A 72089-nucleotide genomic window follows, 5' to 3' on the forward strand; every position below is an offset into this window, starting at 1 on the left:
CCCGAGCAGCGAAACTCCGCGGTGATCTGAAAATGATGTGCCGGGAGTTGTGCCGTTCTCGGCCGCATCAGTAACCCTCGAGCTCCCGGCTAGCTGTCGAGCTGGTGGGTAGCAGACGCCTCTGAAAACGTCGAAGCACTTTTGCAAATATGGGATATCTTGATAAACCGAGCAGATATTTGATGTTTACACAACTACTTTCTCGCCTGAAAATATGTTAAAAGTTTATTTTGTGACCCAGAAAGATTAGTATGAGTAATTTTAAAACTTAGTAGCGGCCGCCATTGCTGGAAACTGGAGTTTGGCTGGGCCGCGCTATGAATTCTGGGATATGGTAGTAATTTGGACAGCCTTCGGCGCGTCGCTGTGACGTAATCGGTCTACAAATGCGGCCTCAGGAGGATGCAGCCCATGAATTTGGACATGTCCAGAGTATAATCGCAGCCTTTGCGGTTAGAAAATTGCACTTGATCATGTCGCGATATTATCGCAAATGCGATATATCGTTCAGCCCTATTTTATACACATATAAGGGATGTACTTCCTCCAGTAGTTGTCAGAAGTTTGAATCCCCTTCAGCCTCAAAGCACCTGAGGTGCAAGTGGAACGTGAGCGAAGATCCAATATGGATACAAAGTATAAAATCTGACATTGAGCAGTAGTGCAGTCTGGTATCTCCTAGCTGCTTTTCAAATAAAACAAAAATCTTTAAGCCACTCAACCACAGTTTAGATGCTTTTGAATCCAACATGCTTTTTAAAAACCCTCCCATAAACCTTGGGCAGCCTGTAATTTTCTCCACTTTTGTAACGCAGAGCAAACTGACATTGCATTTTAAATTTAGCGGAAAGACTTTTGTCCTTCTCTGACAGCTGACTCCTGAAGTCCCCTCAATTACCCTTCACTAAACCTGGATTTACAGAAAGACATTTGTCACAAAACTGCAAAAACATCTTTCCAGAGCAAAAAGTATTTAGTGCGTTATGCTAAATCTCCGTGCCACGCCACAGGATCCATCTAGTAGTTTGAGGTGCATCATAACCAGCCTAATTGGACAGGTGTTTGCAAGCCATTATGATACTAAACCGTTGTGTCAGTAGAAGAGCCCAAAAACAGCACGATACCCCCAAAGACCTGCTGAAGGATTAATGCAGTGGTTTAGATGGGAGGGAAGGCTTTTACGTGTCAGAGTTGAGAGAAATTAAGATCGGGGAGAGAGAAACACAGAAAGAAAGAGATTAAAGAAGAGCAGCACTCACAGTGTGAGGTAAGCCACAGTCATCTCTTGTCAACCACCCCTGGTGGGAGTATGTACCCCACACAGAGAAACAGAGACAGACATTAGCACTCCACTCAACCTCAAATGCCTCTTATTTATGGAAAAAACACGCAATAAACAGCAGCAAACTAACACTTGCTCCTTTCTGTAATTGTACCCCATCAAATGTGTGATGCAAAATAACTCCTTTAAAGTAATTGCACATACACTAATATATTAACTCTAAAATTATATTAGAGTTGCAGTTGTGCAGGTTTCATCTGACAGCATAAAGTTTTTAATAACAATATAAAGCCTCAGTTGAGCAATAGACACATTGCCCTGTGTTTCATTAGAGCCTACAAGTCAGGCCTAAAATAATACCAGAGTCAACCTGAAAGGGTGAAAGGTCAACTAGAAGATCAATGTTCTTCCCAAGGGTTATAAGCTTATCAGAGTACACAAATACACACTGGCAAACACACACACACACAAAAGGCTTTCTTCACCTGTTATTGGATGAGGCGCACAAGCCTGGGGTGAGGCACTCAATGAATAGATCCTTATTGATTCCAGCTAAACGGTATGTACTGCAGGGCCAATTCAACCTCTCGACAACTCACTCATGCTACATCTACCCTACGAGCAACTAACCCCTACCGTGAACACACAAACACCAGAGCTGCGATCTTTAGTGCACCGCGCGCACGTACACACGGCGCAAACTCTCTCCCCACCACTCCAAGCTCTCTCCTAAATGACCTCGTGAAGTAGGGTGAGGCTCTTCACACATCTACCAACAGTGGTGGAAACTGAGCAAAATATCCCCTCATTGATCGCTTGACAGCACCCAAAGGTCAACAAGGCAGCGTTCGCAGCAGGCTGAATGGCCCCCCATCAGATCCTGTTTGCAACCGATGAGATGGTGAGAAACTCTGTGTATTTGAATGAGATTAGCTAAAAGCTGGTGAGCAGTTTTCAAGCATTGGAGAGAGGTTTTTCCCTTTTGTTCCATTTTTTCCTGACTCGTGCCTGGTTTGTTTGTAAAAGTGTTTGTGTTTTTCGCCACAAACGAGTTCTAGTAACTGACAGATTTTCCTGTAACAGGATGATTTCGACTAAATTATAGCATAATATGTATTCACAACTAATTCGATTTATGTGCTAAGCCATGACCCTGTTTTTTTTATTATCATTCAAAATTTGTTTTATCTAGATGATATATTACCAGCTATGAAATAAACTATTTAACTAAATATATTATTGAATATTATTATTACTGTTTGAATTAAGGATATTAGAAAACCAGAGCAGCTTGATTTGCTAAAAATGAGAGCGCTAGGTCTTGGGTGCATGAACCCCAAGTTCCTGCTACTGTTTGGGTTCCTAAAACAACAGCAACACAGCATGCAAGAAAATTAATTTATTATAATTAATTTCATTCTTACCTAAATACATCTGCAATCTCGTGATGCTGCCATCACAATGACACTTGGACAACAAAGGGGAGGCAGAGCAACGCGACGTAATCTCACAGCACCCCGAATCTGCAGTCAGACAAAAAGTGTGTCACAAAATAATGCATTTCGAGATCAAAAAACGAAATGTTACTTCTATTAACACGAAGGTTGGAAGAAGGGGAAGACTAATGAGCTTCTATAATCCAAAATACAATAAATAAACATCAGAAGAGAGAAAAGAGAGCAGTGTTAGTAGTGTTACACCTACTTCAAATCAATTGACTGAAAAGGAAGATTCAAAGTACTATTTTTCCAGTTTTGAGATGTCTGTTCTCAGCATAAGACAATGTTTTCCACCAGAACACCACTAACTCATTTTGTATTGCCTCGTCTGAATGAACCTTCCCCCTGATTGTTTCAATCTTCTCACTAGTGCACATTTGACTTTCCGCTTGGCTCGAAAACAATAAAACACATGCTGGTTAAAGCAAATTTCAAGGTCAGTAAATTACCAAAATGTCAGAGTGCAGTCTACGCTGCCACCAACAAAATAGACCCCTTAAATATTCTGACGTGTTGCTAAATTTCTTCCTTGTACTTCTTGATGCCTTCTGCCATGTCAAACCTGGTCTGTCTGCACGCATTTTGGAGGTGCGCTCATCCATCACTGATAACAAATGTTTAAAAAAATAATCATCTGAATCCCAGGGAGGGATTAAAGACTCTTCTATTCACACACTAACTTATTTTGTGTGTTTGCATGTAAATGAAGGCAAATATGAGCCATAACTGGTTTTTAGAGCATTATCTTATCATAAGTTTTTGCATTAATATCCTCTTAATTTCATAATAAGTAATGTTTATATCTGTACATGCCATGCACGTTGCTTTTATTCAGGTTTTGGCGTTTAAATATTTTACAACTGATTCACATTTTTTTAAGTATTTAGAATTCATGATGTTTTTAAATTCTTTGTGTGCGTGTCTATGTGTGGTTGTGTGTGCGACTATATGCTGGGATATCAGGGCATTCTGTGTTTTCATGTTATGTGTGCCACTAGGGTAATTAGGAATAGGAAGGAAAGAGTGATCAAAGTGAGCACTTTCCACCCTCCGTTTCAGTTCTGATAGGAGTGTGTGCCTGCATGCATGTGTGTCTACATATGTGTGCATGCTTGTGTGATGTACACTATGAGGCTTTGATGCTGTAAGCTCTGCCGGTTAATGTACTACGGATAAAAATACTACACCATGTAATCTGGCATTTATCCCTAGAGAGCAGAAGCCCAAAATATGACACATGTCAAGAGGAAGGAAAGGGGAGAAGAACGAGTGCAAGCAGGGGGAGAAGTGGAGGAATAAAGGAGGTAAGAGACCAAGAGCCTGTGTTTCGTCTTCTACCCTGAGATGATTTAAAGGCTGACATTTATAAGACATGCACAAACTCTTCTCAGTAATTATTTGAAATTAATTCAGGACTATGAGAGAATAGAGACAACAAAGATGTACAGATTCCTCAAATACAGATGTGCATACTTGGTGCACTATAGGACAGCACTAAGGGGTTTAAACATTTCTTTGTCTTTGGGCCAAACTAGGAACAAATTTGGGTATAATGCTTCATCCAAAACCTCAATTTACTTTAACACTTAGTTTTGGGGAACATAGCGCGCGTGCGCAATTGCACACAATAGTCTCTGCGCACAAAAAATCTGTGTTGCGCACAAAAATATATATATATACGAAATTTGTATATACTGAGCTAATCAACGTCGTTGACAGGCTATGACAAATTCAAATTTATGTGTTCAGGGCCCGAATAGCCTGGGGGAAGAAGTTCCTCCTCATTGCCTCTGTTTTGGCCTTAAGGGAGCGGAAGCACTTCCCAGACCTCAACAGTGAGAAGAGTCCATTGTTGGGATGGGAGAGGTCCATCATAATCTTCCTAGCTTTGGTCTTACACCGCTTGGTGTAGATGGACAGCAGGTCAGGGAGCTCTAATTGAATGATGCGTTCGGCTGAGCGCACCACTCTTTGCAGATCTCGTCTGTCCTGCTTGGTGCTGTTCCCAAACCAGGTGCAGATGTTTCCCGTCAGGACGCTCTCGATGGTGCAGGAGTAAAAGTTCTTGAGCACCCTCAGTGGCAGATGGAAGTCTAAGTCTTCTGAGAAAGAAGAGACGCTGACGGGCTTTCTTGACCAGGGTGTTGATGTGACAGTGATGTGGACACCCAGGTATCGGAAACTGTCCACTCTCTCCACTGGCGTGCCACTGATGATGAGGGGCTTGTAATTCCTTGTCTGCTTTAGTGAAGTCCACGATCAGCTCTTTGGTCTTGCTGATGTTTAGGAGGAGGTTATTCTCCTGGCAGTTCTCCAGCGTCCTTATGTGCCAACACCGGTGTTTTAGCTAGCAAAGCGGCGTGGCTGATGTGGAGTAAAGCCACGTTAATGACAACGTGAACAACCATTGGAGATGTGAGCAGGACAGACGGAACAATTGACGGAAAACGTGTGGACTTTATACCAGTTTTTAAATTGTGTTGATAGGCCGCGTAAAACCAGAGTTATGATAAAAATAATTTGTAATGTTTGGTTTTCTTCCTGGATACTATCGTTGTTTATATTTACTGCGGGAAGAAACGGTAAAAACTGCGTTTTATAAGAAAAACGATCGAAACACTCTCCGCTTTTGAGCAAAAACAAAACCAAAAAAAAACCACCCTTTCCTATTGGTCGAAAAATGTACCATGTCGACCAATCAAAACATGGCACTTAGTTGTTAAGAAACGGGAGGAAGTTTTAGGAGTGATGGCAGTGTTTTGAGATGTGAGAGATTTGAGACATTTAGCGCAAGTCTTGTGTAGTTAGTGTAGTCAATAGTTTTGTTGTGTGTGTCAGAACAATGAGGCGACTGCTGAATGTTACAGGTGTTACAGGAGTGATACATCTCCTGTTGTCAGGCCTGCAGGTATCAGGCTGTTGTTCTCCTTTATCTCATAGTGGACAGAAATAATTTTTTGGAGTGGCACAAATTATTTGTGTGGCATCAGATTTGATGCAGAACAGCTGATTGTTCTGTAAATAGTTTGAAATGTTTGTTTAAAAAAAAACGCCATGGCTGCATTTTTAGGTTAAACAGCTGCAAAAAAACTTTGTTGTTTGCAAAACTCAGTAACTTTTTTGGAGAACTATATAATTAATTGCCCAACATCGGTCATTATTTACTATATTTTGTAGACAGAGAGTTGCAGGACTCTCTCCCAGACCACAGACTCATAGTCATAATACAAGTCAGAGCTTTATAATAAATAAATAAATAAATAAATAAATAAATAAAGTTGTGTTTTCAAAATTGGAGTTCAAGTTATTTTTACTTCCAATAGTGTTAACATACTACACAGGTCATGAATAAGATTTTTTTTTAATTTTCATTGTAAGTGGGCTAAAGCAGTTAATTAAAAGTAGTCTAACATAAATGTAAATGCTGTAATTTGATTATTTTAATAAACCATGTGACTTGGATGGACTTGAGCAGTCCGCACTGACAGTGAAGAATCCACTAAACACCAGGAAACCTTTCACAGCGAGCCATGCTGCAGGATTTTCTCACACACAAAAAAGCGGCTATTAGCCCGTTCGTTTAAGGCACAGCCCAGCTATTCTGCTAGAAATATATTCAAGACTAAACCCTCTGGAAAATTCATCATTATATTTGTACTTAATAGCAAATACAAGACACGTAAGAGTAGCTTATATATAAGTCAAAAATAGCAAGGCAACAATCTAGCTAACCATGAGTCGCATGGAGTTTACATAGAGCACAGGTCCTTACCTTACATGTAATTTACTTTGGTTTTTCATTGCAGCAGGATGTTCTTTTTAGCCAATCAAGTCTAAAGGTAAAAAGTAGCTAATGACACTACCTAACATAACATCACTGGAACCTTTTATTTTCCAAAACATGTCATTCATAATGAAAGCAGCTAGCAACGTGAAGCAATGACCTCTTGAAAGCCTTTAACCTTGCAGGAAGTAAAAGAAGGGGGGGGCATACAAAACGCAAAAAGTTTCAAAATTAATACAAAACTAATCACAGACACTCACTTTTCCGATATTAGAATATCCTGTGATCAATAAAGTAGTCTGATTCTGATTTTGATTAAATGTCCAGGTCAATCTCCAGAGTTAAGAAGAAAGAGTGGATTGACATATTTTGGGAAAATATTATTGGCAGTTTCAAGAATTAGAAGGAGAATAAAGTCGATATCATTTCTGATAACAAGCTAAAATACAAACCATTGGATTACTATATATCTCTAAGTTAACGTATGCCCTGTTTGTGCCTGTTTGAAACTCATCAGCATTTAGGGTGGTGTCTTCTTCTTCTTCTATCTGTTCACTTTAGGGATCACCCATCCTAGCATCCTCCTCTGTCACACCAATCATCCTTCACTACATCCACAAGCCTTCTCTGTGGTTTTCATCTTTTCCTCCTTCTTGTTTTTGTCCAGAGCATCTACTATCTCTTCTCTGCACATCTTCAAATCATATTGTCTCTCTTGTGCCCCAGAATTATTTTTGGTTGAAGGAGGTTGTATGAAAAGTTGCCTGGTTTTCATACAAATGTAACAGTAGTTCTCTTAACAAGAAAGAAAATTAGCACATTTAAATAAACCATTTTATTTATTTCATACAAAAATAGACTTATTTTTAAAAAGAATTTTAGCAATCTTATTTGTTACTGCTTTTTTCTTTTCCTTTTATAAAGGCTGCTGCAACCATTCAATTTCCATCACACTCATTGAGATTCTCATTGAGCAGGGCAGAATAGGCAGGACTATGTTTCCAAATGGTGGCAGGCAAATAAATGAGTTTGGAGGTCTATCTTACCTAAGATGGAGGGGACAAGCCTTAATGAAGAGGGAAATGAGCGAACAAGTGTGTCAGCGAGTGAGACAGCTGTTTGAGGCAGCAAGTGTGTGCCTGAGCAAACAAGGGAGGGAGCGAGAGAGCCTCCACAGCGCTACCAATCAGGGATGGGAGAAGCAGATAGTTACAGGTAGGTGTGAAAACCATACGTCAATGGGCCCTAATTGAGCGCTTCTCCTTCATTCTGCACTTGCTACTGACACATCGCCCCTGGGCCTATTGGGAGAACACCAGCTTTCTGTCACATAGAAAACGGGAGCGACGGATGATACGAGGAGTAGAGGATGGTGCTTGTCATTTTTCCTTCTCTAGATCCTCACACCCGGCCCCCGTGACTCACTGTAAGGCAGATGTTTCTCTAACTTTTAAAGAAAAGAAGTTCCCAACTCAGCTTTCTCTTAAACACTGCAAATGGCTGTAATATAAATGTTCGTGGTAGAGTGGCACACTTGTGACAAAGAGCGACTGGTCAGAAGTATGCCACCTGAAAACCCAAGTCCCAGAGCGCACTGGGCAGTACTGCATTAAAAGATCATTTTCAGATAGAGAGCATTTTTTGTACAAGCCACATGTTCATAATAGAGCCCTAAATATCGAACTCAGGGACATCCCTTACTAATCTGAATGAAAATGAAAGTATTGTAGTAATAGCTGTCACCTTATTTATGCACTAATTCACCTTTGCCAAGCATTTGTCAAGGATTTCTTTGTCGTCACAGGTTAGACCACTAGTGGAGAAAAAATCCTCTTTGAACTGTAATTTGGTTACACAACCATAGCATAAGAGTTCACAGTTTTTGGGGTGATCACAGGTTTGCAGGGGCAATCTGTTCAATAAATGTATCAATATTTGGTGCAACTGTATTGATATTTAATAGTAAAGATTTCTGCATTTTACCCACCAAAAATTCATTGGTGCTGTGAGTCCTGTTGCATCTAGTTAGCAAAATAAAAATTAAAATGAAATGTGACTGTCTTCTTTGAATTCTTTAATCTAGTGGAAGCCTAGTCAGTAAAATTTTTGACAAAAATTGAAACATTTCCTACTCAGTCATGCCGGGATCTAGTTTCCTAAAATTCTTTCAAACCTAGGTTGCCTAAAACAAGCAGCTAGTAACAATATAAAAAGAAAATGAGTGAATAAAGCGTGATTTGTTCACATTGTGTTAAAAACTATTACATTACAATTTATTTACATAAAATAATATAATTTTGACAAAGGTACATAATTTCACAGTAAAAATAAAGGCTTGGTTTTCGAAATTTTTCTTGTTGATTGGTTATTGCTCTACTGGGGGACCATTTATATGCTTTATGGCCAATTACAGATTACTGTGATACAAATAAATAAATAAGCTTGACAGCTTGAGCCATTTCTTTTCTGCTTCCCATCACAACTTCAGAGGAAATGCCCTTTTTCCCTGCCTCTCCTGCAGGGGTCGCTGTTAACCCATGTTAAATGCAAATTAACTGATAGTTTGTTTTTTTTAAAGCAAAAAACATTAAAAGCATTAGCCATTAAAAAAACAAGCAATCCAAACTAAATTATTGTTACTTTTAGTGTTTTTTTTTTCTTTGTTTTTTTTCTTTTGCCTCTCAAAATGTAGAATTGACAACCTTCTCTGCCTCCATGGACCACCCCACATTGATGCTTATATAGTATTTTTAATTGAGATTTAAACTAGACGAATTATATATATTTAAGAACATGAAAATTCAAATTAAGGGGAAAAAGTACTGTGTGGTGTGTTCCCAATTTTCTGTAGTTGTAGATTGTAAGTAGAAATGAAGTGGAAGGAGGTTCAAACTTTGGTTTGGCTGGGAGGTAAGGTTGATTTAAACCACAGAATTCAGCAGATTATTATCAGGAAAATGTTAAGGGGAAATGGGGAAATTAAAATTGGTAGCTGGCAAGTCTAAACTGTGTTTTAGACACGATAATGAGCTTTGATAAGTACCTGGGATTATTTTTTTTTAAATTATAGCATATTAATGGATTGCTTTCATTTCAAATAATTTCTATACGTTTCCATAAATTTTCAACTCTGGAGTAAAGGCTGTGGAATGCAAATGCTGAAAACATCCAAAAAACTGATTTTTATCAGGCCATTTTGGCAATCAGAAGCAGGTGGAGTGCAGAGTAAGGTTGAAGAGGTGTGTTCAGATACACACTCACGCACCCACACACCCACACACACACACATACATAAAGCGCTTTGTTCCCTCGGGTAGACCATGGAGCCGTCAAAACCACTCTGATTTTGAATTAGCTCTGATTGGCTGTCATTGCAGTATGCCCCACACAGCTGAGACCACTCAAAACCACACACACACAAACACACACTTTTGTGGTTTGGGCATCATGTTTCACTAAACTGCTGAGTTCTCTAGGCTGTAACTAGGGCTGTTTTAAGAGCTGTGGTTGAGTATAAATGTGCGTGTGTGTGTGTGTGTGTGTGTGTGTGTGTGTGTGTGTGTGTGTGTGTGTGTGTGTGTGACTGCAGAGAATCTGTGTATGCAGTGTATTCAAATTTTCTGATAGTGGGGGTGTACGTGGACATGTTGTTATGCCTCTTGAGCTCTGGATATTCTGTGAGGTGCTACACTAGGACATTTCAGGCTGCAACATTTAAAAAAAAAAGTTATATATGTATCTGTATATTTGCTAATATGCCACAACATACATATTTTTATTCTGTTCTCAGAAACATTTGGCTCAGTCCTGTCCATGTTGCAAGCATTTTAGCATCCAATTGGTTTGGTTTGACCTGTATGAAAATTTAGTGAGAAAGTCCCTGTAGTGTTGCAAATGAACAATGGATGAATGTGTTATTTTACTTATATGGTGCTAAAGAACAATTGTTTGGCACCACCTTAACATTCAAACCAAAAAATTCCAGAGTATTTCTCTTAAAAAATATAACCAAATATTTAATTAAGAGATTATGCAGGTTTGCATAAATGCCTCTCTGACACCACAAGTATGCATGCTAAGTAAAATTCGGGTCCAAAACAAGCAGGTCCTCCCACTTCCAAAGGGATGCCTCGGTGCCAGAAAAAAGACTTGTGTGGTTAAATTCACAGGGGTTCACTAGTTTGCTAGCTCAGTGTGAGTTGGCTGTAAATCCAACATGCCCACTTGTCTGAATATAAAATCAAAATGTGTCTCAGTAAGCATCGTTCTTATTCTGAAACTGGAGTCGGTGGGAGCAGCAAAAATGACCAGCCAGTGGGAAGTATTCGAAAAAAAAAGAAGATATTAAGACCAAAGCGGGGTTCCATCTATAAATGCCTCAGGATCAGGTTTCTCTGTGAACAACAGCCCATTTATCCAAAAGTGTGGTTAAAAACAGAGCTGCACAAGAAAAAGAAAAATGCAGTAGCATGCACACATTTCTGTTTGGTTGTATGTACTTGTATTTACTTTGTAGTTTCAATTCATTTATATTTTTCTATTAATGAAAAGAAACTGATATCATTGAAATTAGGTCTGAAGAATGGTTTAAGGCTGGAGTGTGTCAATTTATCACTATCTGAAATGAAACATGACTGGCACAGGATAATGTTCCTAATGGGCTTATTCCTTATTGGTGGTACATTAGTACCATCTAGTGGTAATATACATAACTGCACATACTTTTTGCACTATTGTTTTCATACACACAAAAAGAAAAAAAATGAATAGTTGAACTCTGAAGTCTGAGCCTGCTTCAATATTCATCTGTAGTGCAAGGAAACTGTCTGCACCAGTGATATCACAACCTCATAAAACTTAACACTTGCAGTTTTTCAAAGAGATAAGAAAGATTAAATCCACAGCTAGGTAAATATACACTTATAGGACACTGGGAATTTTTTTTAAGTGAGTCCTTTGTTTAATTCCCTGCTGTTTAGGTGAGTCTCCTCATTCTCACTGTCTAACAAAAGGCATTTAAAGCGACTTTGACTGAATATGAGAGCTCAAGTTCAGCTGAAGCTTCAACAAAACGTTTTTTTTATGACTGGAATCATTGTAAATATATAATATAGAGTATAAAGGCACATCCACTAAGTCCTGGGAAAATTGAATAGTGAGGGAACATCAGTTACCAGTAAGCACCAATAAGAGTTGGTAGTTAAATATCTGCTATTCACATTTAAAGTACTTTTGAAAAAAAACAAAACAAAACAAAACTATGTTACAAGCAGTTTAAGCCTGCAATAAAAAAGAAGCAAATAAATCAAAAAAGCATATAAATAAGTGAATCAGTTTTGTGGTGTGTGCAAAGGAGTATGAATTCCTTGCAGTGGGCAAGAGAGGGAGACTACCAAAATAAAAGAGTCCTCTTTTAAGAGTTAGCATTAGAATTGTTGTTGGTTGAATCCATAGACAATAACACTTAACACTAATAACAACAACAATAACACTACTAATTTGTACTGTAAAATTGGAAATTTTAGATGCGGTTCTATAGAGACTGACTCCCTTTTGGAGCTCCATCAACTGCTACCATAGAGGAACATCAGTGTTCTTTTTTTTTTTTTTTTTTTTTTTTTTTAAACAGTTCTTGAGGTTGCCCCTGGAGACACATGGAGAAGGGTGATCACACCAAGCAGTGCCTCATTTTGCATTAGAAAAAGACAGATATTTCCATGGGGCAACACTTGCATTTAAATGAACGTGGTTAAACCCTTGTTGCGCTGTGTGGCCCAGCACATCATGCTAAATATATGATTTCTAGCCAGAAATCATAAGCCAGCAGAGCATTAACAATTTAGATGAGCCTGAGGCATGCATTCAATTCACAACTAAGGACTTTATTAAAACAAAAAATAATATGTCAATGAAAACACAAGTAAAATATTAAAAACAACAATAATAGCCACATAGTTTATGGTTTGAAAGTCTTATAGAATGGCATCTGTACATGAGAGCCACTAGAGGTCACTGTTTACAACGTTTTTAATCGAGTTTAGTTGAACTTGGTTTAACTGAAATGAAAGCAGTCATTAAAGCAAATGCTTGCTCTTGCCCCGGAAAAAAAAATTATCAGGAACATTTATTGACAATAAATCATCCGAACCACTGTTGCTTCATTGATGGTTGTGTGTTGTGTTAGCTGCCACAAACATATTAAACTCTGATCTCTGTGCTGTTAACCTCTGAGCACTGCAGAGTGCAGCACAGTGTACACTCTAAGAACTAAAACTGATAATTACTTAAATATTTTGGTGCAACACTTTTACACTCAAAAATAATGAGTAAATGCAAAAACAATCACATCTCTTAAATACACCTTATTAATTGAGTAAATCCAACTAAAATGGAATAAGTTGTTATGAACAATTAAAGATGTTACAGTAACATACAAAATTGAGTAAATACAATTGAAAATCTAAGTTAAAACAACAGTAACCAAAAGTTCAAACTACATAAAATATTAATTAGGAAATGCTGAAATGCTTGGCACATTTAACCTACACCATTACAATTATTTGTTTTTAAATAATGGTGCAATTTACTTAATATTTTTAAGTTAATTTAAGCAAAAATGTTAATTACAATTAAGTGTTTATTTTATTTATACACACACACACACACACACACACACACACACACACACACACACACACACACACACACACACACAGGAAAAAAGAACCACGTCAATTCAACATTGTTCACAATGATTTATTTTAAACAGCTTTTTTGTGAATCACACATTTAGCAGATTCCTTCTCTGAACACAGTGAGCTGAAATCTGTTCTACATTCAGTGGATAAAACTTGGATAAAATTTCAGTCACAACAGCCTTATATAATAAAATTGCATCCAAATTGGCATGCTTGATAAAACTCTGTAAAACTGGCATATTGATGCTAACAACAAGAAAAATGTACCTGCCATACAAAGAATAAAAGTGGCTCAAGTGAACGCAGTGCTTTACCTTTTCAGAAAAGGTCAAATGACAAAAATAAAATTAAGATCCCAAAAAGATATAAATCCTGAAAAAAAAAAACCATTTGCACTGTGACATAGTTTTTGAACATCTTATTTTGATTCCAAAAAATTGGGAAGATTATAACTAAAGAGTGACCAAAAAACATCCATAATGATACTCTCCCATTTACACCTTAATGTGAATCTGGAAAGTTAATACAAAAACACAGTTTATGGTACAAACATTATTTATGAACAGGAATGTCAAAACAATGTAATGTCGCAACTGAACCTTTTGATGAGCATTACATGTCACTTAACAAGTCTAACACTTTAAGAACAGCCCTGTGAAATTTTGTCTACAATGAACAGAGGTCATTTTTCAGTCTTTGAACCTTGACAGAAAGGTTTCCTGGATCCAGCTCCATGAACACTTTTCGAAATGCTTCAAATGTGCATTTGAAATTCTTGGGGTATTTCAGATCCAGAGCATAGCACAGTCCCAAAAGATAGCAACAGGCTTTGCTCAGATTCCCAAGTTTGCCCAGAACAGTAACGCCTTCAATAACAATACCCACATCAGTAGGTTCGCCTGACCTGTCTTGATTCTGCAGCAGGTAAATCTTCATCACCTCCTCAGCCAAAGCCTCTTCAACAAAGACAGCATCAGCACAGTCCTTTAAAAAGAGAAACAACTGTTTTAAGCTCACATATTTCCAAACATTGAAACAAAAAGTTTCATTTGTATGACATCACCGGTACTCATAATATGTAGACACTGTGCTCCAAAATCTTATAGCAATAGCAAATGCAAATGCTATTCTTTTGTATGCTTTGAAGTGTTTTTTTTTTCTTTAGAACAGTATCTTAAAACTTTTCTATGATCTCACAAGCTAAAATAAACTACCGTAATTGTTGGGCTATAAGCCGCTACTTTTTGCACCAGCTTTGAACCCTGCGGCTTTTAGTCAGGTGCGGCTTTTCTCTGGATTGTCCATGATTTTTGTCATATCGTAAGATTTGTTTTGTTTGTTCCGCTGTTGCCTGGCGGAAGGGCATGTGATCAGACACACAGTATCGGGGTTCAAGAGTGGTATGTTGGTCACATGTCCATCCGCCAGGCAACACAGTGCCGTACAAGTAGCGCGAAAAACAAACTTCAAAGTAGCGCTACGCGTTCAGCGGGAGGCGTGGATGACGAGCGGTGATAAACTTGCGAAAAGCAAGTTATGCTCAATTCCACCGGTGGATTCTGACAGCGTGGAAAAGTGTGAAAACATCCACGATCACCAACGGATTTGAAGGGCTGGACTGCTGCATGATGGAGAGGAGGACACCGCCACGGCCCTTCTGAGGGTGTTCGACTCTGACACTGACAATGAGGATTTCTTTGGTTTTGAAAGTGACAACGAAGGAGAGAAGCGGAGAGTGGATGACGAAGCCATCCTGAGCCTGTTCGTTTCCGACACTGGAGAAGAGGACTTTGGTGGTTTCAGTGCGCAGGAAGAAGAGAAAGATGGTGGTGAATGACTGACTTTTCTTCTTGTTAAAGCCGTGTCGCTGCACCTGAGCCTAAAAGGTAGTCTGAATCTATTTTTCTGGTGTGCTGCAGGTTATTGTTATGTACTACATTTGTTACTCATTTATGAAGCACAGTACATGTGTCCTACTTGTAATTACCGCTACTTGTACATATACCTAAAAAGTTATGCAAATATGTACCCATAACTTGTTTTTCAAGATATTAATAAAAGGGGTGTGTCTCCAAACAGCCATCTCTTTCCTGACAATTCCCTTTGTGCATATTCTCTTACATATGATAAGTCAACATTGAAACACCTGCGGCTTTTGGTCAGGTGCGGCTAATGTATGTACAAACCAGGATTTTCCCCTGATTTTAGCTTGTGCGGCTAATATTCAGGTGCGCTTTGTAGTCCGGGAAATACGGTACTAATATTCCTAAAACAGATTTATTGCACCAACCTCAAAGGTTTTGATTAAGGCACTTGGATCCTCTCCCAGATGGTCAATGAAACATCTGATGATGACTTCTCGTTTTTTCTCGATGGAATTTCCACTCTGTAAAACAGGAAGTCTCAACTGAGGCAAAATTTGCACATTTAAAACATGACTTACCATTTCTAGCTTAAACATAACTATTTTTTTTCTGTTGTTGACCTGTTTTCACACCCACCATCAAGGTAAGAACACCTGTGGAGCTAAAATATTGAACAGAAACCTAAGAAAAGCCGTTTTTAGTGGAAGGGCCTCTTCAATGCTGTGTTGGAACGTTTTTGTGGTTAGAAAATGCAATCTTCCTTACCTGAAGCAGAAGGTTTAACTGTGCCCTGTGGCGTTGTCCAGCAGCACCTTTCTTGGCTTGAAACAAGGACAGGAGTTTGGATGAATACAAGTCCAACGATGACATGAACTTTGGTTCAAGGTTCAGGGTCGTGATCCTATGAAACGCTGCACTGACCTGGATGGGAGAGGACAAAAAATCTGAAGGCCAAAATTCTGATTCAATCAAAAAAAAAAAAAAAAAAAAATCTACCATTTTTTGCAACCTGGACCTTATTTTCTAACATGCAAAAGATTAATTTACACATCCAGACATAAATCCATATAAGTGGAGTTGTTCAGTATGCAGACTAAACCCTCAACATAAAGTATTATCTTCCACTAAGCTTCTAAATTTTATGTTATGAATTGCTTGCACTATTTCCCTGTGAGATTGTATAATCTTAGAGGGAAGAGGCGGAGCCAGGTTGCCCTCTGAACCATCGTCTGCCAGGCAGCGATGCGAGAGGAACACACCGCTGAAGTGGCGCACATATTCAGAATCGTGTCAGCGGCTTTACAGAGAAAGCCTTTCAGCTCCTCTGGCAGCTCTGCTTCCTCCACCTTCCTGGAGATGACAAACGCTAGCAAATCAGTGTTGTTAGTCAATGCAGCTGACTGAACAGTGCATTGATGTGCGCGATCAGTGAACCTTGCTATCAGCTGGTCAAGTTTGGCGGGATGGGCCGGTCGCTGTCCAACGACCTTGGTCATTTTGGTGCCGAAAACTGAAGCGAGGCTCGGCTCCAGAGGGGGAACAGGCGGAAAACTCCGGTCTGTGAAGCCCTCTGTGAAGCCCTAGGTAGAGACCGGCGCTCTAATCTTCGCTGGCTCTGCTGCTGCCTCAGAGAGGTTGGTCATCATCCCTGGGAACTGAGGCCAGATGGGATCTGGGCAACGAGAGTGAGTGGAGCCATACCTTCCCGCCAGATCATGGCCTGTATTTATATAGCGCTTTACTAGTCCCTAAGGACCCCAAAGCGCTTTACATATCCAGTCATCCACCCATTCACACACACATTCACACACTGGTGATGGCAAGCTACATTGTAGCCACAGCCACCCTGGGGCGCACTGACAGAGGCGAGGCTGCCGGACACTGGCGCCACCGGGCCCTCTGACCACCACCAGTAGGCAACGGGTGAAGTGTCTTGCCCAAGGACACAACGACCGAGACTGTCCAAGCCGGGGCTCGAACCGGCAACCTTCCGATTACAAGGCGAACTCCCAACTCTTGAGCCACGATCATCAGATGGGGGTGGAGCAGGCTGAGGGACGGGAAGTTCCTTCTCACCAGCTGCCTCCTGGATGATGCCAGGCAGATCCAGGAGCAGCGCACCAACAACTGGGAGCGGCGTCCTTGCCGACATGTGAAGGCCAGGGGTGGATGAGCGTCGGCTCATCCACCCTTCTGTCACCAGGCTGCCCAGCTGGGAGGCAGTGGAGCTGCCACCACTGCCGTTTTCCTCACGGTGGGTGGAATCATCCAATTCCGGCCCACCATCGAAGAACTCGATGGCTTCTTCCAGCGAGTGCCTCTCTTAGTGGGAACGCCTCCTCAGCATCAGCCTTGAAAAAGGCTGACCTCCGCTGCTTTTCCTCTGGCGGGAGGAGCTAACAGGAGCAGCAATAGGATTAAGGTGTGAGGGCTAGGTCCGCATGGTGAGGACCAAGGCAGCCCACGCAGACGGCATGTCGGTCATACGACATGATGTAGCCGGTCTGGCAGGATGGACACAGACGGATGGTCTCGCTGGACATCTTCTGGCTGGCTGAAGAAAAACGGTAGAGCCGATTTCCTGGTCTCACCGTAACTTATACTAGACCAGGGTGAGGCCCACACAGCAGGTGGGCGTGGACTAAAATACTTCAGTGCTGCGCGCACAAGGGGAATACCCACTTAAAGGGCTGCGCCTATACTCATGGTGACACTGGATGACAGGCCATGAACTCATCAATATATTTACCGAACTGAAAAATTCTCAAAATTTAGATTTGGCATTTGTATGACTAAAATAACCCACCACAAAACCAGTATAAATATTTAGGTGGTATCACCATCCACTACTCAGCTTGTATAAAACAATATCATATCCTTCCAAAATTTAACACATCAAGTCCTCTGAGTAAAATTACCTGCTTTACTTTGTAGTTGATGCAGATTTTTTTCCTGGTGGTGAAGATGGTGCTGAAAAAATACAAATCAAAACTTTATCATTACAAAACATGTCACTGAGTAATCTGCCATAACACCAATCTCTTATAAGAAAGTTTAGCTTGGATTGAAATAAACATTTATTTATGTAAATTGGGAGTAACTAGGCAAGGCAAGGCAAATTTATTTGTATAGCACAATTCAACAACAAGGTGATTCAAAGTGCTTTACAGAGAAACAAAAACAAATAAAAAGCATGATTTAAAATTGATTAAAGCAAGCAAACAAACAAACTAACAAACAAAACAGTATATAAAATCAAAACATAAAATCACAACAGTAGATAAAATCAGTAGTTAAATGTAAGTTTTGAAATTTAAGCTTAAAAGTGTGGATTTGGTGCTTTATTCAAATGCAGCAGAGAATAGGTGAGTCTTCAACCTGGATTTAAATAAACTGAGTGTTTCTGGAACTATACTATACTAACTATACTGGAAATGATGGTACTTTTGGCTTGACCAAAAGGACCAAAGCTTTTTTTTTTCATTATTTTCTGGGATCTGAAAGGAAGTAGGGCCCCCAGTCTAAATTTACTTAAGGCCCCATAGTACTTTGGACCGGCCCTGGATGAGGTAATCTGCTGACCCGGGCGGTCCTGTCAGTGTTCTCTCAAAAACTGGCCCTGTTCGGGACAAAGCTGAAAGCAGCGTCTTATATGCTCTGAAAGACCCCACATAGAACAAGAAAGCTAAGCAGCATGGTTGCTGCTATGAACTGTTCCGCGGGCAGGTCTTCTTAGTTACCAAAGCCATTGATGACGTCTGTTCATCTCCTCCTGAACAACCTGACAGAGTGAGTCAGGCCGCGTGACTACCGCAGCTCCCGCACCGCGACTCAACAGGGCCATTTTCTAGAAATGTCTGAGCACACCTGCTTTCACGTGGTTCCTAAAATGCCCCCAATTAAACGGTCAGGTCGCTGGTACCGGGACATTCCGGTCAAATTACCCGGAACGCAGATAGCGACTCAGAACGTAAAAGGATAAAAGGGTGCGGTTTCCCGCCGCCTTGACTGGAAGACGGGTTGAAAACTTAAATTAACGTGCACAAACACGCTGCGAAAAGTGAGCCACCATGACAAACGCTTTCTTCAGAACATGTTATAAAAGAACGGTGTGGATAAAGACAGCTAATGTAAGAATTGGTCACTTATCTGAAAACGTTACCAAGTCTGCAGTGGATGTGTGTCTGTCTCGTTCAACGTGCAGAAAATCTCCCATGAGGCCATGCTCCTCGCGTGCGGTACATGCCAAAGGTCATTAGTCTTACTCAAAGTTTTAAGTTAGTATTGGGGGACAAAATTATATTGATTTTTGAACCATTAATAATTAAAGTTAAAGACAATGATAAGTATGAATACCAGTGTCTCAGTTATTATGAGTACTTTCTATGAGATATATTGAGTAGATTTAAATAATGCACCCTGTGTTTCAAATACAGAATTTTTTCTTTTAAATAAACTTGAACAAAAGAGCTCAGTTCAACTCAAAAACTGGTGTTGAAAATTTAAGCATTCTTTTCAGTATTTTCAACTCAAGATAACACTTTTGTGATTTTCAAAGATTTAATCAAGGTCATCTAACTTAGAATTATAATGATATTTACTAAGCCCCTGAATAATTTTTTAGGGTGTAGGGTGAAAAAATTGAAAAGAACAAAAAGGAAAGAAAAAATGTCATTGTGCTTTGTTTAGATTTTTTCAGTCTTACTCAATTTCATAGCTGCAAGTTAATGATAATAAGCTATCTACTATAGTCAAAAGGTCTTGGGAACACAGACCATTAGTGCTGTCGAGAATACACTTTTGGCAATTGGGTAATTAAATTCAGCACAATATGGTTAGCTATTCTGAGACATTTAAATTTTCCACCCTTATTTCTGAAGTTCCTGACAAGATTTTATTTCCCTGCCAAGACAAAAGCTGAGTCAGAGGCATGTGATTACTGCCAGGATATTGAGTTGAAGTAAGATGACCAGTACTGGATATGATCTACACTCCTCTCTGTTGCTGTCTTTGTAATTACTGTATGTCATTACCTTTTCATCTTCTCTCCCTCTCAATTTTTGCTTTGTTTGTGGTTTTTCTATGCTCTTACTTTCTCCCTTTCATTCAGCATAACTGGTGGAGGCAGTTGGCTGGCCGCCCTTACTGTGGTTCTGCTGGAGGTTTCTTATTGTTCAAAGGGAGGTTCCCCCCCCACCCCCCTCTTCCCACAGAAGCAAAATGCTTGCTATATCATCAGGTTTCAATCTATGACATTTAAAGTTCTTTTACTTATGATGATAAAGTGCCCTGATATGTTGTTGTGAATTGGCACTATATAAATAAAATGTAACTGAACTGAACTGGGGGGGGGGAAATGAAAATACGGTTTAGTTGGACGATCATTTATTGTAGCTATTTAATTTGTCCACAAAATAATCTGCATTGTCAATTAAAATTGGTGTTTGCCTTTAAAAAATAGGAAAATCCACAGTGGAACACTTCAGTTCTAAGTCAATGCAGAAAGTCAGCAAGGAAATGCATTTAGGCATTTGGAAATGGTTATGATCAAGATAAAGATAAAATCAAGAATCAAAGAAACAAATCAAAGGGGAAGAAAGTGACGTAAGTGACTTAGGTGACAGAGAATGTCCAGACTGCTTCACGCTGATAGTGCAACAGTAACTCAAATAGCAACCAAGATATGCAGAAGAGCGTCTCTGAATGCACAACACATCAAACCTTGAAATCAGATGGACAACAGCAGAAGAAGACCGCATCTGGTGCCACTCCTGTTGGGCAAAATTAGGAAGATGAGGCCACAATTCACAAAGGCTCACCAATTTTTACTTATTTATTTTTTGTGATTTCTTTGACTACTCGGTTAGGTTCAGGATAACTTTTCACACCTCATATAGTAGGAAATGAAATACATAAATTACGTGTACTGTTTACGTTTATTGCATAAAGGTTTGTCAAAAATCACAAACAACAAAACTGGGCGAAAATATTGGAGGTTTTTGCCCATATCTGTCCATATCTGAAAATGTTGTTTAGTTGTATTAAAACAATCAACTGATTAAAAAAGAACCCTGCAAATACATTGTTTGCAACTGACCAATTAAATCGACCAGTAGGCCTACATGTTGGTGTTAAAGTATTAATTTGTTCATGGTGTTGACAAACTGATATTTTCTTTTTCGTCTTTTGGATCATTTTTGTGGAGCCCTCTGGTCGCCTTGCAGCTCCTATTTGTTTTTGCCACTGGCCTTTTGGTATTTGAATGCCTTTGTCGTGCAAACATTCGCTTTTGTCAAACAAAATCAGCCCATCTACGTTGTCTTCTCACTATTCACGGTTAAAATTGAAACAAAATGCTATAGACAAGCGATCATCAAGAATCAGAGTTCAAAGCCATTTTTTCAAGAAGCACAAGATATGAAAAACAACGACTTTTAATTAAAGAAAATCTTTTTATATTGAAGCTGCAACAGGAACAAAAACGAAGTTTAAAAAGTCAAAATAAGGAGGTTAGCAGTCTATGCCCCGCCCTCCTGCAGCGTTCCTACAGTAAAGTAACGGTAATCTAATTACCGTTTTTGCGATAGTAATCCCTTACTTTACTCGATACTTTAAAAAAGTAATCAGATTACAGTAACGCGTTACTGCCCATCTCTGTTCACAGGATTGGAAAAAGTCACTTTAACAGGTTAAAGATGTGCCACCACATCTGCATTGATAGTTTTTATACTACTTTTGTCACGATCTGGTTGTAGGGACTCAAGCGCAGAGCGGTTAGATGTCTCCAAAATACAGTTTATTTACGGCTCCAGTGCACAATATATATACAGTGAAGGGAATCCAAAACTCCAGGGAATCACAGGGTAGCTCTCTCACACTCGCTCACGTCTTCTTGCCCACGCTCACACACGTTCACACGGCAGGGAGGTCGCCGGTCCGGGGGGGGAGGTCTGAAGCAGAAGAGAAGGGAAGTCACAAACGAATCACAAATCACGAAGCACAAGTCCACAGGAGCTGTGAGAACACTAACATCAGTAATACAATCATCCAGCGACGAGAGGATCTGTGTTCCAGCCTCAAATAGTGCTCCTGGTGATGACAGGTGATTGTTGTCAGGTGTGTGGGCCAAGGGCGGGAGCCCACAGTGAGCTCCGCCCAGGGAGAGAGGGAGAGAACTGAAACAGCAAATGTAGCCTTGTGGGGCTGACCGGGCAGGCACGGAGACCATGACAACTTTACACTGTTTATCAGTTTTGTTTTTGTTTTTTTAAAGATGTGGCTGCTCAGCGTTTCCACTCATAGGCTAGATCTTCTAAGCCCTAAAAACTCACTCCAGATGAGGCGCAAGAGTCCACTTCCTTCTCAGACCACTTCAATAACAATATGCTGAAAGGTTATAACCGATTCTTTGATGATGCCAGCTCCAGCTTCAACTGCTGAACTAGAACTGATTGCTAATTGTGCTATTATTGTGAATCAAGTATCTGATTTCACTCTGTGAAGCAAAAATTTTTCCCAAAGGTCTGTGGGCTTGTTTAAGACGTGGCAGTTTCAAATCAGCTGACCAGAGAATGCCTACTGCAATGGAGGTCTGCTCACATTTCAAAACAGTGCCTGTCTTTCCACTCAGCTGATTTTGAACTGGATTGAAACGTATTCCTCCAGTCTTTCAATGTTACCCTTCAATATACTGCCAGTGAGTGGGGTCACGGGGAGAGCATTCAGTTCATTTAACAAGTCCGGGCTCTGTTTTTATTCCATAACCTAGGAGGTTATGGAATAAAAAAAGCCTTTCCAGGATGACCCTGGAAAGGCTCATCCTGGACCAGCTGCGACCCATAGTAAGACCACATCTGGATCCCCTTCAGTTCGCTTATCAGCCTCGTCTCGGAACAGAGGACGCCATCATCTACCTGCTCAATCGTGTCTACACCCATCTGGACCAGCCGGCGAGCACTGTGAGGGTCATGTTTTTTGACTTTTCTAGTGCTTTCAACACCATCAGGCCGACCCTCCTGGGTGATAAGTTAGCAGCGATGCAGGTGGATGCTTCTCTGGTGTCCTGGATTGTTGATTACCTGACAAGAAGACCACAATATGTACGTCTCCCACAGTGTGTGTCTGACAAGGTGATTAGCAACACAGGGGCACCACAGGGGACTGTCCTCTCCCCCTTCCTCTTCACCCTCTACACCACAGACTTCAGCCACTGCACAGAGACCTGCCATCTTCAGAAGTTTTCTGATGACTCTGCGGTGGTTGGATGCATCAGCAGGGATGATGAGACAGAGTACCGGGCTGTGGTCGACTCCTTTGTCACGTGGTGTGAGCAGAATCATCTGCAGCTCAACGTGGCAAAGACCAAGGAACTGATCGTGGACTTCAGGAAGACCAGGAAACACTTGACCCCTGTTTCAATCCAGGGGGTCAGTGTTGACATTGTGGAGGACTATAAATACCTTGGAGTACACATTGACAATAAACTGGACTGGGCTAAAAACACCACAGCACTTTACAGGAAGGGCCAGAGTCGTCTCTATTTTTTGAGGCGACTGAGGTCCTTCAACATCTGCCAGAAAATGCTGAGGATTTTCTATGAGTCTGTTGTGGCCAGTGCGATCCTCTATGCTGTTGCATGCTGGGGGAGCAGGCTGAGGGTCGCAGATGCCAACAGACTTAATAAACTGATCCGTAAGGCCAGCAATGTTGTGGGGATGGAGCTGGACTCCCTCAAGGTGGTGTCGGAGAGGCGGATGCTGTCCAAGATAAAGACAATGTTGGATAACACCTCCCACCCACTCCATGACATGTTGGTCAGTCACAGGAGCTCGTTCAGTGAGAGACTGAGATTACCGAAAAGCACCACTGAACGACACAGGAAATCATTCCTGCCTGTGGCCATCTCCCTGTACAACGCATCCACTTAACACACTGTTTGCTGCTACAGCTACACATGTTTCTTTTCCAAATATTTATTTATAAGTGACTTATGTATGTATGTATGTATATATATGTATATATTGTACTATTCTTAGTTAGCGTATTGTCTGTCTTGTCTTAATGTTGGTTTAAAATGGAGCACTGTAACAAAAAATAATTTCCCCCAGGGATCAATAAAGTATTCTGATTCTGATTCTGATTCTGATTAACTCTGTGAACAAGCTCTGTGAGACAAACAGAAACATGTAACATATGTCCTGTGTGTAACAGTAATGCATTAAACTTAAAATGTAGAAGGAATACTTCCAAAAGCTTACATTAAAGATGCGAAAGTTTGGCCATTTCTGTTCTGCATTTGGTAAAAGGAATGCAGAAAAAGAAAGCAACCAAATATCTTCAAAGATATTTGGGGGTTAGGGGGGTGGTGGGTTGGTTTGTTTTATTTATTTATTTATTTGTTTTTTTGGTGGTACAACTTGAGATTGAGCAACAATCACAGATCCTGATTCATTCTGATAGTAAGAAAGGGCAGTAAAACTCTCAGGCTTTTATCTTTAATAGTTTTTGACATGTTCATGTTCGATTATGGCGGTAGATTTCACTGTGCCAAAAAGCTGCCTGGAAGTGGGTGGATGGACCATTTCACACACACACAAAAACCATCTTTGAAATTATTTGATATATGAAAATGGTCGAGTAGAAGTCGAGTAGAATGCTTGTGGTGATTTGAGATGGAAGGACGGAGCTGTGTTCTTGAGACAATCATCGGATCAGTTCAACACCGTGGCATTTCATCCGTTTGTGTTTTAATATTAGTCAGTTGGAATATTTTTATGCTTTCAGATGAGCATGGCCTCTGTTCACTATTTAAGTTGGTCCCATGACTTAAACACTGACTTCTTCTTTTTTGGGCAAGCTTTATTTACTGATGTCAGTAAGTCTAAGTGTAATTATACAGTAGCTGGACTTTGTTCATGTTATCATTCAGAAAACAGGGAGCTGTGTGTACTAACAACGTCATTAAACGCTGGTTTATGCTTTGCTGATAAAATCACAATCCTAAACATACATAACCTGCCAACAGTTCCAATATTACTTTGCTAAAGAGGACCCATCATTCATCTGTAAAGAGTTCCTGCTGCAAACAATATGAGACAGTGTTCCATGACTATTGTCACCAATTACATGGAAACAGTTTCTTAATTTCTGATGATAGTCATCTAGAGCATTGGATACTTATCAGCGACAATCCAGAGGATTACAGAAATTACCACATGTAGACAGATCTCAAACTTAAACACTATTATTCAAACCAGGAGAGGGCACACTTTAACAACTTTTCAGAGATTTCTTTTCCCCCAATATCACTATATCCGTATTTTCAAACAGAACTTACTTTTTTAATTAAACCTTTCCCATAATAATCACTAATTCTTGTCACTACATTACTTTGTTGGCCATCTGAAATTGCTTGGAGGTAAGATATACATTAAAGAAAGTGATGTTAGGAAAATGTACTAGTGCTCTCTTACTGAATTACTCAGAAAGCCAGGAAGTAATCTACTTTCACATTACAAACAAATTAGGTATGAAACAGTCAACAGAGTCTTGTACACTGGAGAAATTAGTCAAAAGATGTCATGTTTAATTAATAACCACAGGTGCGAGGCCTATCCTGATAAGGTGACGTGAACAAGGAAGTCATACAGCAAAAATAAAAACCGGTTGGGTTGCTCTTTGTTTGAAATACCTTTGACTTGCAAACATACAGATATGCTGGCAACTGAGCTGTAACAAGGGAAATTAGAGCCGCTGAGTATACTCAAGATAAAAGATGGCAGGAAACTTCAAAAGATTATTTAATTTTCTAGTACTTTTTTCTTTTGTTAGTGTCGCATGTTTTGTGCTGGTTTTATTCTACTCCAGAAGAAGCTTTGTGGTTATTGTTCCTGAAAAACATATTTTGACACTGGGAAACAAAACATTTTCAGGGATGGTAAAGGAGCAAGTCGCGAAGCTGTTGGAGAGGAGGATCAAAGCCTCAAACAAAAGCAGTGAGATGGCACCGACACCATCTGCTGTCAGCTTAACTTTGGGCCCCTGCCCTGAAAACCCCCCAGATCTCATAGGTCCACTCCTCGTTGAGTTTGATTTCGGAAGGACTTGGGAACATGTGAGAAAGGAAGTCAGTCCTTTGCTTCAAAAAGGAGGAAGGTTCAAGCCAAAAGACTGTGTTGCAAAGCAGAAGGTAGGTGAATGACTTGAGAAGAAGAGAGGAAAGAAAGAAACCAGCAACTGATAGCAACTTGCATTTAAGGGGACAAGTTTCCTTAAATTTACTATTTATGTAAGGATTTATTTATTTGTTTGTGTATTTATTTTTACATGTTTTTGGCACTCTTTTTTCATAGTTTATTTTCAATACTTAAACAGGTGTAAATGATCAAATAAAACCTGATTTTACCCAACCAAAAGAGAAATTAGAGGTAATATATAGAGATAAAATGGTATCATATATATCATATAATGATTAACTCACTCACAGATTTCTTTATTTGGCTTCATTCGATTCAGTATCATTTGAAATAAACTCGGAAAAAACGTCATGCTTTTTTAAGCTTTTAAAGATAACACGTGACATACATGCTAATATTAAACATCGTCACATTTAAATAATGAGGTCTGTCATTGTATGAGCACAATTATCATGAGCTAAAAGCACAAGCTTCAGAAAGCTACAAACATTCCAATTCAGACAATTCTTTCTACAGTTGGATCCCAGTGACACTAATATGGTCATTTCAAGCAAACACACCTGTGGTTTGCTCCCAGCCAAAAGAAAGCAGTCTTGAAGGGAAGGCAAACAGAGCTAGAGAGAGGATGAACTGTCACCTGGTATGAGATAATACTGAATCATGCAAAGCTACCCTAGAATCAATCAAATAAAATTATTGGTGAATCACGGGCTAATTTTTCAAATGTTAAAGTAAAAGTTATTGTCATGTCTTTAGGTGGCAATCATCATCCCATTCCGGAATCGGCACGAGCATTTGAAGCACTGGCTTTATTACTTGCATCCTATACTGAAGCGACAGCTTGTGGACTACGGAGTCTATGTCATCAACCAAGATGGAGAGGGAGTCTTCAATCGGGCTAAACTGATGAATGCAGGATATGTCGAAGCGCTCAAGGAATATGATTATGACTGCTTCCTCTTCTCTGACGTAGATCTGGTTCCCCTAAATGACCGTAACCTCTACAGATGTTTTGACAATCCACGACACTTGGCTATAGGCATGGACAAATTTAATTTCGACTTACCCTATAAGACCTTCTTTGGTGGGGTCGCTTCATTGTACAAACATCAGTACTTGAAAATTAATGGGTTCCCAAACACCTACTGGGGTTGGGGTGGTGAGGACGATGATATCTACAAACGAATAGTCTTACGTGGAATGCAGGTTTCTCGACCTGACTTACTGACGGGCAGGTACAGGATGATCAAACATCAAAGAGACGCGCACAATGACCCAAATCCAAAGAATCCTGATAAACTGTTTCAAACACATTGGACCATGAATGCGGATGGCATCAATTCCCTCAAATACACAGTAAAGAACATTGAGAAGGATATCTTGTACACTTTTATCACTGTAGATATCGGCTCTCCTGAATGATCTGCCTGAATGCAATTTAACTCTCTTGCGTGGCCAGTGATTCATTGGTGTTTTGATCTCAGAACTGAACGAGTGACTTATGCTCTTAAAATCTCTGTGAATCCAATTTGCCCTAAAATAAATAAATAAATAATTAATTTAGGTATCCACTCCAACAAAAGGAAAATGTTGAAATTCTGAATATTCAAGCAACTCATTTTTTTCATTTTTTTTTTTGCTGCACTGGGACAAACAGGGAAATTCCAGTGCTTGTTTCTACTTTATTTTTTTTGAACTCTGCAAAGTATAAGCAATTATAAGTGATGATTTCATCTGTTTTGCAAACAGCAAATAACAAGAAGTATAATGTCTTCTGGCTGGGTTTGATCAGCTGTTAAGTAACCTACCAGTTTAGATTAGATTAGATGAAACTTTATTAATCCCTCGGGTGGGATCCTCTGGGAAATTTAGTTACCAGTAGCACAGCACCAACAGAAGTTGCATGTTACAGATACAATAAGGGGAATGAGAGTAAGGATATAAGCATAAATATACCATATATATACATATACATATATTTTAAAAAGTGTGTTATAACTGTGCGCTATATCTAAGAGAAAGTAAAGTAACTAAAGGAAGGTGAAAAAAAGGTTTAAATTTAATGCTTAAGAACCTACCAACGAGCATGATAAATGGGACACTATTGTATATTAGATATTCTTAGAGAAGATAAGAACATTAAAACTGCTGTCTCAGATGAATGAATGAATGGCTTCATTTTTAAGCCTCAGGAGTTGCCATTTGGCACCAACAGAGGCAGCCACGGCCACTGTGTCTGCTCAATGTTTGTGCTAATAGTGTCTATTTAGAGCATTTGGATTTCAATTACTTCACAAGTGAGACTGTATACTATGGAGTTTATTTTCATCATAAAATGAAATGACAGATGGTAAAGTCAGAATTTCAATTCATAAACAACATAAAAGCATGGATCCATTTGACCTTGTGTCAACTTTTCAGGCAGCTAGTGGTGGTGCAATGGTGTGGGATATTTTCTTAGCACACTTAGAGACAAGAAAAACTTCGGCAATATTTTTTACATATTTTTTCTCTAATATTTTTATCGGGGAAAACAATTATCATTTAATCACAATAGCCTACCTGAGTGTTATAGCTGAGCACGTTCCTCCCATTTCCCAGAAAGATAGCACACCATGTCATACAGTTCAGATTCTGTCTAACCAGTTTTTTGAGCATGATAATGCATTTTCTGTACTCACATTCCTCGACAAGCACTAATTCAACAGAGCACCTTTGGCATGTGGTTGAACAGAAGATCTCCATCATTACTGTACAGCTGACAAATTTACTGCAACAATGTGTTGGCAAAGGTCATTATGGATCAAAACCTCTGAATGTTGCCAGCTCTTTATTGAATTTATCCAACCAGTATTAAGGAACTTCTGAACACAAAAGGGAAACCAACCTGGTTCTACAGCGAACAAATGGGCTGCTGCCAGTGCTTGCAGTGCAGCGGACCTTCAATTGACCCATCAGCCCAAAAGTGCACCAGCCTGGTATGTCAGATTACCAGTCCACTCCTGTTCACATGGACTTGAACTTCACATGTTCACATAAACTTGAGTGACATCCCATTCGTCTTACAGCTATAACAGCTTCAATTCTTCTGGGAAGGTTTTCCACAGGTTTAGACATGTGCTTATGGGAATTTTTGACCATTCTTCCAGAAGCACATTTGTGAGGTCAGACACTGATGTTGGATGAGAAGGTCAGGCTAAGGGTCACTGATTCATCCCAAAGGTGTTCTACGTGGCTGAAGTCAGGACTTTGTGCAGGCCAGTCAAGTTCTTCCACAAAAAACTCATCCATGTCTTTATGCACCTTGCTTTGTGCACTGGTGCAGTGATGCTGGAACAGGAAGGGGCCATCCCCAAACTGTTATTACAAATTTGGGAGCATGAAATTGTCCAAAATGTCTTGGTATACTGAAGCATCAAGTGTTCCTTTCACTGGAATAAAGGAACCGAAACCCACACTATTACCATCCCTCCACCAAACTTGACTCTTGGCCGACAAGTACCAGTGTCCTGGCAACTGCAACACCCAGACTCGTCCTTAAGATTGCCAGGTGGAGCAGCGTGATTCGTCACTCCAGAGAACACGTCTTCACTGCTCTAGAGTCCAGTGACGACATGCTTTACATCATTGCTAAGGCTCAGATGCGGCTGCTTTCTATGCACTGTTGTTGAGCTAATCTGAAGGCCACATGAAGTTTGGTCAGTAGTGACTGACTCTGCAGAAAGTTGGCGACCTCTGCACACTTTGTGCCTCAGCATCTGCTAACCCCACTATTTTACATGCCCTACTACTTCTGAGTTGCTGTCGTTCCCAATCACTTCAGTTTTGTTATTGTAGAATAAGGAGGGGATGTTTTTCTCATTATCATTTAATATTTTAATATGCCATTATTAGTTCATTAGAAGTATATAACCAGCTTTGCATTAAGCATAAATTGAAGTTTTTGATCTTACATTATTCTTTGCATTACAGTGATGGTGATAACTTTAGTTTGATCTTTTCTTACAGGTACCAGAATAATAACATGATTTTCCATTGCAGATGTAACCATGATCATTCCATACACATTGCAGTTTGTTGCTCATTCTAGAGTTGTGCTCAAGGTAATTAAAGGTTAAAAGCTACAGCCAGCGCGAGTCTGGCTGATCTATGGAGGGCAAAGGCTTTGAGCTTGGAAGGCCGCACGCGCTTACACAGCACTTATAAGATGTTATTCTTGGTGATTTTGTGCTTAGTCATGTTTTAATATGTTTTAAGTAGAAGTAGCTGATCCAGCAATATTCATTTAATATTATATACTTGATTTAGAGCAATACACACTGATGGTCTTAATAAATGAAAGAGTCCTTGTAGCTGCCATGTTGTGTCTTAGCAGGGTACAGACGGTTCCAGGAGAAGGGGGGCAGTTAGCATCTGCCCTCGGGAAGGAGACAATGTTATTCTTTGTGTTAAATAAAATTGTCAACATTGATTGTATTACACCTGTCACTACGCATGAGGGGGCGTTCTAATACCCTGATTTCATAAAACTATGGTGATGTGTTTTTTGAGATGAGATCTGAGACTGTCTGCATACAGTGTCCATCTCCCACGTGTGTGATCATTAAATCATCGTTTGACTCAACCCGACCGGACCAGTGTTGTTATTGTGGGTTTTTCCTCTGGTGTCCATCCCCAATATTCTGAACCTTAACATTATATTATCACTAACTGTTGACTGTCGAATATTTATTAGTGAGGAAATTTCACGACTAGACTTGTTGTACAGTCTAGTCGTGAAGCCTATCACAGAACTACACTGGAATTCACTGAACTTTTGAGAGCGACCCATCCTCTTAGAGATGTTTGTAGAAGCAGTCTATGTGTCTAGGTGATTTTATACACCTGCTCTTCACAAAATACCAATAATGCTTAAGTACAGCTATACATGTCTAGGTGTCTGTGAAGGTTCTCAGTCATCCAGGTCATCGTAGTCAAAGGAGCTTGCAAAGAAAAGCGTCTGGACTTAACTTAAAGAAGTCCAGACGCTTTTCTTTGCAAGCTCCTTTAACTATACATGTCTAGATACATCTATGGATTCACTACGTTAGACTGATTATTTTAATGTGGTCATCATATTGTATATTATATTATATATTATATTAATGCTTTTAGGGAAATTTATTTTGAGAATTGAGTTAGTATGAGATGGTAATCTCAGGAAAGTTTTAGCACAAACTCAGTTTAGTATAATTTTTAATTCAATATTGAGTAAAAATTTCAAATCTTTGTACTTTGTATTGCTGTGTCTGACCTTACATTTTAATATTCTCAATATTTATCTTGTGATTGATAATTAAATTTTGAATCATTTTGCTTCATGCCTGACACGGTCATATTCAGTTTGCAAGTTAATCACATTTTCCGTTTTATCATTTCAAAGCAGAATTTATCACTCTAGACGAGCACATGCTGTTTTTAGAAAGAACTTACTGGTGTCATAACCATGTGATGCTTAACATTGTTTGGTATCCAGGACTGTCTGGCGTCCTGAGGAATAAACTAGACTTACACATTCTGAAGGTTACAGCTGTACTAGCGTCATACTGTACTGGATCTTCTCGTCTTTACGGTGTACCAAACAGATGTGCCCATTTCAAGGGTCAAAATCTTTGCGCTTCATGAATTCTTAATAAAAGGAAGACTGCACAATTTTTCCCTGAGATGAACTGTAGTGTCACTCAAAAGGCAGACTGAAAAGTGAAGAGGGACAGAGGACAAAATGACACTAACACCTGTGAAGAGGCGAAAAATAGTAGTGAGAGGAGGCTTCACATGGGATGCAAAGTTGAAATCCAGTGATGCAAAGATGTGTTGTGTGCTGAAGGTCACACACATTCAAATGTATTGCATTTCCATTTTTCTAAAGGCTTCACTTGGTGTTTTATTGTCTTTGTATGCATTTTTTACTGCAGCACTTCAACTCCAATCACATCTTTCACACACTGTGTCAGCACCCACCCCCCAAACAGACTCCCATCCTCCTTCCTGCCCAGCCCCCTCTTTTTATTGGTTGACCTAGTGGAGTTACTATGGGAACAACTGTGGAGAGGCTGCCATGCAGAATGTGGGGTACAGCTTTTGAATGGTGCTCTGTCGTACACACATGCACTCACACACATTTATCAAGGCCAGGAAAGCCTACCTACCATCAAGATGTTGTGTTTTTGTAAATACTAGTGGCCTTCATTTTTCTCTGTCTGTGCTAGAATTTCTTTTCTTTACCACCAGATAGGTAGTGTAGTCTTTCTTTTTCATTTTTTTTGTTATATTCAACTGGTAGTACTTTTACTTACAGTACTATGACAGCAGTAAATGCTTATTTGTTATTTACTACAGCCCGTGCTAGAATATTTTGCCTACAATCAAACTGTAGGTCTAAATCTATTAGAGCAAAACTACTGGTCATCCACTACCAGACCTTAAAGCAGATGGGCTACGAAAGACCAAAGCCACACCGGGTGCCACTCATATATGGAAAGAATTTTAGAGCTCATCAAAACTGGACAGTAGAAAATTAGGGGAAAAATTGCTGAATCATGATTTCTGCTGCAACATTTGGATGGTAGGGTCAGAATCTAGTGTAAACAAACTGAAAGCAGGGATCCATCCTACCTTGTATCAACAGTTCAGGGTGCTGGTGGTGTTGTCTGAGATATTTTTATTGCATATTGGCTCCTAAGAACCAGCTGATTGTCGTTTGAATGGCACAGCTTGTTGCTGACCATGTCTACTTTTTGTGATCACAGTGTACCCGTCATGTGATGGCTTCTTCCAGTTGGATAAGACACCATATCACGAAGCTCAAATCATCTCAAACTGGCTTCTTGAACAAGACAATGAGTTCATTGTACTCAAATGTCCGCCACAGTTACCAGAGCTCAATCCAATAGAGCACCTTTGGGATGTGGTGGAACAGGAGACTGGCATGGACTACTAGCAAGCTGTACCTAATGAAGTGGCCAGTGACAAGTGGATACTTGTGGCTGGTGATCATCAGAAGTTATACCAGCTAAATAAAAGCTTCATTTAAGAGCACTGAAGCTCTTCAAACCCATTCACATACTCACAATAAATCTTATTCTGCCACTTATTCTTTGCTTTTCACCATGAGTCCTTCCCTTGTTCTCTTCCTCACTGGTTTGAATAAGAACCCCATTGTTCATCAGAAACTCAGTGCTCTCTGTTGCACTCTTTAACCAGATTTATGGCCGAAAACAAATAAGCACAAACATGGCTCACACTGAGAACAACTGTCCACATCGAGCAGCCAAACAGCAGATTACTGATGAGATCAGCTGACACAGATATATACAAACACACACACACACACACATGCAACATTACGCACTATTCTTACTGTCAGCATCCCTGGCTTTGATGTGGTGGGCTGGTACAAGTGAGTGTTATGGTCTTACGTAAGGTTTTTACATAAACCTCGGAGTGTAGAGAGCTGGATAAAGAGGGAGGGGGAATTGCTGCACCATTACAAAGGGGATTCGCACTGCACCAAATCCTCCTCCTACTTCACATGGATAAACCACAACATATAAGCTTTTTCTAGCAACATGAGCCATTCTTGAAAAAATGCGACTATACTTTTCATCTATTCAGGACACACACGGGTCTCATATCCACATGCATCAGTTGTCTCTCTTTGTCATCACCGTGCCTGTCTGTCTCCTTTCTTTCCCCAACAGAGACCAACAGTAGCTAGGGACGCATCTGTCGGGCTTTCATGTCAGCAATCAATAGGATTTATTGATAACCTGTAATCCCCGACCCAGAATGACCTCTCCCTAAGTGCCGGACCACAACAATATCCAAAAACTAAAGCTACATTCTACTCAATGCATCACCTTTTCTCACTCAGGCTGATCCTTAGGGATTTAAGACAGCAGGACATGAGGGGTGGGATGAGAGAAGTGGAATTCAACCTCCATTTTATTTTTTCTCCAAACACAAAAAGGACATAACTCCTATGATGGTGTAAACGTGCTTACAAAGAGTCAGGGGCTCATCTATCAGCGCAAATACAGTTTTCTTTATTTAAAAAGGTAATGAGGTTTTCACAATATAAACAGATAGAAACATAAAGGAGGGGGGGAAATCTGCTTTTCATCAGAGCAAATGATCACATAAAGGCCCAGAAAAAAAAGAGAAGTGTGTGCCTGCAAAAAATACATTGAGCTGAGTCTGGTGTTGGTGAGCCCATGATGGAAACATGGTGACCTCAGGAGTAAGAGTGTGTCCCAGTGGAACAGTTGTATCATGCCATGTCATACCTGGATGAAGCTAAGAAACAGTGACATGTTGGATAGAGTGATGTCCTGTATTTAAACAAAACCTGGTGGACATTGATTGCATAATGACCTGTCATCTTTCAGTTCTACAGAATCTGACTGTTAAAGGAATCCAAGTAAAATCTTGCCAACCAATAACATCAACCAAAAAAATACTTTACTTAAAAAACAAATCTTTTTCTCAATCAGCAATGAATAAAGGAAGCTAAAGGTCTAAAGCTAAAGAAAGGGAAAATGTGAACCGACATGATCACTTGCTGCTTCCCAGGTGACCTCTAGGGCGCCCTTTTATTTGGCTAGGAGAGTTCCTACTGCAGTCTCAGAATCAGGTTACTCCATGGTTGCCTACACTACACCATAGGGAGGCTGAAAAGATATCTGAACCCAGAGCAGTGTCATGGATCAATCATTAGACTCTAAATGAGATGAGATGGCTTAAAGAACGAGAATGACACTCAAGTGTCACTGATAGCTTCTGTGGGAATGATTACATTAAACTTGGCATATCCTATGAAAATTCTATGGAAATCCCTATAAGGGACCAACCTGCTCCCTTTTAACTGATTGCACTGAATCACTAACAAAGGCCTTCTAGGACTGCAACACACCTTCTTATTTCTAAAACAAGCGGCGTTTTGCAATGTAAGCCACAGGGGACTTAGAAAAGAGTCAAATCCAGTTTGTCTTGCCCCCACAAAAGAGGGACAAAGAGGATAGTAGAACACAGAAAACTATGTCCTCACAAATATCCATTACAATGTCAAGCTACATTCACATTCACTCGCAGCTGTGGTGGCTCGTGAAATTAGGCTATACATTGTTTTTTGTTTTGTTTTGTTTTGTTTTATTCATAGCCAGGAGAAGAAGGGGCGAGGTCGATCATTTAGCATTAGTTCCCAAATTTTGCTATGTATAATATCCTAGTTCTCTAAACTGGCACTTGTCATCCATCCACATTAGCCTATACAGTATGCTAACAGAGAGTAACAGAAAGAAGACAAGGCAGAGTGTTAGAAAGCTGGTGCTGTCACAGTTAAGGATCCGTGCAGTATGATTGCGGAAAGGGAAAGTCTATAAAAACAGTACGAAATCCAGTGAAGAACAAAGTACTAGCTAGAAAAAATGTGTTTGTGCATGTGTTCGTAGAGAAGAAAGTTATCCAGTGTAGCTACAAATACAGTGCCAAAGGTTGAGCAGTGCACATGTGTCAGATCCTTCAGCATTAGATGACGTTCCCTGACCTTTGTGCCTTGATATGTGGCACTACATGCAGAGAGCGAGAAGAAATGTGTATGTGTGTGTGTGTATGATTCTGCATGTGCGTGTGTTCGCAGACAACGAAGCCTTAGTGCAAGGGATCCCTCCAGGTTGATGTATTGCGATAGTTTTGCAGGTTTCCATTGGTATTTAAACATTTGTAAATCCCAGAGATTAAAATTCTGTGAATGTACTTCCAGTGAAGCAGCCGGGTGTGAGTGAGATCCAAGTACAAAGGCTGAAGCCAAAGTTAGTCCAAATGGATTTTAAAAAAAGAAATCCGCTAATCGATCTTAAAAAGTATGAGATGCAGTGTGACCTTCTGCAGGATAGCTTTGTAGCTGCAAAGTAGATAATAAAAGCAGTTCAGAGTTCATGTATAGTTTTAAAACCAGTGTGCGATCAGCAAAAGACCATGTTAAAAAAAAACCATTTACAGCAACCAAAGGAAAAATGGAGGAAAACTGTTGGGACTTTTCCAAACTATGACAAAATCAAAAAACTTTGGCTCTAAAATCAGAGAATTAGGAGGTACGTATTACAGATTAGATAATAATAATAATAACAATAATAATAATAATAATAATAATAATAATAATGTTGATTAGATTAGGTCCTTACTATCAGATTGAGTTAAACAAATTGTGGAAATCTAAAAGAAAAACATAAAAGAAAAAAAGGTGCTCTGCTTTTGTTTTCTGTCAAAGTGGTGGTTGTATAGTTAACAGATTGTCAACAGTCAACCCCCAAAGGTTTAAGGAGGGTTGCAAAATGTTAACCTAGCTTTTTCAAGTTTCCTAGTGACTTTCTCAGGTGAACAAAGCACTTACTCTAATGTAGCTGTTCGTGAGCCAACACGCCTAAGGAATGAGAGATTTAAAGATTTGAGAGGAATTCCTAGGCCATTGACTGTACAGCTCAACATTTTTCTTTGTCTGGGGAAACATTTGGCTCTACGTAAGCTGCAGTGTAGCAATGTGCACTCCAGTCCAGCGGAAAATCACCCATGTGACAGAAGCTACTTCTTGTGGGCAGTCCCTCTGGCTGTGCCGCCAGATTTGTTTCCAGAACGACGAACTGGCACCTTGGATACTGGGATTCTGGTGCGAGCCGGAGGAGGCGGTTGCGTCTTTGGTGGAGTTGATTCAGCCTCTAGGACGGACGACAGGGCTGACTGGCTTGCAGAGTGAGGGGGTGTGGTTGGTTTGGTGCTTACCGGGATCTTGGATTCTCGAGGAAGGCTGGCGCTGCCTTTCATTGATCGGAAGGAGCAAGAGGAGGAGGAGGAAGGCAGAGTTGCTTGGGAGATGGGGCTCGTTTTGTGTTCAGTGGACGGAGAGGGCGAGCTGTTTGGATCTTCATCTCCCTCCTGATCCTCTGCTTCTTCTTCAGGATCATTGTAGAGGTCATACAGGTGGTCTCCAGAGCAACTGTCACGTGATAGGGCCATATTCTGGTTATGCTGCAGCCCACTTTCGTCAGGTGTTGCTGTAGGTGTTGCTGACGGTGTGTCCCAGTAGCCCTCGTCACTAAGCGGCTCTTTTTCACCTGGCGATGTAGGGTGACGACCATGTGCGTGAGGGAGAGGGGGTTTAGCTGCCCGGCTTCCCGCTCCACCAACTACTGGAATCTTACTGAGTCCCAGCGCCTTCACCTGTGGTACCTTTCTATCTGAACTCCTGGAAGCTGAGGGAAGGTAGCTGCTAGCAGGGTTGGTGCGAGGGGGATAAGTAGAAGTAGGGGTAGAGGAGGAAGGTTGATGCGATCGGGGCAATGCAGGGGAGTTGTCTCCTGTGGAAGGCAACATGTGCCAGAGTCCCTGCATGTCTGCATCGTCCACTCCTTCTGGACTTGCCATTTCTTCCCCTCCACCCATGTAGGCCACCACACCACTCCCGGGTGGGTGCTGTTGTGGTTGAGGTCGTGCCCTGGTCCGGGCAGGGAGGGAGGCAGGTGCAGAGTTTGGGGAGACAGAGAACATGGGCTGGGGCATCTGAGAAGATAAAGGGGGTTTAGATGGGGAGATGCTACTGGTGATACCAACAACTCTCCCAATACCCACTCCCACGCTACCTCCTCCTCCCCCACTGCTACTGCTGCTGGTACCACTGCCCCCATTACCCACTGGGCCCTCTTCATCGGCATCAGCAATAATGTCACCACAGCCTGTGAGAGAATCAAAGCTCTTGAGGGACGTGACGTCAGTGAAGAGGAGGGAGCAGAGTCGGTCCACAGAGGGCTCTGATGGTGGGTCACCAGTGCTGCAGCGATCCAAAGGGGGTGTAGCAAGGGAGGGGGTGAGACTGGAAATTGAGGCTTTGGCTTTTTGGATGGGTGGTCGCAGTGGTGAGTCAGTGGGCGTGTAGGGAAAGGGAGAGTCTGGCTCACCAGATGGCCCTGGCATGGCAACACAGTGTGGAGGTGTCATGGTAACGCTCGTGGTGGGAGTCTCTAGTGCTTGGAGGTTAGGTCCTGCTTCTGCATCCTCACAGTCTGCTTGGTGGTTATGGGGAGGTGGTTCAAGGGTTAGAGTAATGTCCTTTACCTTTTCAGCATCAGCAGCATCTCCATCCTTGTCCTTCTTCGCCTCCGCCTCTTCTCCATCGCCCTCATTTGTTTTGTCTTTATGTCTCCATCGCATGCTGCTGAAAAACCCTTTCAGGCCCCTTCCTCTTCTGACAAGTCCTGCTCCTCCGTTTTCACTCGACCTAAAACTCCCGCGTCGGAGAAGAGAGAAGAAACTTAGCGATTTGCTCAGAGACCTCACCGGCCCCACCTCCAGGCCTGCAAGTCCCTCCCCTCTCTGTCCATCAGCGTCGTTATTAGAGCTTGTTAGTCCATCGTGGGTTTTGCTCCTCACAAGTTCCGCCGATGCCCCTGAGCTGTTTCCATTCAAAGAATTTCCATTGTCAGAATTCCCGTTGTTTCCGCTGTTTGTAGCCCCTTTGTTCCTGAAGGAAAAGAAGCTGGCCATTCCAGATCCAGTGCGCCGCTTCCCAAAGAGTTTGAAGGCAGCTTTGTTGATCTTCCCTGTAGGCTGAGGGTCACACTGAGGGGCCACAGGAGGCTCCACACACTCTGAGTGCACCTCCATTATCTAGTACTCTATTGCTCCCACTCTATCGTCTCCCTCGAGCTCTTTAGCTACCTTTTTATCCTCTCTCTTTCTGGCGCACATACATTCACCCTCTCTCTCTCTCTCTCTCTCCCTCCACCCTGCTGTCTGGTGCTCTTTCACTCCCACTCTGACTTGCTTTAACGCCTGCCTGCTGGTTTTCTCTGTCTGCCTCCCTCCCTCTTTCTCTTTCTCTCTCTCTCTAGCTCTCTCTCACACAGCCGCACACACAAACACACATGCTGCTCCTCACTGTATCCATGGCAACTGGGTGGGCTAAGCAGCTTTCGTCAACGTTGGCGGGGCGCCAGCGTCTCTCCTCCACTCCCTCCCCCAACCCCCTTTCCTCTTCTCTGCTTCCACCTTGCCTGTCACCGATGCACTGGTTGGTCTTTCCTTTTAACTATTGAGTATTTCCGAAGCCCAAAATTCACCCCATCCATCAGTGTGTGTGTGCACCGTGTGTGCACCGTGTGTGCGTGTGTCCACGTCTCTGTGTTTGTACAAACCCATTCCAGGGTAGCAATGAAGCAATACGCACCCACTGATCTGCTGATGCATTATAAAGGATTAGACATGAGTTCAATATGTTTATGGGTGTTTCCTTAATGGCAGCTCGGTTGAATAGCCAATTATTAGGACAGATCACAGGCTAATCTTTATACAGACTGTTTGTAGGACATGGACCACAGATGTGGGAAAACTGACAATGATGCTGCCCACTAAAAACAGAACTTTTGCATGTGTGGACATTAATTTCTGGGTATATCTTTCCTGTTAGGTAAGTCAGAGCTTTGGGTAAACAGTAGCTTTACATTGTAAATTGATCAGAATTAGCCTTCTCCCTTCACCCAGGCTTATTAGACTGGCTAAATTGGAGTGTGAGGGTGAAAAAGTTCAAAGTAAACGAAACTAAGCATATCACAAGTGCGATTTAGTGGACTCAAAAACAAGACCTGCTGATCAACAGTATGAGCGGGCTTAGACCAGGATATGGATTTAGAAATGTCAGTGCAGTCAGGCTTTTGTTATTTCAAGGGACACGGAGGTCTTAACCTCCCAGTCACAACCAATTTCTCATCCACAACTTAAATGACTTACAAGTGACTCTGCAAAAAGATTTAGGCCCCTCACAACTTACAAGTAGACAAACATACAAACACAAATAGCACAGCCTTCAATAGAGTTTGAGACACACACATATAAGCCATATGGCCTTGAGGCCTCTTCCATATGGACACACAGGGCCAGGTGTCTGAGCCCTGTGATGCCACATATAACTGTCATCACGTCATCCTCAGTTTCCTTGTGTTTGTGGTTTTGTGTCACCAATTATGCAGCCCACAGTACACTCTTTCTTTTCACATTAGTTATAGTTTTAGAGCATACCTTGGCAACCAGCAGAGTTTCTGCAGGCATGTAGAACAATTAACTGTTCACCAACTAGAAGGAAACCTTGTGGCAGCGGATCAACTTGCTGACTTTTGTTCATTGTTGTCGTGTCTTTACAAAGTGCACAAGTGTTCCAGTTTTATTATCAAAATGCATTTGTGCTAATAAGTAAAATTGTGAATGAATTAGGGTATTATACATTAAAATTAAAAAAAATTATAATAATAAAGAGTGAAATCATTTTTATTCCACATCTCAGTTTGTTTGTTTGATTTTGGAGAATGGCAACCAGTTTGTATATCTGAACAAATTACATAATCACCATTTACCGTAGATCCACCCAGTTCTCCTTTTTTCTGAGTGCAATCCACTGGGGGTGCTCCCAACCCCCCATGAATCTCCCTGTTATCCCGACCCACTTACAAACCTTCCTTCCCTTCCCTCCCCTTCTCCTTTTCTCTCCTCCTCCTCCACAGTGACTGTGAGCACAGGCTCTCCTCTTCCATCCCACTGCTATCAAACAATGTCTGCATTCATGAGCCCAATACACACAACCACAAATCTAGAGACATGCTCCCACCCACACAAACACTTTTTGAGGGCTTCCCCAGAGTGAAGCGTCGAAGCATATCATCCCTATGCTCCCCCCCCCACCAATAAGAAAGATAATATGTCCCCAAGAGTCAGTCAGCCAGCCTGTCTACTTGCCAGTCAGTCACCCACTATGCATGCTTTCAGGTACATCAGATGTTCAAGCAGAATGCCCTACAGCAGTGCTAGCAGGTCAGCTGGCTGCTGCGTGGACTTGAAGCTGAGTCTAAGCAGCAGATGGCAGGTGGATTGATGAGTGGAGACTGATGAGGGAGCTCAGTTATCGCATGATGAGACAAAGGATTTTGCTTAGCTCTTAGAGTGGCAGTGTACATTATTACAGTGCTTTAAACATCAGTAAATTATTGAAGCAAATGCACACATTACGACAATGCTACTATATTCCACAATGGAGACCATTAGACCATATCGGGCTTATCGAGCAGTTTGTATAACTGCATTTAAATGGAGGACATAGGAAAGCAATACACACCCTCACACTCACATATATATATATATGAGGCCATTTGTAAAAGCATGGGGCTTGTATGTAAGTGTAAAAGAACTTTTGTCCAGAGGCTTTTGTGGATATTGAACTGGTTTGGTTAGTTTGGTGCTTGGATAATGCAACATGTGCTCTCCTTGCAACCTAATTATTCTTTTCAGTCCACTTGTACTGGCTAAGGCAGATTCACACATGCAATACAAGAAGCCCACACCCTATTATCCCTCCTACTCCGTGCCCCCACCCTCTCTAAAAAGGGTTCCCATTTCAGCCCCCTGAGCGAAGCTCAGCATTAAGTGGGACAGTTGGAGGACATTTTCTCTCTCTCATGTCTCTCACTGTTTTGTCTGTTAATATGGTTCCTCTTTTACGTCAGTGTGCTTCCACTGCACAGTGCTCACAAGTAGCAGCTGAATGTCTTTTTTTTCATTCCTCTGTGAGGAAAGAGCCTCAGGACTCAAATACTTTTTTTTTAAAAGGCCTAATTTGTCTTGCTAAGAAAAGAAAAACAGACTGTGTGTTGTTATGTGAAACTTGCATTGTGTGTACACCCTTTACCAGGCAGAAGTTGTGAAAAAGATGTAAATCATTTCAAGGAAATGCATATCTGTCAACAAAGTAAAAGGGTGCTTTAAATTTTGTAAAGAGTTTCGGTGTCTTCACATCAGGGTATAAATAACCTAATTAATTAGAGCGTGTATCCTTATTATCCATCTTTAACTGTCTGATAGTGTCACAGTCATGTGTCACAGTCATGACATCATCTTCATTCAGTCCACGTCAGTCTTTTTAAATCGGTCACATATTAAGACTTTTAATCTTGGTATGTGACCAATATAAAAAGAATGCAAAAGGTCATTACATTAAAACACATTATGCTATTTTAGGCTCCTGCTTTAACACCTTTATTATTTTAGAAAGTCATCTATGGGATTCCTGCTTCAGTTTCACATATAGGAGAAAAAGAAACCAGAATATCCCCACAGAGTGTCTGAACTTTGCCTCACTTGAATAATAATAATAAGTCACGTATCTTATCAGTAATCTCACAAGAGTTTTATTATCTGCGGATCATAGAGGACACCAACAAAGAAGTAGCTCTGATGTGGTCATGACTGTAGGTTCACATAACAAACCACAATAGTTTTAGCTGTCAGTCAGACGTAGTACATATCAGTAACTACGGGAATCTTTTCAAATGTGAGAACAATACAATCAGCAATCTACCCATTTTCCTTTCAAGTACCACATCTGTGAAAACAGCACAACAGGATCCAAGCAAGAGGTTTAACAAAGACTAGTAACACACACAAGACACAGGTGTGGCTGATCATACATCAGTGGTTAGCTCCTGGCACAGGCACACATACACACCACATAGTCTTTATCATCATTATTAGGGGTTCTATCGGTTAGATTGTGTCAGCACAGGGGGTCTTCCAGCTCTGGATTAAACTAAGCTGTGTGTCTGTGTGTGTGCATACACACATGTTCCTGTTTATGTGTTAATGAAAATTAAACCCCCAAGGATTACTGCTTGTGCTCTTTTGTTACTTTGGTAATCAACAGGGAGCAGTACTAAATGTTATTAAGCTGCCTAAACCCAGAGTGCTCAGACACTTTTACACTCAAAACACTGCAAAACCAAAGTGTTTCTGAAAACTTGTCTTTATCACACAGAAAAAGCAACCCAAAGTATATAAAAGTTATACATGTTCCCTGCAATGCAGTAATTATCAATTTTTCTGAATATGTCAGGGTCAAAATGTTTGTACATTAATTACTTTTTTGAGGCAAGTTATTCGACTGTTTGGAGTAAAAATGTTCCTTTTTTTCATTTAGACTCATTTATTCTGGACTTCTAGTTGCCGTGGCTTGCTGAGATGACAGATCTGGAGGGGATTTTCATTACCGTTATAATTTATGCTCCTACTTTCAGAGGCTGAGGCTAAAGCCTGGTTATACCTCTGGCCACCACATACAACCAGTAGCAACTTTGCACAAACTCATAGAAATGGAGTTGCATCATATAAATGCTAAATGAATTGATTCTTATGCTCCTAGGACCTGGTGTCCACATCACATTTTGGGTTGTCTGGACCAAAATACTAATTTTTGCTCTACAAGGGCCTGATTACCACTTATGAGGACATTATACTGCCTGTTCTATCGAAATTTAAAATGAATGCCCTCTTATGAGGACCTCATTTTTCTCATAAACAAAAATCAGATAAAAGAAAAAAATCTGTTAATTCTTTGTTTTTACATTCATCAGGTCCCAATCAGCCCAATTAGCAAAGAGAAATTAAAAATGCATGCCATGAAGGAGTTTGGGTCTTAGGAGGTTAAATACTACATACCACTATCCAACTTTATCTTAACACTCAAATACCACATTCCCTTATTTCATTCAGTTTGACCCGAAATAAAACTTACCAGAAACGACTGTCTAGAGCAGGGATGTCAAACTCTTTTTACATCGCAGGCTACATACAGCTTATTTTGATCTTTTGTTGGCTGCACCAGTGAAACTGCCCTTCCTGCCAGTGTGCAAATGTAATCCCAGAGATATCTTACGTATAAAAAAATAACCTCTATTTCACCAGAAAGCAATCTATCAGTGCAAAAGAAAACTACAGAAATCTATAACTTAATTACTTCAGTGTAGCCATGTGGGAAATCTTTATCAATCAGAAAAGCTTTAAAAATTGTGAAAATACAATTAAAAGTCCAAAATTTCTGTTCCCTTTCACATTTTCCAAAGTCATCTAGGCCAGATTGAAGTCTTTGCTGGGCCGATTCTGTCCCCCGGGGCCTTATGTTTGACACCCCTGGTCTGGAGTGTACTTCTACACTCTACAAATTATGACAAAAACATGATAAACATGATAAAAATGATTAAAAATGAAATGTAAAAACTTTCTGGGAGACATCAGTATCTGTCCAACCCCCATGTAAATAACACTGTCCGGCTAAGAGCTGTGTGGCACCACCACAGCCCACTGTAAAACATGCCTATTTCAAATGCATTCATCAAAATAATTATACAGAAATGTACAGTGGCTATATTGGAAAACTGAAAAAGGCCATAGAAGCTGTGTCATATGACAGAGAATGGCTGTAACAAATTACACAAGGGCATAAATAGCCAAGTGCTGTAGTCGATTTACAAATGCCGTTGATATATTCTGGGCTGCCACTGCCTTGTTCGAAACACTGCACTTGTGTGTCAGCCTGATACATAAAAATAGATTCATGTCCTAACAGTAATACAATCATCAGAGATTTTAGTCACATGTTATATACAGGGCAATGGTGCAAACCAATTTTCCACACAGACCAAAAAACAAAAAATGCACATACAACATGCATACACGTGCGCTCATGTGTATAGCATATGCTCTGCCGATATGTAGACTATTTGGCCCTGATTGTAAGTACAGCATTTCCTCCTTGTCCAGTAAAGTGTTCTACCAGAATGGCGTGCAATAAGCTACTCATCTGAATGATTCAGAGCCCTGGGAGAGCCCTCGGCAGCTTGTCTCTGGAAGACACTTCTCAATATTTAATTTAAGGTAATATGCACAAGTAGGCTACAGGAAGACCATTCTAACACGAGAGAGAGAGAAAACTTAGAGCTGATTGTGGATTAACATGATTTACTGTTTATCCACATTCAAAAAAGGGACTGAGTCATATAAAAGCTCTGACGCTCTAATGCAGTGGGGTTTTTTTGTTGTTGTTGCACTTTTTACTTGTTTAAACCATAAACAAGGTCCTTCTTTTACACATTCAAGTCATCAGTGGCGATTCATGGAAAACACCTTTAAGGTCTTTTTGAATAATCAGTTAGAAAATGTGAGCAAAAATTATGAACACAAGAAAAGAGAGAATTAAAGTAGAAGATTAAGTCCCCTTTGTTTTTAGCTATCTTCATATAGAGGCACTTTACACATCAGTTATTGTGCCCTTTCTTCTTTCAGTTCATATATTATGGAGCTTTAGAGTAAAGTGGCACAGTGGGTTTACACATCACATCACGTTGCACTGCCAGCCTCTCTCTATTCCAAGTTGTTACAGCTGAATAATGACTTTATTTGCTCATAGACACTGATTTGTCTAAGGGCCAGTGCTCACTTTGTCTAATTGGCTTCTGAAAGTAAACACAGAGCTCAATTTATTGCTACATTTAGTCCCATGGCATCGGAGGGCTGTGGACTGAGTGGCGTTTAAGAAGGAACAAGTTCACTGCAAAAGCTACTAGTCTGAATTCCATAAAGAATTTAGACTAGTAGCTTTTGCTGGATGTAACACAGCAGGATGAAAAGAGCTTGCAGGGCAGACAAATACACACATGAACTCTGTGTAACTTCATTTAAACCAAGTTTTACATCTTGCTCTTGTGCAGCAAACTGATTGGGTTGGGCATTTGCTTGTATGCTAAATCTAATCCAAGATCAAATCCTTTCTGAGCTCCAATAATGATTATTCAGGAACTAATATAGAATATGTTCTTGAAAAAAAAAAATTGTAATGACTCATGGCAAAACAAGCTGAGCCTAAAAAAATTGTGCTGAATTGCCACAACTCCAGTGAATCTAACCCAAAACAAATCAAAGTCGAACAACATCCAGCCCCAAGGACATTTTTTCTGATGAATAAATAAATAATTCCACATCATTTTATTTAGATTCATCACAGAAACTAAACTTGCCAGATGCAGGAAGTTCTTTTTACTTATGAGAACTGCTATGTCATGGTTTTTGTTGAGCTTCAAAACCTCTCAAGCAGAAAGATCACAGTTAGAGGAATCAGTTTTATGGTTATTGTTGAATTTAACAGTATTTAGCTATCCAAACCCACAGAACTTAACCTTGCATGCACGCTGTGTTTTTTATGTGCCGGTGAACTTTAATCGAGGTCAGCTGTCATAAATAATAAGTCACTGACATGGCAGATACAACCAGTAGGATTTGGGTATCAGCATCAGTAAGCATTAGTAAGAAAGATCACCTGATCGAAGAGAAATAGGATTAAAGAGGCTTCATTGTCCTAGAGTTCTTCCTGTATTTATGTAAACATACTCCAATTCAAGTTTGGTATTTGCCCCACACATGATTCATCATCTGTTTCCCAACCAAAGTGCAGAAGCACCAAGAAGAGCAACAAATTATAGCAGTCTAGTTAAGGCGGAAATGCACAGGTGACATATACGTCCGTGTTAAATTTACTCTGTAGGTAGGTCATAATGAAAAATCCCTCTGAAACCTTCTGGTGTTGCCAACGATATAACCTGATGTTATATACAGCAAGGGCCGCGAGCTGCCGTCAGCTTTCGACTTTGTCGAATTCACTCGCTCGCTCTTTGTCAACTGATCCTTTCCCCTTAACTTGGAAATGACATCAACAAACTGTCTATTCTGTCAGCAAACAGTTTCAAACAAATGTTTTTTTCTCTACACTGATTTTATTTATTTTTTAAATCACTCAGACCAGAGGAATGTCAGCTCACCAACATGATCAGATTAGGCTGGATTTCAGCCTTTGGATGAAATGAAACATTTCATGAGCCAAAACTGGGATTTTCTGCATTTTCGTGTGAAGAATATCAAGGCCATGTATTTCAAAAATGCACAACGTGACTGTACAAATTACAAGACACGACATTTTTTTCTTTGTTTTTTGATTCATTTATTTTTCTTACCCGATTCATTAATTTTTTATAGTGCTTTTTCAACATTCATTAATAAAAAAAAAAGAAAACAAGCTTTTTTTTTTCCCACTGTAAGTGCAGTATATGACATAATAATGAGGCTTTCCATAGAGATTTTAGACTATACAGACACACAACTTCATCCATTCAGCCCATTCAGGACCAATGCGTAAATCGGCACATAATCCACACAGAGCAACAGCTTCCCACTCTCTCTCACACACCCACACAGACACACACACACACACACAGTTTCAGTATGCTCTCTTACTTAGTTGCTCATGTCCCTCAGTCTCTCACAATCCCTGTTTTTTTGGTTTTAGCAGGTCATACGTGCTACACCAAACTCCAGGCTGACAACAGCTGGCTCTTCTTTGACCAGATCACTGTTATACGTCCCTTCCAGTTCTCCATAACTCTGCTTCCTGCTCTCGGTGCCACTGCTGCCCTCTACTGTCCGCTCTGTATCTGTGCTCTCAGTGGCCTCCTCACCCACCTCCTCCTGCTCATCCTCTTCCTCGTGACGCTGCACTTCTTTGTGGTTGATGGGCGCTCCCAGAATGAGGGAGTCGGGACGTGGCGGGAGGCTGTGGGAGTTGGAGAGCTGATCTCTTGTGGGAGGAGGTGCGGGGGGGTCGGATGTTGCAACCGGGACTACACCAAGCTGCTGCAGCCTCTGAATGATACGACAGTTAAGTATATAAAACAACATATTCCAAATATAAAGTGCATCTAAATACTCAAATACAAATACTATACTGTAAATACTATATATTAAAAATACTCATGCAGTCATTTAAATACTCAAAATTAAGATCAAGCTTAAAACTTAGGAATATGACAATATGCAATAATGTGCTCACAGATTCCAGTGCTTGCAGCGTGCTCTCTGCCTTACGACTGTTCTCCTTCAGAGTCAAAATGGTTTTCAGGATAGACTGACGAGGGTGCATGGATCGGTCAAACTGATGGTACATACTCCTCCAGAACCTGGTGATCACAATGTTACACATGTAGATAAGATCCTTTAGGGTTTACTTCTAGATATAAGCAGCAACCAAAAGGGGAGCAAGCTGTACTGACTTGAAATGATAAGGCAGGGTGGAGGGCTCGAGCACAGGATGTGCTTCGGAGTACGCAGGGCTGTAGAACGGATTCAGGTGGTTTCGTTTTTCGCTCATTAGAAATGCCCACAGGGAGTGAGTCCGCTCTCTTAGTCTGCAACCCAGAACAGCAGTTAGACACATGGGAGCATATCGACATAGTCCAATGGTTGGTTCACACACACGCATACAGAAGCTCACAATATAGTAATTAATCTATTTGTCTTCTACTAAAAAGAAGGATTACACATTATATGTCTTTTATCACTTCTGGTTATCTGCAAACTCAGTGACAACAAATCCAGGTGTGGCTTTCTTGACGCACAGATCTTTTAAAGAGATTGTCTTGACAGACTGATAGATTTCACAGTTGACATTAGAAAGTATTTCAACCGTCAACAGTTACATAAATCTGTGTTTTTGACTTACTGCAACTCTTCTCTCTGCCTCTGATTGTTACCAAGGAAGTTTCCATATTGACAGGAGTGAACATGTTCGTGGATCTGCAGCAGGAACCACTCGCTGAACTCAAACGCCTAAACGGAGAGTTGTGGATAAATAAAAGCAAAAAAACCATAGGAAATAAATATAAATCTCACGTAGCTTGCACTCTCCCACTCACCTGTGGGAACTGCTCAGTCAGCTGCCAGACGCACTCGAGGAATTGAGTGAAAATAGGAGACACTTCTTTTGGATCCCCGTCCAGTTGGTCACACCTGAGAGCATACAATCCACGTATAGAATAATATGAACTTGCGACTGTGAACTGGAGCAAATGCAGTGCTTCACATTTTCCAGTTGAAACCTCACCTGTCTGCAAACTTGTGACCGAAAGAGATCCAGTCTTTCTCTATCAGTACCTAGAAGAAAAACAAAGAGTGAAGAGTAGAGAACATGGAGCATCTGAGTATCTGCATGTTCAACATCACGCGTCTGTGGCTGGTACCATAAAGCCTTTAATTGTACGATAGTAAGGGTCCATGAGCAGCGCCCCTAGGGCGCAGACCTGGGCGGTTCTGTCCCATCCATCTGAGCAGTGAACCAAAACACTGGCTCCTTCAACTGTCACCGCCTGGGATTAAGAGAACAGACAGATGGCACAGAAATATGGTTTTTAAAACAACAATGACTTTTTTATCAGCTTCCACCAGAATACAGTTAAAGAAGTATAACCAGAAAACATTTACCCTGGTGAGAAAGACAGCAGCATCTACTATCGCCTTGATATGCCGAAGCCAGCCACTACTCTCCAGTCCCACCAGGTAGTCACTCATGGAAAGTGACCGAGTCCCAGTCACTAAAGGATCAAAGGAATTTAAGATTAACTGTGCACTGACTGACATTCATTAAAAAAAAGCCTTTTTGTAAACATCTTTTCTTTCTTTTTTAAAATCCTCTGTCTGTAGCAGATGTTTAACCTTCTAGCAACTTCTGCAGGCTGCTCCGCATCACGTGGATGTTTTCAATGCCAACAAACTGGAAGCGGATGTTGGAGTAGTTGTCCTCATTCTCGTAGCCTTTACCTGCTGCTCTGTTAGCGAGCGCGTTCAGCTGCAGGACAGGAAAAAAACAACAAAAAAAACAACAACAACACATTTGAGCTCTGAACTCTGTTTTCAAAAGTACATTCATTTAGTGCTGAACCCATTTACACATACAAGAAATTTTTAAAAGTTAATGAACAACGCTTGCTATTCTGAGAAACTGCCTGGCCGTCACCACCTTACCTTCGGCCTGGTATCCATGACATAAAGAAATCGGCTGTTGTGATTGGCTTTGCTGATGGCCTGCAGCATGCTCTCATCCTCGAGGCATCGTGCACTGAACCCAGAGAGAGGCTGACTACAACGACACACTGCTGCCTGTCAGGGTAAAGAGAGTACATTGGTAAAAACGAGAAGTTATTAAAAAAAAATCTAAATATAACCTTAAAACCAGGACACCTGAGCCTGTGTTACTTCCTTCTAATGGTTGCCTATAATGGAACAACTACATGAGTCTCATAAACTTTTTTGGTTAACCTAACACCATAAATGTAACTACTTAGATGTTAATGCCATTGAGTAGTTACATTGTTTCCCTAAAAGTCAGGTGTTTCTAGTTGACACAATAAGATTCCCCAGAATGTTAGGTCATTAACTGCTCATCCCACCTAAATGTTGTTTAACCTGAAAATCACAATTCAAAATATGCTGCACATTTCGGGTGTGGGAGTTCTTTCCCTCGCTTGCTTTGGAAGCAAGGTTTGTTCATCAGCGATGCTGACGTTTTGTTCGAGAAAATTAAAGAAAGAAAAAAAAAAGTGCAGCTATTCCATCAAATTTCACAGACCCTTGGTTACTAATCGTTTCTGTAATGTGGTGATGTTTCTTCTAATGCCAGCGAAAGGTCAAAATTTCCATCCATACACAAACACACCAAAAAAAAAAATAAAAAATCGAATGAGCAGATGTCATGCAAATTTGTTAAGCGGAGTACAAATCCTTTCCGTGTTAGACATTTTATGAGCTTTGCTGTAAATCCACCTTTGGCCAAGCAACTCAACTTTGCACGTGTTAATATATAATCCCACTGGTTCATTCCCATGATATTTGCACTTCGATATAACCGAGAGAGTTGACCCTATTTTCAATTTAAGCAATCCCATTTCCATTTTGCTTGTACTGCCTTAGGAATATTAAGATTTGGACTTTGATCTTGCTCAGTAACTACTCAACAACTTGCCAAGGAGAGCTAAATAAAGAAACTGGACCAAAGACAAATATTGGCGTATGTAAATGGTCACAGTTTTAATGTACCTTCTTCTCTTGGTAGAAATAAGTGAGGACAGGAAAGCGTCCTTTGCTTCTGAACTTGGAGCTCCCCACAATGATAGGCTTACTGGCGGTGACAGGAACATAGAGGTCCCGTGGATATGTCTCACACACCTGAAAAAAGTCACAAACAAAATCCATTAACTAAAATAAGAATTAAAAATGTACTAATGTCCATGTTCAGACAGCAGTACCTTGTGAATGCCTCGTGCTACTATGTTACAATCTATAAAGGCACATGATATACAGTCTGCCTGTGAGCAGGGATCTGCTCTTCTTCTTTACAGACAAATTCTTACTTTTGACTCAAAGACTCTGTAGTCCATCACACTAAGGCTGGAGCTAACTAACAGTGAAGCTCCAGCACCCTCTTCTGGACCACAGCGCACAGTGTTTAAGATGTGGTAACGTCGAACTGGTTTCTGTGATATAATCAGGGGTGCACATAAGTGGTCCGCAGGTGCGCATTTGCTGTCAAAATAAAAGACGAGCACCAGATAAGAAGCTGCAACGAGAGTTCGCGTACATATAAAAGCACTGTTTTTGTCCGCTAGAGTGGGATTTTCACGGCATATTCTGCACCACATCTCTGTGCGTTCATCATTTGTTTGAATCCAGCTCACCTCCTGCAACCACTTTTCCGAGAACACGCGCTTCTTTTGCGGTTCGGACTCCTTCTGACATTTCTTTGGAGGTGGAGGAACACCAAAGTAATTGCTTAAAGGAGCTTGCTTTTTTGACAGCTTTTAGAGTTCTAAACCTATGTCTGTCCTCCTCCAGAAAATCTTATGTACGCAAACGCGCGTTGCAACTTCTTATCTGGTGCGCGTCTTTTATTTTGACAGCTAATGCGCACCTGCGGACCCCTTATGTGCACCCCTGGATATAATGTTAACAGGCTGTCATTAAACCCAAATAATGACAGCCTGTGTGATATCACTTGGATGCCAGCTGAATCTAGACTAGGGCTATGCGATATGACCAAAATCTCATATTCCGATATAAGAATTCTATCGTCCTGATAACGACATAAATCACAAAAATGTAACATTTTCTGTAAATTCTGTGAATCTCGGGCAGCTCGTCTTGCGGGAAGTGTTTCCAGCTGCGCATCATGTAGCTGGAATCGAGTGTTTTAACCGATGCATGAAACTGTACATTTTTAGACATAAGTTGTATCAGCCGCCGTATTCTTTGTGAATATTTATTACACAGCGTGCTGGGGGGAAAAGCCTGTTCTAACGTTTAAGTCTAAGGTTTATTTTTTAGCACCTGGCGGCTCTTTTTTAATTCTCATCCGTAAATAATCTGCTCTTTCACGTGATTCAGTTTATTTTGAAAAGTCTCAACAGGATCTTGAGCTTTATTGTGAAAGGTTTATGAGGAACATAAACAAGCGGACACCGATGCTGTTACCGTCGTTGTTGCTAACGACAACGCATAAAAACAGGCGCTTGTCCGTCTGTAGTGTGGTTATATAAAATATAAGAGAAAGAGAACTTTAAGAAATTAATATAGCCACTACAGTGACCATCAAAACGATGAAAAAATATTGCCGTAAACAGTTTATTTTGCGACACCACGAAACAAACGATAGCGTAAAATGATACGATAGACGTTTTTATATCGTCATCCGATATATATGTTATATCAACAGCCCTAATCCAGACTGTACCACTGTGACGGTGCTGTCCACAACCACACAACTGAAATACTCTGGTAATATTCATCTGTTTAAATCAGATACAGAGTAAGCTTTCATACGCCCACCTCATTTTCACATTAACTTCGTTTGCAATTAAGTTATTTGACAATCAATTAGTTTAATTATTCGGATTAATTTGTTTTAATACATTATGACACTAAGCTAAAGACTAAACAATGTTGCACCTTTTAGGTTTACATGATTTTGTCAGTGACTTGTACAAGCTGCAGTAATTCTTTTTTTCTGTTTTCATCTGCTGCTCCAGCCTATCCCTGTTTAAGCAACAGAGGAAGCTGAAGGTGGAGCTGGTTTAAGTGCAGAGGCCAGCCTAATGGACTTTGCCATCTGCTGTGACCACGTGGCGGGAATGTTTTTTATCCATTTAAATAAATCCAGTTATTGTCCCAGTCGTTTCCTCTTTTGTGTTTACTCAGTCGCTACAGAGGTCGTTTGGAGTTACATCCCTTTCTGAGTATGTTCTTCTGGCACTTTTAAAGCCATAATGCAGACATGCAATGACCAATACACAGAAATACTATAAGTCAACTTATAGTAAATAATATATCAATACTATCACAAATACTACTACTATCACAGTGATGGTACCAATGTTTAGAATCTGTAAATAAATACAGTTTATAGTGGGCAGAGGACTTTGTTGGATTTTACTACCTACCTTGTAGTCCCTGTTCACATCAGTGAGCTGCCATTGGTCACAGGGGACGCCCATCCTCTCAAACTCCGCCCCCAAGTCGATGAGCTGCCATCCTTCCTCTCGCTGCTGGTCATTTTGTTTGGGGTTGTAGGAGAAAGCATAAAGCTCTTCATAGCATACTGCGCAGAGAAGAAAAACAGAGAGAAACCCATTAAACACAGACAGATGAGAAAGCACTATTTAATATGTCAATGTATCTCTGTTTAGGCATTAAGTGGATAGGAGAAATGCCCAAAGCGAATAGAACGCGAAGCTGACCTGGCCGTAGAAGACGAAGCAGTGAGCTGTAGACGTCGTGGCAGTCTCTTTCTCTCTGTATAACAAAATGAACCACCCTGAAGTTGCGACACTGAATTACCAGTGGACAGCCGGAGGTGGTCAGGGACAGCTTCTCCACAGAGGCTATATGATGGTGCAAAATCTGCAGACAAGGAAAGAGGAGGCAAAAAGAAGACGTGAAAAGAGAGGCTGGTGATTTACAGTGGCTGGGTCGATATACACTAATTTAAACAAAGTACACTATCCAACAATGACATTAGCGTATTGTTAATAAAGCCTGGTGCTGTTTTTATATTTTACAAAACATACACACATACTAATATATTTTGTGTGTGTTATACAAATGTTTTTCTTCAACTCTAGGACTCATTGTATATGCACACTTTAAAAAACACGTATGTCAAAATTAAAGCCTTACTCTTTAGGAACCTCAGTTTAGAGAATAGTTTCATATTTAAAGAGGCTCAATGAACTACTAAAGACTTGCAAAGTTTAAATGAAGATCAGTTGGTATTAAAGGGACCAAAGTGCCAAGAAATATCCCTTACAATATTACACCACCAGCCTAAGTACTGATAAAAGGCAGGATGGATTCATGCTTTCATGTCATTTCCATCAAATTCTGACTCTACCCTCTGAATGCTGCAGACTCATCAGATCTGCCAACATTTTTCAGTCTTCTGTTGTACAATTTTGGTGGCCTTGTGTGAATTGTAGCTTCAGTTATTTGTTCTTAGATGACAGGAGTAGTACCCAGTGTGGTCTTCTGCTGCTGTGGCTTTAAAGTCGCATGTTGTGCATTCAGAGATGCACGGCTTGGTTGTAACAAGCGGTTATTTGAGCTACTGTTGCCTTCCTATCAGCTCAAAGCAGCCTGGCCATTCCTCTGGGATCTCTGGCATCAACAAAGCATTTTCTCCCAGAAAACTGCTACTCACTGGATATTTTCTCTTTTTCTGACCATTTTCTGTAAACCCTAGAGATGGCTTTGAGGAGAAATCCCAGTAGATCAGCAGTTTCTGAAATACTCAGACCGGTCCATCTGGCAACATCAACCACATTCATTGTCAGTTAAATCACTTTTCTTCCTCATTCTGAACTTCAGCAGCCCACCTTGACAATCCTACATGCCAAAATGCACTGAGCTGCTGCCTTGTGATTAGCTGGCTAGACATTTGCATCAATGAACACGAGTGGACAGTGAGAGTGTTATCTGCAATATGAATACAATGAAGAACAGATAAGATTTGGAATATTAAAGGGATCTAGTTGGGGGGGGGGGGGGGGGGGGGATTGGGTTCAAGAGCATGCATTTAAACAGAAGAGTGCTATAAAAAGCTCAGCTCAGTCATGAATTATTTTAATATCACCCAGAAGTATAGAGGGCAAGAGAGTCAGATGCCACACATCACCATATTCATGAGTGCATTTTGAGTATCACAACCAAGAGAAATCATAAAGATGCACATGGATCAGCATTGATAATGACTAGTGGGACACACACGCATGTGCACATACACACACAGGCTAATTGCTGATCTCACCAGTTGTTGAGAAAGGCAGTAACTCACATGCTGTTTAATATTTTATGATACACACAAACACCACAAACGGTTACTTTGAAATTACTCTACAGCACACACAGCGCTGAGCCAGACACACATAGGGAAGTAATGCACATAAAACAGGAAGGATGGTGGGAAAGAGGTCACGGCCCAGGTTCTGCTGCACAAGGCATGTAGGCCAGTCACTAAATACTTAGTGCTTAAAAAACAAAAAAAAAAACAGGATTCATACAGCGCAACACTATTGTGCACACTCAGAAGTAATACCATTCCAGCAAGTATGTATATGCCAATTGTACAATGTAAAACCAACTAAACCGGGCTAGTTGATGCTATGAAGTCATTCTGACAAATCACAACTCAATATAGGAAATAAAATCTTGCAAGTCATGTGTTGAAATCCTGAGCTCTAAACGGTTGCAGCTAATTTCTCAATATTAAATAGCCTCTTGTCTTCAGTGCCTGCTCTAGGCTCATTGCAACACGCGCCCATAATTCTCGCATAACCCAACACCACCACTTTGCCGCTACTGCAGCACAAATAAGTCCATCAGCAAACCAGAATGCTGCTGCTAGATGTTACTAACCTAGTTCTTACAGTGCACTGACAGCGATCCTCTTTCAGGGGCAGGAAGAAAAACACACACAGACAAATACTACGTGTGCACATTTTGAAACTCTATCTCTTCCTCTTACCACACATTAACTTTCATAATCTTTCTCTCCTTCCCAAATCGCATGCAAACAAACTGTCTGGTTGCAGGCTTCCCTGTAGTGATCACATTAATGGTTCTTTATGTGGCAGAACTTCCAGTTTCTGTATGTTTTGCCCTTCATTTGCATATATTCCTCTGGTTTTGATTTGAGAGCTCAAAACATATGCCACCCAGGTCTTGGCATCTACAGGAATCGCTTTGCCACCAGCCAATGGCAATATTGCACTGCAACGGTTCCTTCAGTGATGGAGTTGTTATGGCCCCAGGCCTTCATGCGGGTTTGCTCTGCATATGTGTGGTTTTTGGGTTCCATGAGTTGCCTGGGTGGAGATTCAGGAGATGCTATTTAAGACCCTACCTCTCTAGGTCTTGCCGGTCTCCACTCCTGTTGGTGCTTTACTCCAGTCCTGTGATGGTGCCTGTACTGTCTTCATGCCTCTGCATCCTCGTTTGGTTCTTTCGTTGGGTTATCTTAACTTGCTTTTTCCTTGCACACCAGGTCTCATACACTTGCCAGCTTATCCATGCACCACTTTACACTGCTGATACTGACTTCGACTCACCTAATTTATTATTATGTCACACACATACAGGTTATAACAATTGGGGCCTCGTTCAGGATTTGAACCCCAGCAAGAATCATACACCTAAACACAAAGCCTAGAAAAAGGGGGTTTTAAACCACACACACAGAACAAACCTGCATGAAGGCTAGGAGCTAAAACAGGAGTGTATTAAAAACATTTGCAGGGTAATAAATATTCATTATTAGACTAAAAACAGGCCCAAATTGTCTAAAGAGCACACTTGGTTTGTGTGAAACTGCACCATCAATTTATAGAAAACTGGCAACAGGAGGTAAAAGTTCTGTGAGCACTTGCTATCCTCCAGTTATGCCTCTGCACAACAGTGTATTCGCAGAGGTGACATCCATATGCAAGCACTCTGAAACCTGCATTAATGGGCAGCATAGTTGGCACAAAACTACTCACCCAGACCTCATGTCCAGCAGAGGCCGAGTTGTTAGAGTTGCTCTCCACAAAGATGAGATGCGTGGCTGTGAGGTACAGAGTGCCATGAACGGATTTGTTGCTGAAGCGATCCAACAGCCGCACCTGCTCCACCTGCAAAAACAGATGCACATAATGGTAATATCTAAATAATCAGGAGCACCCTTTGCTTCTCTTGCTGGATACACTGAGACTACAAGAGATGGCATCTTGCGAGCAGGGTTGACACCTGACAGAAAAATTACTGGCACCAGTTCTGGCTAGCACACCAATTAATCCTGGCCACCTGGTCCTCACTATCAGCTGCCAGTTTAATTTTAATAAGTGCAGTCACAAGTGACATTTGCTGCCACTGCCTTAATAAACAAACCACCTGCCTCTTAATTAAACAATCTTATCTAGCTTAAAGTCAAACACAGTTCATTTTGTTTTGACTTCCTTCTCAAAAATTTATATTCAGTAGCTGCAACAGTGAAAGTGTAGCAACTGATTGCACTAATACCACAAACGCCCAAACAGAATAGCAGATATAATGAGTAATATATTTACTCAAGTCACGAGTTTTCACACAGGCTTGGGTCTAATAGCTATAACAGGTTTTAAAAAAAACCTTTAATGTGCTTCTGGTTTACATCCTAGAAAAAATAAATAAATGAATAAAACCAGTTTTATACAGCACAATCTTTTTAAAGATCTTTATGAGACTGATGTTACAACAATATAAAACAAACAAATAATATCACCATTGGACTTTGCTCTGCACTGTTGCATCTACGGTATTTTATTGCCTTCTGCATCACAGATGCAAGACATATCAAAATAAAAGCTCCTGTCACCTTCACTCTATAGCCAAAGTGCATTTGGAAAGTCACTGATTTTTGGACTGTGCAGTGCTGTTAGCACTAGCTGTCCGAATCCATGATTCATCACATTAGCTGTTTCCGGTTGACTCAGACATCCTCCACTTTGTTTCCGTTTGCTGAGATATGATGATCAAATCTCTCTCGGTCGCTCAGCAACCTGCGGGTCGCGGCTCTGTCATAAGTCAGCTTCTTGGAACATACGGGAAGTCAGTTGTTTTTGTGTGTGTGCCCACATGCGTGTGCTTGAGAGCAGGTTAGAGAGAAAGGGAAGAGAGAAGGAGGACAGAGACCTCATACCATCTTATAGGGAAGTTAATGTTAGGATTTGTGTTTCATCCTGTTACATGCCTATGCAACTTAAACTACCCTGATTGCTACAACAAGCAGCTTGTTTTCTTTGTTTGTTTTAAACACTATAACAGCAAATAATAATCTCCTCCGACTTTTAAACCAGACAAACCACTGAGAGGTGTGAAGAAAAATGGGGAACACCCATTCTGCATGGGTGTTCCCCGTCTGTCTACATGCCAGATCTCAGCATTTTTTTTTTCCCACTGACAAATAGCACAATTGTCATTGAACCTCAAGAATCGTGTGATACTGCTTCCTAATATGATCAAAAACAGAGACGTTAGATAAAATTAAGCACACTGAGCCACCTTATGGCAGACTAAAAGGAATTATGAAGATTATGAAGTATGTACTAGGACTGTTGGCGGTTGTTGGTTGTTTTTGAGTGGCTGCAGATCAGATTTGAAAGGATCAATGATTTAAGGGTTAAAAGGATCAGCTCTTGCATATACTGCTGTGCACACACATAGCAGTATATTTTCTAGCAGTACAGGCCTGGCAGGGCTAAACTCGTACTGCAGCACTCCTCGAGTCTTGCCTTTTTCAGCTGGTTGCTTTCCTTTAAATCTGGTCTATTGGGAGTGATTTAGCCCAGGCAGTGAGCTCACTGTTTTGGCGTTTTATGCTTACGATAAAACTGCGATCGCCCAATTTGACGTACAGCCCAAGTCAGCCCTGCGAGTCTGTGCTGGATATGGCCCGGCTTTTCCTTGCTTCTTCAATCATACTGAATTCAATGACTGTACTGACGGTGGATATCTGTCGCAATAAATAGCAGAGCGTGCAAGTAGTAAAATTAGATAGAGGAAGCCGATCTTCCTGATGAACGGGAAAAACAAACGGCTCATTGATGCTCGCCACGTCTGCTGACATTTGGAGTCGTTGGCGACACCTGCTAGCCGTTACGCTATAACGTTGATTCACGCAAATTCACTCTGAACACTGATGGCCAGAAAACGGAGCCTGACTCGAGCCTTCCAACAAAATCGCAAACAGACAAGGCCCAGCTGCCGACTGTATCCCATCCATTTGCAATTAGCAAGAAACGTTAGCTACCTTTGGCGTTCGGATATGCTCCATTTTCCCCCCGGGTCGAAACAGCTGTCAGCGCCTACAAAGCTTCAAACGACACCTTCCGGATTGAAATGAATCATTGATGATGTGAAAGCTTCGACTCCTGCACAAGACTCCTTCACTTTTTCGGGGGCATACGATATGTGTTTATTGTCAATTATTTTCACTCCATCCGCGTAAAGCTTGCGCAAAGTACGTCGGCACTTGAGGTGGGGGTTTTCAAAATAAAAGCGGGATCAAATTCAACTTTTAACTCCTTTACTGTTTTGGTGGTTGGGGTTGTAGGACAGAGTTTGTAAGCAATTTGAAGTTATCAGAATTATCCATCCATCCATTCGCTTCCGCTTATCCTTTTCAGGGTCGCGGGGGGCACTGGAGCCTATCCAAGCTGTCATAGGGCGAGAGGCAGGGTACAGGTCGCCAGTCTGTCGCAGGGCCAACACTTCGCACTCACATTCATACCTAGTGACAAACTCCACACAGAAAGACCCCGGCCTGATGTTGGAATTGAACTCAGGACCTTCTTGCTGTGCGGCAACAGTGCTAACCACCGTGCCACCGTGCTGCCTGTAATCAGAATTAAAACAACCTAAATACTTAAACTATATGTGAAAAACGCTTTAGTTAATTAAAAAAACAATAATAGATTTAGATTAGTGTATATTTTCTAAAAACAATAATACTTCAAAAGATTAAAACTAAACATTTTCCAAACAATAAAAACTGAACTGAAACCATCAAACCTACTTTGGGAACTAGCTGAAGCTAACTGAATGAAAAGCAAAGTTAAAATGAAATCAAGATAAAAGATAACAAAAAACTTATAACCTATAATAATTATTGGCATGATTACTTGTCAAAGTAAAGCAAATATAGTGTGCTCTTCTCTGGAGAGATTGGGTTGCCATTTGACTACCTAAATGCTTAGGGATCACCACAGCGGATCATCTCCCCTGCATGCCCCGCTCACTATATCTACAAACCCCCTCTGAAGTTTTTCTCTTTCCTTGTCCCTCTCAGCTCTATGGTAAATGGCCTGCATTTGTATAGCGCTTTACTCAGTCCCTAAGGACCCAAAGCGCTTTACACTACATTCAGTCATTCACGATGGCAAGCTACATTGTAGCCACAGCTGCCCTGGGGCGCACTGACAGAGGCGAGGCTGCCGGACACTGGCCCTCTGACCACCACCAGTAAGCAAACATGGGGTTAGTATCTTGCCCAAGGATATTTGGTAGCCTGGGATTGAACCACTAACCTTCTGATTAGTGGCTGACCTGCTCTGCCACCTGAGCTACAGCCACCTCTATAGTCAACATCGTTTCACCAGTAGATACAGCATCCCTCCTCTGCACATGTTCAGACTATCTCATCTCTAAATCTGTCCATTGTTTCGGATGGGTGACCTCAGGTAAACTCATCCAACTTCATTATCATTCCTCTGTTCCTTGCAGCTTTATGGTTCCAAATGTCTCCCTCTGACTCTCACAGTTTCTGTCTTGTTTCTTCTGATTTCCATTCCTCTTCTCTCCAGATCACATCTTCTCTCCATGTCGCTAGGTTCCATCTTGCCTACCACACACCTCACCACTGTCTTGCTGTCCTAACAAATGTACGGCACCAGCCTCACATACTTCCCTGCCACTGCTGACTTCCTCATGCAGTGCCACAGTTCCTCTTGGCACCCTCTAAAAAAGGATGAAATTCAGGACTGTACACAGGTTACATCTAGCAAATATCAAAGTGAGAGCAAAACAAACAAAAAAGAACCCAAACATAATGTCAAAAGATCTGAATAAATCTCTGCTGAAACATGTCTTAATATTTTTATATGCTGTTTTATAATAAGAAATGTAGAATGTAGAATAGTTAATTTGTTAATTGATATTAATATTGATAAAATATACTTTTCAGAGTTTGCAAAAGATGGTCTGCAACATTTCTGGGTCAAAAAAGGTGGAACAATGCAATAAATGTTGGAAAAACTCAGATAACACATTTGCAACATATTTATTTTCATAATTTTTTAGGTTTATTAGGTTACCAAAAACTATTAATGATACAAACCTGTGAACCATTCATCCGCCCTGGGTTCAGAATAATGGAACTGTTGCTCGTTTATCAGGTAAGTAACAGATTATTTAAACTCACAGAGACAATGACAATTTTGAAACAGCATTGTGCAACCAGTTATACTCAGCTTTGCAAATACACTAATGTACTCTGAGCCGTTCTTCGTTGTTATTATAGTCTGTAGCTGCTTCTTTTATTTTGAAAGAAACACCGGATTCAACATACATCCGCTGCTCAGGACTGCCAGACTTAATCCCATGCGCATGCGTGACACATCACGAGACGCAAAATCTGCGGGGATGACGGTTAATGTAGTTGAAAGAAAGGAAATCCACTACCCAAAATGCACTAGCATTTAGGATATACCAGGCGGGGAATAAGAAAAGTGACACCATGCGTGAATGCACCCTGCGATAATTGTCAGGTTTAAGAAATAGAAGCAGAGGAACAGGTTGTGTAAACATAACAGGTGGCAACTGAATATTTTGGGATTTAGTGAGAGAGCTGATGAGTTCAAGTATGTTTTGGTGAAGACGGGACCGCGGATTCGGCCCTCACGCGGGCGTCTAAGCTAACTGTCGTATTAGCTGTGATGTTTTCAGAAGTGAGCTAAGCCCACAACCGATTGGTGTTGACACCGTGCCTTTTAAAAGAAAATGTCTAGCTTTAACTTTGGTTCGGGAACTCTTGGGTCCACCAACACAGGTGGAGGATTCGCATTTGGGGCCGCAACCAGGTAACGACAAATTTTAGATAGCCCACTTAGCTAACGCTAGCATAACCAGAGGTATCTTGGCGTTAGCAGATACGGCTTGCGAGTTTCAAAGTCAGTGCTGGGTACGTTGTTTTCCCGAGCTACTCAGCAATGTCGGGTTATAGATGAGCATTTTAATTAGATACATTTGTAAACTCTGTTATTTGAAACTTTGCACATGCACGCACTGCAGAGTGAACTCTTGCAAATTGCGGGCTGCCAAGAGAAGTCTTTGAAGTGACAATTAAGCTATAGTAATTGTAGTTACTTTTTATTTTTTAAGAGGGAAATTAGTTCATTACTGGTAATAATGTGATTGGGATTACCATCCATCTGTAAAGCACTTATCACCATTTAGGTTTTCTATATAGAAATTTAAGACCCTGTGTATTTTCTTCGACAAAATCCTAGTTGTTAATCTGTGTGTACTGTAACCATAACACAATGTCAATCTTTTATTAGTTTGAAACTTGGCAGATATTGTAGAAGAATGTATGGGCCTAAACATATTACTTTTTTTTTTTTTCTTCGAAAGTGCTCCTGCGGCCAATACCGGTGGCTTTTCTTTTGGTACACCTTTGGGTACAGCAAGTGCAACCCCCAGTACCAGCACCAGCACCCCGTCTCTTGGCCTAGGAGGCAGTCTTTTTGCTCAGAAACCTGCTGGAGGATTCTCCTTCAATACACCTGCCTCAAGTAAGAATGCAAAATAATAAAGAAATAAAAGTATTTGTGATATTTCTGCCAGCTGCCCATCTTATGTTGGGACCTTGTGTTATTTCAGGTGCTGCTGCGCCCACTACAGGCCTCACATTAGGTATGTTTGGGGTTCTCTGGGGTATTTTTAAGTTGAAGAGCTTCTGAACAACAGGTAATGATTGTGAATTTTTTTTTATTTTTTTTTATTTTTATTTAATAAACAATTACTTTCTCTCAGGTGCCCCAGCCAATACAGCTGCCACCACTGGCTTTAGCTTGGCTTTCAACAAGCCCACAGCCTCAGCTACGCCGTTCTCCCTCACAGCTACTAGCACCTCTTCGACAGCCGCTGCTGGGACAGGCTTGACGTTTGGCTCTGTCCTGACCTCCACTGCTCCACAGCAGCCTACAGCCACTGGCTTTGCCCTCGGTCTCGGCGGAGCTACGACCACCACCACGGCAGCCTTAACAGGTCCATCACTAGGCAGCAGTCTCTTCTCCAGCACTGTGCCTACAGGTGAGAGGCAAACTGTCAGCTTTACAGAGCTGATGTGTTAAATACATGGCCAAGTGGGAGTACAGTGAATGCTTTGAATTACAGAGTGTTCGTTTTAATTAGTTGTCACAGTTCTATAAACTGTATGACTATTTCTTGCCGCAGGTCTGAGTCAGACTACTCTTGGTGCAGGAGGCGGGTTATCGTTCGGTTCTCTGCTGGCAACCTCGACAGCGTCATCAGCAGCTCCTGCTCAGAGTATCGGCCTGGGTGGAGTCGACTTCAGCACTTCCTCTGAGAATAAGAGCGACACATCATCTGGAGCCAATGCGCAGTACGTCCTGCTGACCAACACGGTCCTTTACTGTCTTATGGAATATGTCTAATGTCTCACTCTGCTGTTAATGTTTAGCACCGACTATCCTTTCTGTTCTAATGATGAAAAACACTTTTTCTCACCCTCAGGGACAGCAAAGCTCTAAAAGATGAGAACCTGCCCCCAGTTATTTGTCAGGATGTTGAAAATTTTCAGTAAGTATCGTTGTGTGATTTATTTATTTTTTAATTTTTTTTTTTTAATCGGGTGTTTAATAGGTTGAATGCAGCAGTATGACCCAACCCAAATTTTATCTGGTGAGGTCTCTAGGAGTCCCCATTCTGTGTAAAATCCCAGATGCATACATATAGTTTGAGTAGTAGCACTTTGAAAGCATATTTTGATAGTTTGCCATATCTATCAGAGAGCTTTTATGTCATCTACAAGTGATTTCCTTCTTTTCTTAATTCTTTTGCAGAAAATTTGTGAAAGAGCAAAAACAAGTTCAGGAGGATATAAGCAGAATGTCATCAAAAGCCATTTCTAAAGTCCAAGATGACATCAAGAGCCTCAAACAGCTTCTGTCCGTCAGCGCCAGCGGTCTGCAGCGCCAAGCTTTGGCCATCGACAAACTGAAACTGGAGACGGCACAGGTAAAAACGGTGTACTTATGTTGACACAGGTGTCTATTTCTGATGCACATTATTTGTCATTAGAAAGTCAGTAAATCAGAAACTTGCATTCCAAACTTCTAGTGGATACACAATATATAGTGTATGCAGTGTTGCAAAATATATAAGTCAGGAAGTCCAGTATCAGTGTTCATTTCCCAAAACATCTGTAGCTGTACCTAAGATAAACAGAATTATTTTAAATTGGACTTCAGATGAACTTAATATGTGGGTTAACCTTTCCTGTTCCTTATACCTCACAAACTAAAAATATGAAAAAGTTTCCCTTGGAAATCTCACAGATTTTTTTTTTCTAGATGTTTGACTTTCCTCTTTCCTTTGTTGCTAAGGAGTTGAAAAATGCTGACATAGCACTTCGTACACAAAAGACCCCCCCTGGACTTCAGCACGAGAATACGGCTCCATCAGAGTAAGTAAGCTATTGGATGAAAGTCAGAAAGTAAATCCAAGGTCAATGTGTGCTATTGCAGTCCTTTAGTTCTCATAGACTCTGTTTCAAACGACTCTATTTCATTTTAATATCATAGGACAGCAATAAAAAAATACACTTGGCCAGTGGATGTTTTTGTCAAAAAGCTTCTCTTAATAGTTGATTCAAAAGGTTAATAATGAACATTGCTTAATGTACTGAGATTTAAAATATGTGTCCCTTTTGTGTGTAGTTATTTCCATAGCCTGGTAGAGCAATTTGAGGTGCAGCTTCAGCAGTACCGGCAGCAGATAGAGGAGCTGGAGAACCACCTGACAACCCAAAGCAGCGGCTCTCACATCACTCCTCAGGGTGAGAACACATTTGTCTGGCTGTTAACGTAATTCTGTTCAAGTTAAAGTTCGGTTTGATCACAGTGTTACATGTTTCATTAACAAACAGGCTACAGATGTGTTTGCATTCAAGATGAAGAGAAAAAAGACAGTTTCTGGTTCTTTTCTTTTCTGTAACCCACCCTGTTTTATTAAAATACATCAAATATTTATGCAGACATTTTTTTATGCTTTTGTTTACAGATCTGACCTTGGCCATGCAGAAGTTGTATCAAACATTTGTCGCACAGGCCGCCCAGCTCCAGTCTGTCCATGAGAATGTCAAGGTCAGTTTATTCCCTCCTGCTTTTACATATGTTAATAATAATAATAAAAAGATCCTCATTCGCATTGCTTGAAATGTAATGTGTAATAATGTATAGGACTGGGTGACGAGGCAGTTGTAGCGTTTTCATTTAACGTGTCTTTCTCTCTGGTGTCTTGTTGTATAGATTTTGAAGCATCAGTACCTCTCCTACCGCAGAGCCTTCCTGGAAGACTCCACGGATGTGTTTGAGTCCAAACGGGTGTCTAACAGGAAATGGCAGAGCACGCCGCGAGTCACTACTGGGCCTGCTCCGTTCTCCAGTGTGCCCAATGCTGCAGCTGTGGCCATGGCAGCCACATTGACCCAGCAACAGCAGCCAACTCCAGGTCTGACTGCCTACAAGTTCTAGCAAGTTTCTCCTTTGTTAGGAGACTGAAGGAGAGGAAGGAGAATCAATAATAAAAGCAAGTTGTGGAGAAGACAGGATCAGTGTGCTTTTAACATATTTTGGTAGCAAATAACTCAAAAGGTGAGAGAGGATGATTAAAAGTACAAAAGTAACAGCAGCCTTATCTGGTGTTAAGGTATCTGTGCTTTCTGTAGTGAATGAAAAGAGGCTAGAAAGGAAGAAATGAGAGAAATCTGTTGCTTAACTTTAACAGGAGACATTTGTGCTGCCTTACCGTCTTGTCTCTGACTCTCAGTACAAGGGTTGGGAACATTTATTTTATGCACCTTACAATTCAAGAGTGAGGACATTAAATAGATGGCCCCAGTGCAAAATGAAGACCAAATCCCTTCTGTTAATTTCTCTCCTCCTCCGTGTGCCCTCTCTAATGGGATACCAGAGCAGCTTTATGGCTGACATCACTGGGGAAAATGCACAGTGGTGGAAAAAGTCGAGCAATCTCATTTTGAATCTGGAAACTTCTAAACCTCAGTTTTGGGTTTTGTTTTGTTTTAGCAATGCTAAAAGTGAGCCTAGTACTCAGTTGAGGTTGTTGTGTAATGAAGTTAGGATAATTAATGCACTTGCTGCGAATTTTGTGGTTTCTGAATGATTAGTCCAGGTAGTGGTGCATCTTTAGATTTTTGTCACGTCAGTCTGGGCGTTGAGTTGGTGTACGTCTATGGCAATGTAGCCCCAGCTATCTTAAATCCGAATGATATCTCAGACGTGTGGGAAACACCAGTTAATCTGACACCGAATCAACATGCTCCTCTCTGAATATACAGGGTAGTAAAATAAGAAGAGAATATATTAAAGTTGTCATCCCCACCGTTCCTTCAAGCACACAGCTTCTGTTGCCCAAGGTCTTACAAGTAAAAAGTCTAGTTTAGACACAGATATTCACTTTAGAGAAACCATTCTCTAAATAACCTTAACCTAATGACATTTACAGTTTGACTGTCATGCTGTTTGTCAAATTCTTTCTACTCTTTGACAGTAACAAAAAAAATACTATTAAGTACGTTGTATTAGGCATAAATACACGGATTAAACATTGTGTTTAATCGGAAATTGATTTGGCATTTTGTAGGAGCTTATATCCTAAAATATCTAAATGAGACTCTTATACTGAGCAGTCAAGGACTCAAATTCAGTTTTGTTAAACTACAGCCAACATAACCTTAAGAATATTTACTGCAACATCTGGTTTGAGTTGTAAGCCATTTTTACTGGCACATCAGGGTACCTGCATACAACTAACACACTAAGCTATATATTACGGTAGCATGCTTTTGCAGTCTCTTTATTGACGTAACTTCAAAGGTTGATGGGATGTAAAGGCAGGTTGGTTTAAAAATGTTAGTCTGATCTCTACTCATTTGACAAAGCTCATGAGATGTGCTTTGACTGTTATCAGATCTGCTGCCCACCAGATGTTTGCTAATTTTTCCATTTTTAATGAATATTTCACATACTTTTGAACACTTATTTGGGTATGCAGATGGAGTTGTACGTTAACACCTAAACTAATTAACTATGTGCCAAGTAGGTATGGGACTATTTAACTAATCCATTCCTTAGCCACTGTTTACTGAAAAAGAAAAAATAACAACAACTTAACACACAAGCCACAATAGTTATTATTGTGTGGTAGAAGTGCACACCACCTCGGTGCCTGCTTAAGATTTTTTTTTTTAAATTTCATTAAAAATCAAATAATTTTTTTTGATCACTTGTTCATTTTATCCATTTGTGCTCTGGGTATGCTAGCTATCCAACAAGGCTGTAGTATATGAGGTTAACATGAGTCGGGTTTGTAAATTATTTTTGGCTAGGGTAATTGATTGCTTTATTTAGCAAATCTCCCACCTTTTCTGCTAAGCCTAATTGCAGGCTAGTATATTTATTTATATATTTATTTTTTCTGCTTAAAGGTGACCTGTTTAGATTCATTTAGTTGTTGCATATTAAACATGTTGAAAGTTTCAAAATGAGTTTAGTGTACAAGTAATCCCAGCAAACCAAACACTCAGCCTTCAGAACTCTAAATGCAAGTTTTCTAATATTTTTTTCTTAACTCATGACACTGTTTGGATTGCATTTATATAGCGCTTTTCTAGGCACCCAAAGCGCTTTACAATTCCTCTATTCATTCACTCTCACATTCACACACTGAATAACAAAGGATTATCATTAATATGGTTATAGTAGCCCCACCCACCTGCTTTTCACAGCTTTTTTTTTTTGCAAGGGGCAGCCAATCAGAAGAAAGTTGACTGAAGAGAGAGGAGCTAAAACAGGTTTGTTTCAGTCAGTGGATGAACTGAGGGGACGTGAGTCATGCAAATCTAAGTAGAGCTCGAAATATAATAGGTCAACCTTAAACTTGGGTCATTATTGAAATGTCATGTTGGAGGGTGATCAGTATCACAGCATTTAAAGATGCAGTGGGCTGGAGTGGGTTTTTTTTTTTTGTTTTGTTTTTGTTTGTTTTTTGGTAGATTCACATCCGACCTGTACACATGCCAGATGAGAATGGGCCTACACTGTTCAGATTTCTGTCTCCATGGACATTGGGTTAAGGTACCAAAAGACTCAGGACTGAAAATAACTCTGAAATGTACTTTTTTCTAGTGGAACTAAGGCTGAGAACGGTGAAAAGCCCCGGTCACTTACTGGCCTAAATGAAGCAGTGTTCTCAGTGTGTTTGTGTTGTGAACAAGGAGCTGAGGTTGGTCTTTTATGTGGACAGATCATTTGGATAATGAATTGTCAGCAGTGACAGTAAGTGTGTGCATTATCTCACTGTTCAATACCTTGATATATTTGGCTGGTTTGGTTTTAATAAAGGCCATACCACTGTAACTTGATGAAAGTGATTTCACTTAAGGGCTACTGTCAGTGCAACAGGGCTGGATCATTTCACATAGAGTTCATTTCAGAGAAAATGTGGAGCTAAAGAGCTGTTCACAAGTTGTGATTTCAGGTATTTTATCCAAGGCGATGGTATGTTGTACAGACATTTGCTTCTCAATTCTGTAAAAAGTCTACTTTTCTTGTTGGTTTAACTGTTTGGTAGTTCAGAAGAGAACAATTTGTTGCTGCTCACACTGGTCCATAAGTACCAGTGAGATACATTAGTGCCAAAAGAAACTGGTCTGTATGGCCACATTGTGTGTCTTGATTGTACAGGGGAGTTTATTTTCCCACCATTTTTCTCATCTGAGGATACAGCGTTGCTTGTTGTAGATAGCGCTGCGAGCTCAGCAGTATTGGCACTCAGAGGAATAAAGATTGGAAAACTGCCGTTGAACATGTCGCGATACAAACAGGAATTCATTGAACCCACTTCCAGTAATCATCGGCATACTGCTGCTGATTACGATGGTGTATGGGTAAAAAAACAACCTAAATGATTAATTGCTAATGAAAACACTGCTGCTTTTGGACAGTCAGTCCTCTTATCAAACGCTAGGTTTTTGTTTGTTTTTGTAGGATTTAATGGAAGTCCACACTCATCCAGAATTTGACATTCTGTGCAGTTTTGCTCACACTTTAAAATATCGTCTTCCACACCTCTACAGTCTCACTTGGCACAATAATGACTATTAAATAATGTAATAATTATTGGTCTGTCAAAGTTGTTTTGACTTTGAAGGTAATTGTGGATATTAAGCCACATTAATACTCTCTAGTTGGTATCTTCTCACTGTCAGTAACGTGTATGCAAATGCTGTATTTTCATGAGTGCTAATATAACAGCTGTTCCCATTTACCTCTTTTTTCCTTTTATAAAAGAAGTGAAGGAATTAATGTGACTTTTTATTTATTTATTTTTTAAATGGTAGGTAGATTACCAGTGTCACAATTTGCCTACATGAACCTGAGATGCTCAGTAATGAATCTGAATTATACCTTTTGGTATCTTTGTTTTTCTGTGTGTTAAGCTTGAGCACAACAGTTCACAATAATGGGCCTGATTAGTTGACTGTTTGAATGTTGCTATTATCTCCAAAACATTTCCATATTCTTTGTCATTTATAGTGTTTAGTATTTTGTTTGTTTGTTTTTTCCCCTGCTAGTGCCGTTCAGGAGGCATGACTATTACAGGGTGTTTTGGAACCAGTAGAATTTACTGTTAGTTATCTGAAATTAGACTAAAAAAATCAATCTCTTGCAGGTTTTAGCTTGTCATCTCTCTCTAAAGTCAGACTCGATCCAACAAAGACGGATTTGTAGCTTATAGTAATTTACAATGGAGCTTTTGTTTTCATAATCGGTGTAAAATTATTTAAACGAACGTAACAAAGGTCCTTCAGTTTATGTTGGACGCATGACTCAAAACTTGACCACGCTGTCTTTCACAGGCAAACTGTACCAAATCACTGATTTTCTTTGTTTTGACCAGTTTACACTGAAAGGCAGCCATGAATGCCGTTTTCACATTTCTTATCTAATTCTCCAGTGCTTTTACCTGTAACCTTGTGTTTTAATCTTATATATCCAATGCCTGTTGATACAGTATATTTAATCTATAAATATGTTGTGCCTTTTAAAGCTATATTCAGTAATTGTGTGATGCATTTTTAAAAAGTTTTTTTTAAATTAAATTTTAGGTATGCTAGTTCATTCACTCTCAGAAATCTTGAATTTGGAAACTTGTCAAATGCAGTAGCACTTAGCAATTAACAGCCAATTTTTGTTCCAAACTGTTTGTTTGTGTTTTATGTAAGTGGAATTGCATATTTAATTGAAAATAAATTGGTTTTTAAACAAAGAAACGCTTGTCCTTGTTTCTTTTTCACTGAACTTGTTTTAAGAATGTAGACTAATTGAAAAGCTCCCAAATTTGATAAGATAAAAGAGAACGCTTAAAGAAAACAAGACAAGTTTCTGAGTGAAAGAACTAGCAGTGCTTCCTTTTTCCCTCCCAGCTTGCCAGCAGTGATAAATGCGCTGCTGATTAGCTGGAATATTATAGTTGAAAGCCTTTATAGCAGGATAGTACATATTCATATGTACTTTGTGAAAGCCTGATCCGTTGCCTAATTATTGTCATATTTCAGCTCATGTGAGGTTGCAGTTAATTAGATGCTGTAGTCTTTTGATGCCTCTGTCGGCACAGTCATTAGATCAGATTATCATATTTTATTTGAATCAACTGCAGGACTTGTTTCTAAAGCTAAAATAAAGCTGTCAGCGTGACAGCAGTGCAGTTTACTTTGTGTCTTTTGTCTCACATAAAAGAAGAGTAAAAGCCTGTGCTCTCTCTTTGTGCCTTAGGGACCCAGGCGCCTCTGGGGGCAGGGTTTGGAAACCCCTTTGCCTCAGCATTGGGCACTAGCTTGGGCTCTTCTACCCTGGGAGGTATTACCTCTGCTTTTTTTTTTTTTTTTTTTTAAATGAATATTCCCTGTTTTCTCGTGTGTTTTATTTTTTGCTAGACCCCTGCATACTTTGCCATTTCCCCTAATGTTACCTGGTGGTTAAATCAAAGTGGGTTTTTAAAGAAAATGTATTTGAGTTTGGTTGTATGACAGACTAAGCAGCTGGTGTGTATGTGTCTGACAGAGTGGTGCAGTCAGAGCTTAGCTGTTTCTCTTTTCTGCTCTGCCTTTTGCGAGGAGTCAAGTGCGTTCACACCACACACAAAAACTGCAATCCTATCGTACAGTTGTTACCTGGTAAACAGTTTCACTCAGCTGTCACAGCGAAACGCTGTGGTGTTAAAATACGGGCATGTCAAATTGCAAATCCACTTGAGAGTGTGGAAGCAAGTGGTCTGAGCGCACTCAAAAGTATTGTCTGTTTTCTCGTAGTTTGGGTATTCGGTGAAATCTGCCGTTTTTCTTCCTTTGGCCTTTGCTTTGCGGTGTAGTGCACTGTGAGTCCTGTTTGATTCTGCATTATTCGGTCAGAAGTTAAGCCAAGTGTGGTGCTCTGTGGATTAGTTTATGACTTTTTTTTTTCTTTTTTGCTTGCTTTTGTCTGCTAATGCCTGCCAGTGTGTAACTCCTGAGGCGCTTCTTGTTTTTGTATCTAGTCTAGGCTGTGTGCTTAGACCAGTCTGACTTCCATGTCACTCTCTCCCACAGGTTTTGGTGGTG

The 72089-nt window shown here is 40.6% G+C and overlaps 4 protein-coding genes across 4 annotated transcripts in view; 2 read left to right on the plus strand and 2 right to left on the minus strand.

Moving 5' to 3' along the window:
* Positions 1-25902: 25902 nt before the first annotated feature.
* Positions 25903-27745, plus strand: LOC146625788 (beta-1,4-galactosyltransferase 1-like). The gene is made up of 2 exons (XM_085362479.1): positions 25903-26316; positions 27080-27745. Exons 1-2 carry the CDS (start codon positions 25903-25905, stop codon positions 27743-27745), a joined length of 1080 nt encoding a protein of 359 aa, XP_085218605.1.
* A 9195-nt stretch (positions 27746-36940) lies between these two features.
* amer2 (APC membrane recruitment protein 2) lies at positions 36941-39016 on the minus strand. The gene has a single exon (XM_085362480.1). It carries the CDS (start codon positions 39014-39016, stop codon positions 36941-36943), a length of 2076 nt encoding a protein of 691 aa, XP_085218606.1.
* Positions 39017-47234: 8218 nt separating this feature from the next.
* mtmr6 (myotubularin related protein 6) lies at positions 47235-59585 on the minus strand. The gene is made up of 15 exons (XM_085362481.1): positions 59415-59585; positions 57127-57258; positions 53833-53995; positions 53536-53693; positions 51140-51268; positions 50069-50203; positions 49760-49892; positions 49529-49638; positions 49288-49413; positions 49152-49201; positions 48964-49057; positions 48771-48877; positions 48322-48456; positions 48102-48228; positions 47235-47914 (listed from the first exon to the last, which is right to left on the minus strand). The coding sequence occupies exons 1-15, from the start codon at positions 59436-59438 to the stop codon at positions 47558-47560; spliced, it is 1980 nt and encodes a 659-aa protein (XP_085218607.1). The 5' UTR covers positions 59439-59585; the 3' UTR covers positions 47235-47557.
* A 2289-nt stretch (positions 59586-61874) lies between these two features.
* Positions 61875-72089, plus strand: part of nup58 (nucleoporin 58) — an 11338-nt gene continuing 1123 nt past the window's right edge. Inside the window, exons 1-13 of the mRNA XM_085362993.1 lie at positions 61875-62241; positions 62795-62955; positions 63044-63076; positions 63197-63475; positions 63620-63788; positions 63920-63985; positions 64249-64423; positions 64792-64871; positions 65125-65243; positions 65468-65550; positions 65716-65917; positions 71266-71349; positions 72078-72089. The exon at positions 72078-72089 is cut by the window's right edge and continues 87 nt beyond it. Coding sequence (XP_085219119.1) covers positions 62162-62241; positions 62795-62955; positions 63044-63076; positions 63197-63475; positions 63620-63788; positions 63920-63985; positions 64249-64423; positions 64792-64871; positions 65125-65243; positions 65468-65550; positions 65716-65917; positions 71266-71349; positions 72078-72089 — 1543 coding nt within the window. The 5' untranslated portion in view covers positions 61875-62161. The remainder of the gene's footprint in view (positions 62242-62794; positions 62956-63043; positions 63077-63196; positions 63476-63619; positions 63789-63919; positions 63986-64248; positions 64424-64791; positions 64872-65124; positions 65244-65467; positions 65551-65715; positions 65918-71265; positions 71350-72077) is intronic.

The sequence above is a fragment of the Diplotaxodon limnothrissa genome, linkage group LG9 (genome assembly GCF_057381915.1).
Source record: "Diplotaxodon limnothrissa isolate DT_005_m linkage group LG9, D_limnothrissa_male_GT1.1, whole genome shotgun sequence".
NCBI classification, from domain to species: Eukaryota; Metazoa; Chordata; class Actinopteri; order Cichliformes; family Cichlidae; genus Diplotaxodon; species Diplotaxodon limnothrissa.

Excerpts from the sequence above, each read along its gene's own strand:
- LOC146625788 (XM_085362479.1), top strand. The coding sequence starts at position 25,903 with ATGGCAGGAAACTTCAAAAGATTATTTAATTTTCTAGTACTTTTTTCT. Across the intron at positions 26,317-27,079 it reads ACTGTGTTGCAAAGCAGAAG|GTGGCAATCATCATCCCATT; the intron begins GTAGGTGAATGA and ends TCATGTCTTTAG.
- amer2 (XM_085362480.1), bottom strand. The coding sequence starts at position 39,016 with ATGGAGGTGCACTCAGAGTGTGTGGAGCCTCCTGTGGCCCCTCAGTGT.
- mtmr6 (XM_085362481.1), bottom strand. The coding sequence starts at position 59,438 with ATGGAGCATATCCGAACGCCAAAG. Across the intron at positions 53,694-53,832 it reads GCTTCGTCTTCTACGGCCAG|TATGCTATGAAGAGCTTTAT; the intron begins GTCAGCTTCGCG and ends TTCTCTGCGCAG. Across the intron at positions 49,414-49,528 it reads CTGCTGTCTTTCTCACCAGG|GCGGTGACAGTTGAAGGAGC; the intron begins GTAAATGTTTTC and ends TCTTAATCCCAG.